At 48.0% G+C, this 71,337-nt stretch overlaps 1 protein-coding gene across 1 annotated transcript; it reads left to right on the top strand.

The window, feature by feature from the left end:
* Positions 1–47,643: 47,643 nt before the first annotated feature.
* On the top strand, positions 47,644–70,468 carry SPOCD1 (SPOC domain containing 1). The gene is given in 22 exon segments (XM_032594133.1): positions 47,644–49,014; positions 59,225–59,266; positions 60,029–60,205; positions 60,870–60,911; positions 61,035–61,095; positions 61,369–61,459; positions 62,201–62,306; positions 62,308–62,362; positions 62,460–62,550; positions 62,552–62,615; positions 64,132–64,215; positions 64,217–64,256; positions 66,372–66,419; positions 66,422–66,505; positions 66,735–66,876; positions 67,187–67,197; positions 67,200–67,235; positions 67,238–67,320; positions 68,108–68,197; positions 68,476–68,598; positions 68,600–68,663; positions 69,656–70,468. Coding segments are annotated over 22 exon segments (3,540 nt in total). The 5' UTR covers positions 47,644–47,673; the 3' UTR covers positions 70,321–70,468.
* Positions 70,469–71,337: the final 869 nt, after the last annotated feature.

Here is a 71,337-nt window from a genome sequence, read left to right as displayed (position 1 = left end):
GAACCTACTTGGGATTCATTCTCTCTCTCTCTCTCTCTCTCTCTCTCTCTCTCTCTCTCTCTTTCTCTCCTCCCTCCCTGCTCCTCCCCCTACCCTGCGTGCTCTCACTCTCTCAAAATAGACAAATAAACATTAAAAAATAAAATAAAATGGTTAAGATGCCAAATTTTATGTAATGTGTGTCTTACCACAATAAAAAATATTTCCCAAGGAAAGATTTTCCTGAGTCACAGGACGTAGTACAGCACCGAACTTCTGTTGAGAAGGGGTCACTCACTGCCGGGTCACCAGTCAGCTTCACTAATTTGACATAACACTGTTCCTTTTCAGGAACAAGCTTCCAAGCACAAGGTTCAGTTGAACGAGAACTTCTGTAGCAGCACAGCCAGAGTGAACAGATTTTAGAGCTGGGAGGGGCCCAGATGCCCTCTGGGTTTCATCCTTATCAATATTTAGTAACGACCTTACTATCCTGAACTAAGATCCACAGAAAACCTACCTAAAGTCTATATGATATAGTGCTTGTGCTTTAGAGCATATAAAATTTGGAGTAAACTTCCCGGGTTTGAATCCCTGCTCAGCTGCTTATTAGCTGTGTGAGCTGGGGGTCTTACTCTGTGCCTCAGTTTCTTCATCCATAAAATGGGGCAATGACAGGGTCTACTTCATACTAGTGTGTTGAAGAGTAAGTGAGTTGACATATATAACGTGTTCAGGAGTGCAATCTCAACAGTAAAAAAAAAAGAGAGAGAAATAAAAGGCAAGTAATTTATAAAATGTATTTTGTTTTATTTTTTAAAGTTTATTTATTTGTTTTGGGAGAGAGAGAGAGAGATCACGAGCAGGGGAGGGGCAGAGACAGAGGGAGAGAGAGAGAATCCCAAGCAGGCTCCGCATTGAATCCCACGAGGGGCTCGCTGTCATGACTGAAATTCTGACCTGGGCCAAAATCAAGAGTCGGACGCTTAACCGGCTGAGCCACCCAGGTGCCCCCTTGGGAAATATTTTTTTAAACCATCCTAGTATTGGGGCGCCTCGGTGGCTCAGTCAGTTAAGCGTCCGACTTCAGCTCAGGTCATGATCTCACAGTCTGTGAGTTTGAGCCCCTCATCGGGCTCTGTGCTGACAGCTCAGAGCCTGGAGCCTGCTTCGGATTCTGCGTCTCTCTCTCTCTCTCTCTGCCCCTCCCCTGCTCATCCTCTGTCTCTCTCGGTCTCAAAAATAAATAAAAACATTAAAAAAATTTATACCATCCTAGTATGTAAAATGGAGTTCGATTCTAGGCTCAGATAGCTTTGCAGGCTTCTCATCTTCATAAATTTGCAGTGGGACATATATTCGAAAGTGGGACATGGGACCATTCGTTGTCGTGTGGGATGTCCTACATATTTCTGGATGTGTAGAATCCCCAGCCCCCTCCTCTAAATGCCAGTGTTTCCACCCCCGCTGAGAACCGCTGAAGCTATTCCAACCATCTCCTTTTCCAGACCTAGTTACTGGGACTCAGAAAGAGAATTTAAAACAAGCACATATTCCTTTGACTGCTTGCTCGCCCCATCTCTCCGTCTTCAGCCACATGATCACCGTGGGAAGGGCCTTGTTGGCAAGCGGGACTCCGCCCTGGCCACATTAAGTCACTTTATTCCTGCCTTTGCCTACACACCACCTTTCTCCCCTCTCCCTCCCAACGTATCCCAACCCATCCCATCCCATCCCCGACACCCAACCCATCCACAAGTCCCTTCGCCAAACCTCCGGCACCTGCCACTACGGTTTCCCTGCTTCCTCTCTTGACCCATGACAAAAAAAAAAAAAAAAAATCACATCAAGCCAGCCGTCTGCTTTAGCGGCTCCAGAGGCTTTCTGACACACGGAGAACGAAATGCGAATTCCTCTCGCTGCCCTCAAGGCCCTCAGAGATCTGCCCTCAACCCCTTCCATTCTCCTGACTCATACACCTGTCTCGGGAGCTTTACACCTGCTGTTCCTTCTGCCCGGACCTAACTTCTCTTCAGCCAGATCTTCGGAGAACTGAGTGCTCATCCTCCATGTCTATTCAGATGTCACCTCCTTAGAGACCATTCTTGGCGACCTTATCTAGAATTACCCCATGCCCCATCACTCCCTATGCCCTTACCCTCATTTTTGTTCTTTAAAGTGCTGATCCTGGTTTGAAGTTTGCTTTGTCTCCTCACTAGACTGGAAGCCACACGAGGGCGGAGACTTCATTAGTGTCGTTCGCCAGGGGACCCCAGGACTCAGCACAATGTCAGCAAGAGATACTCTGTATTTAAAAAAAAATTTTTTTAACATTTATTCATTTTTTGAGAAACAGAGACAGAGTGTGAGTGGGGGAGGGGCAGAGAGAGAGGGAGACACAGAATCCGAAGCAGGCTCCAGGCTCCGAGCTGTCAGCACAGAGACCAAAGTGGGGCTCGAACCCATGGACCGTGAGATCATGACCTGAGCTGAAGTCGGACGCCCAACTGAATGAGCCACCCAAGCGCCCCTCCATATTTTTGTAAATGTTTATTTGTTTTTGAGAGAGAGAGAGAGAGAGAGAGAGAGAGAGAAAGCATGAGCAGGAGAGGGGCGGAGAGAGGGGTGGGGGACAGAGGATCCGAAGTGGGCTCTGAGCTGACAGCACAGAGCCCAATGCGGGGCTCAAACTCACAAACCCTGAGATCATGACCTGAACCGAAGTAAGACGCTCAACCCACTGAGCCACCCAGGCGCCCCACTCTGTTTTTTTTTTTTTTTTTTTTTAGTTTATTTATTTATTTTGGGAGGGAGTGAGTGAGAGAGAGAGAGAACATGTGCAAGCAGGGGAAGGGCAGAGAGAGAGAGAGTGGGAAACAGAGAATCCTAAGCAGGCTCCACACTGTCTGCACAGAGCCCAACATGGGGCTCGAACTCACGAACTGTGAGCTCATGACCTGAGCTGAGATCAAGAGTCAGAAACTTAACCAACTGAGCCACCCAGGCGTCCCTGCTCCATATTTTTTTGAATAAGTGAATTAAAGCCCAACATACAACCTCAAATCGTTCCCCAAGAATTTTGTAGCTTTTTTTTTTTTTTTTTAAATGCCTGGGCCTTAGCATAGAAAGCTCAGGGAATATTGGCAGCTAAAGGTTCTACCTTTTAGGCCAGACAACGGGAAAAGAATCGATGGGTGAGACGATTAGAGAGAGAAGAAAGCTGTGGGCATATGGAGAACCAGACACAGGAGAGAAAGACGGAGGGAGAGCATGTTTGCTGGAGTGGGAGGTGGGCATCAGGTGTTCCTGGGGTCCAGGTGCTAACCTGTTCTCTAGGTGGGTGTGTGCACATGCTCATGTGTATGTCCTGTTGGTTAAAAATCAGTTTCGTGGAGGTAAAATGTGTACGTGACGAAACCCTGATTTTTAAGTACCCAATTCAAAGGGCTTTCGCAAATAACACAGGGGCGCATGGCTGGCTCAGTCAGTATCGTGCGACTCTTGATCTCAGGGTGGTAAATTCAAACCCCATGGTAGGTACAGAGATGGCCTAAAAATAAAATTCAAAACGGAACAAAACAAAACCCCACAAATGTAAAGTCCTCCGTGAAGATATAGAACATTTCCTTCAACCCAAAATGCATAACCTGTTTCTGGAGTTCACATGATAACCCCAAGAATCTTTTTTTTTTTTTTCAACGTTTATTTATTTTTGGGACAGAGAGAGACAGAGCATGAACGGGGGAGGGGCAGAGAGAGAGGGAGACACAGAATTGGAAACAGGCTCCAGGCTCCGAGCCATCAGCCCAGAGCCTGACGCGGGGCTTGAACTCACGGACCGCGAGATCGTGACCTGGCTGAAGTCGGACGCTTAACCGACTGCGCCACGCAGGCGCCCCCCAAGATTCTTTTTTTAAAAACAGCTTTGTTGAGGTGTATTTGATATACAGTAAGCGGCACCTATGTAAAGTCATTTCGTAAGTTTTGGCACACGTGACCCCCCCCTCCCCCATGAAGCCATCACCACTATCTATCTCCCCTACTCCCCAGAGTTTCCTCCTGCCTCTCTGTAATCCCTCCCTCCCGGCCCCCTGCGCTCCCACCCCTGAGCAACCACTAATCTGCTTTCTGTCACTGTAGATGAGCCTGCGTTTTCTAGAGATTTATATAAATGGAATTATGCAGTGTGCCTTCTTTTTTGTCTGGCTTTTTTTTTTTTTTTTTTTTTCCCTCTCAGTGTAATTGCTTTTAGATTCACCCGTGTTGTGGCAAGTATCTTTTTTTACTGCGGGGTAGTACTCTGTTGAGTGGATATGCCATGATTTGTTTATCCATCTATCTATTGATGGGCGTTTGGGTTGTTTCTCATTTGGGATTATTACAGATAAAAAGCTGCTATGAACATTCCTGTACAAGTCTTTGTATGGACATAACATTTCTTCTTCTCCTGGGTAAATACCTAGGAGTGGAATTGCTGGATCATATGGTATCTTTATGTTATTCCTTATTTCTTTATTCCGTATTTCTTTATTCTTTCTTTCTTTCCTTTTCTTTCTTCCTTCCTTCCTTCCTTCCTTCCTTCCTTCCTTCCTTCCTTCTTTCCCTTTCTCCCTTCCTTCCTTCCTTCCTTTTTCTTTCTTTCTTTCTTTCTTTCTTTCTTTCTTTCTTTCTTCTTCCCTTTCTTCCTTCCTTCCTCTTTCTTTCTTTCTCTCTCTCTCTCTCTCTCTCTCTCTCTCTCTCTTTCTGGGATGGGGAGCGAGAGAGAGGGAGAGAAGGAGAATCCCAAGAAAGAGAGTCCCAAGCTGACAGTGCAGAGCTGGATGCGGGGCTCGGCCCCACCAAGAACCGTGAGATCATGACCTGAGCCGAAATGAAAGAGTTAGATGCTCAGATGCTTAACTGACTGAGCCACCCAGGCTCATCCTTAGGTAAGGATGTCAGCCCCATCCTTACCTTACATCCTTATGTAAGCCCCATCCTTAGGTTATTCTTAATAATATATTTCTCTTTTTGCTGAAGCCAGTCGGATAGGACTGGTCAAGGTCCCTCAGCAGGACTGGGACTCAGTCCCCTCCCTCCCGCCTCCCCCTGCGCTGCCTCTGGTCCTGTGCAAGCCCTGCTGTCGCACTGGGCTGAGCAAACACCTTGGCTTCCTGGGCACGTCACATCTGAGAGCAATGTTGGCTTACATAAGCACACTGACCTCTTGCTCTTTGCCAAAATCTAACATCAGGGAATCTTTTTCAAGTGCGCTCTCGCTGCCACCGGACTGGAATGTTAAGTGCCGGCAGAGTCGTCTGGCATAACAGTGCGATCAGCATCTGTCTGTGGACAGACGACGACAGTGATGGACTCCAGGCAAGGACAGCCTGGGATGAAAAGGTGGTCTGAGGGACAGGGAGCCATAGGATGAGCTGAGAACGAGTCTCGAACATTCAGAGCTTAAAGACGGCACCGCCTGGGCAGCACGTTTTTACACTGGCGTTTATTTCTGAAAAAGGAATATGCTCAGATGGTTCAAAATCCAAGATCGAGGGTGGGTACACAGTGCTGTGAAAAGCCTTTCTCGGGGCGCCTGGGTGGCTCCGTCGGTTAAGCGTCCGACTCTTGATTTCGGCTCAGGTCACGATCTCACGGTTCGTGGGTTCGAGCCCCGCCGTGGGGGCTCTGTGCTGGCAGCGCGGAGCCTGCTCGGGATTCTCTCTCCGTCTCTGCCCCTCCTCTGCCTGCACTCTTTCTCAAAAATAAATAATAAATAAATGTAAAGAAAAAGAAAAGCCTTTCTCTTACCCACATCCCTAGCCACTGAGTTCCCGTCCCCAGAGACAACCACAGCCTCCCCCCGCCCAGTCCCTTGTATGTTCTTCCAGAGATCTGCAGGTACAAAGATTTGCATGTATGAGCACAGACGTGTGTATATCTTGTATGTGTGTGTGTGCACGTGTAGCACTTTTTACACGAGTGCTAGCAGGCTAAGCACCCTGTGGTACACTTTGATTTTTTCCCCGGTACATATCTTAGGGTTTCGTCCACACTACAGTGGAAAGGGCCTGCCTATCCTTTTTTTTTTCTTTTTTTTAAATTTACATAATATTCCATTATTTAACCAGTCCGGCAGCATTTGACCACTGGTATTGGTAGGACCATGGGATGAGGAAGTGAATAATTTTAGTTTGCACAGCAGGTAATGACAAAGTTACAGGTGGATTCTCTCGGCCCACCAAACTGTAACATAATCTCAGTGAGGGCAGACTAAAGGGGAGGTAACATTTCTAAGCACTTGATATGCCAGACGATTCGTAAAGTAGTGGTTCTTCAACTTTGGTGTCTTTAAGAATTACCAGGGGAGCTAATTAAAAGTGAGGCTAAGGAGGCTTCCTTCTCCTTCACCGCCCCAGAAACTCTGTTTCACTGGAGCCTGCGGTGGGGGGAGCACAGAATTCTAACACAAGCGGGTCCTCAAGACTATAAACTTTGAGGAAAACCGTGCTCTGCAGAGGGAAAAGCGCTTTCCGCTGAAGGAGTCACTGAATAGTTCATGAATTCAAATCATTAAAATAACTTCATTCTCATATTTTTAAATCTGAAAGGAATTCAGGAACAAGTAAATGGTCTTTTGGAACAGTTCAGAAGGATACGTAGCATCCTCTCTGCTCCCAGCTCCCTCTCTCTCTAGAGACAACAGCTTCTTGTCAGTCATTACCTTTGAAGAGACGTGAGGCCCCTACCGCAAGGCAGGGAGCACCGTGGTGACTGGGGAAGTAGGCCCAGTCCCCAGTTAGAGGCAGGGCCCTGGTCTGGGAAGGGCAACAAGCTTGGATTTGGAAGTCCTGGGTCGAACGTCTTCTTAAATATCAGCGACTCACTGTGCGCCAGGCACAGAACTCAGGATTTTATAAGCGTTATCTCAGCGAATCTTACAAACACCCATTTTACGGAGTGCAAAACCGAGGCTGAGAGGGAGGTTTAGTAATTTGCCTGGAGTGGAGGGGTGGCTCACATGGCTAAGGTGATGGAACCAAGATTTTGAATTCAGACCCAAGGCTATTGGCCTTAAACACTCTGTTTAAGTGTCCTTAACCACTGAGTCACTGGGCAATTTGGGGAAAACTCTTAACTACTCTCAGGTTCTTGGGACTCCGTAACACTTTATGGAAACCACTTGTTCATTGCCTTCCTTTTCCACTGCAGGAGCCCTAGGAGTTCATGCCCATGTCAAGGCACATCAGAAATATTTTTTTTCTAAATATCTATATATCCATAAAATCAAAATATCCATAATTACATCACCAGCAAACAACCTTCTTGACCTTCTTCCACTGGTCTTGTCTGCCTACATTTTATATACACACCCGTATATTATATATACGTAATATGCACATAGTATATGTTATGTAGAATATATAACATATATAGCATATAACGTGTATATATATGTAAAATGTAGGCAGGCAACATCATTACATGCACACACACTATATACATCTATAAATATATATACAATTGTATATACACATTTACATATATATTATATATATTTGTTACACATTATTAGCTGATTTGGTGAATGAACTGCAGGTGTAAATGGCCATGCTGCTTCTCAGCTCAGCCACACTAAGAGCTAGCTTGTGGATTGCCATCTTTTTCTTTTCTTTCTGCCGTAAATCCAGCAATGGCCCTGAGAGGCCTGGACTGAAGGTCACGTGGAGGACAGACAAGCTGACCTATGAGGACATGTGACGCGAGTGAGAAATAAATATTTGTCAAAGAAGAAAAATTGTCTCTGAGAACTGGGTGGGGGGGGGCATCTGGTATTTACAGCATAACCTAGCCCATCCTGATACGGTGGCCTTGGACATGACACTTGGACCTCTCTGAGCCTGAGTATCCTTTTCTATAAAATGGGAATAATTGTGGCTTACCTCCCTCACAGGGCTGTTTTGCGGATTTACATAAAGCAATGGATTGAAAGCACTTAGCCTCGTTCCTGGAGCTCAGAGCTACTTGTTAAATGTTAGCTGAGTCTCAACCTCATCAGCAATTGGAAAGAGGCCAGCCAGAGACTGATGGACGGTGACCTTTTATTTAAAAGCTGGTAAAACACTGCTGTCCGTAGCAGTGCCATTCACAGCAGTCAAAAGGTGGAAACAACCCAAATGTCCATCCACAGGTGGGTGGATAAACGAACTGTACAGACACACAATGGAATATTATTTAGTCTCCAAAAATAAGGAATGCTAAGCGAAATACGCTAGCCACAAAAGGACGAATAATGTATGATTCTACTTATATGAGGTATCTACAGCAGTCGGATTCTTGGAGACAGAAATTAGAATGGGGGTCGCAGGGGCTGAAGGGAGGAGGGAATGAAGTTAGTGGGGGCTCAGTTTCGACTCGAGACGATGAAAAGGCTCTGGAAATGGATGGTGGTGGTAGTTACACAACAGTGTGAAGACGGTTAATGTCACCGAGCCGTACATTTTAAATGGTTAACATGGCAAACTGTATGTTATGTATGTGGTGTCACAATTAAAATCAAGCTGGGTTGGGGCGTCTGGGTGGCTCAGTTGGTTAAGTGTCTAACTTCAGCTCAGGGCATGATCTCGCAGTCCGTGGGTTCGAGCCCCGCGTTGGGCTCTGTGCTGACAGCTCGGAGCCTGGAGCCTCTGTCTCCCTCTCTCTCTGTCCCTCCCCAGCTCATACTCTGCCTCTGTCACTCTCTCTCAAAGATAAAAAAAAAAAAAAAAAAGCTGGATAAAGCTTCCCTTTCATTTGGAAAAAACCCAAAAACCTCATTCCATTTTGGCTCTGCTTTGTGTCGGGCAGACCTCATTTGGAGCCCTTATTCTGGACCAGAAATTTTTTATCTTTTCCTTTCTTATTATTTTTATTACACACATCACACACGGTAGTTATTTAAAAGATGGAAGTACAGATAAGCAGAAGGAAAAATTAAATCTACTCAGGTACTCAGCCTGCACCGATAACCAGTGTTAACCGTTTGGTGTATCTCTTTTCTAACATCCTTCCAAGTACGTCTACCTAGCATTCCATATTCATCCATACACAGTTATACAAAGCTGGGTATAAACATAAAATCAGGTCAAAGGATATATGCTGAGACATAACCTGCTTTTTTTCCTCTGTAATAAATACAGATCTTCCTTGACTTAAGACGGGGTTACATCTTCAGGGCACCTGGCTGACTCGGTCAGTGGAGCATTGTGACTCTTGATCTTGGGGGTGTGGGTTTGAGTCCCACGTTGGGTTGTAGAGATTACTTAAAAATAATATCCTAAACATTTTTTTAAATGTTTATTTTTATTTATTTATTTATTTATTTATTTTTAATTTTTTTTTTTAACGTTTATCTATTTTTGAGACAGAGAGAGTCAGAGCATGAACAGGGGAGGGTCAGAGAGAGAGGGAGACACAGAATCCGAAACAGGCTCCAGGCTCTGAGCTGTCAGCACAGAGCCCGACGCAGGGCTCGAACTCACAGACCATGAGATCATGACCTGAGCCGAAGTCGGATGCTTAACCGACTGAGCCACCCAGGCGCCCCTATTTTTATTTATTTTTAAACTATTTTTTAATGTTTATTTATCTTTGAGAAAGAGAGAGAGAGAGAGAGAGCAGGGGAGGGACAGAGAGAGAGGGAGACACAGAATCCGAAGCAGGCTCCAGGCTCTGAGCTGTCAGCACAGAGCCCAACGCGGGGCTCGAACCCACGAACCATGAGATCATGACCTGAGCCGAAGTCGCATGTGTAACCTACTGAGCCACCCAAGCACTCCAATGTTTATTTATTTATGAGAAAGAGGGAGACAGAGACAGAGAGAGAGAGAAAGAGAGCGTGAGTGGGGGAGGGGCAGAGAGAGAGAGGGAGACACAGAATCCAAAGCAGGCTCCAGGCTCTGCGCTGTCAGCACAGAGCCCGAAGCAGGGCTTGAACTCATGATCTGTGAGATCATGACCTGAGCAGAAGTCAGATGCTCAACCAACTGAACCACCTAGGCACGCCCCCCCCCAATAAAATTTTTTTTTTTTTTAAAGATGATGCTACATCCCAAAAAACCCACTGTTAGTTGAAAATATTGTACAGTTGAAAACGCACTGAATGTACCTGACCTACGATCATCATAGCCTAGCTTGGTCCGCCTGACACGTGCTCAGAACACATACTTAGCCTACAGTCGGGCGGCAGCCTCTGACACAAGGCCTATTTTATAACGAAGTGTGGACTATCTCATGTGATTTACTGAACGGTGCGCTGAAGGTGAAGACCAGAATGGATGTACGGACGCAGCATGGTTGTAAATGGGCTGGTTATTCCCTTTCCTGATTGCGTGGCTGGAAGCTGTTCTGCCACCGCCCAGCGTCACAGGAAAGTATGGTACGGCGTACCCCTAGCCTAGGACGAGATCAAAATTTCAAACCTGAAATACGCTGTCCACTGAATGCATATCACTTTCCCAGCCTCGTAAAGTCGAGCCGTTGCAAGTCGGGGACCCTCTGTACAGGAACAGTTTTCCACAATAACAAGTATAGATCTGCGTCATAATTTTTAACGGCTGCACAGAAACCCGCTGTATATGTGGATGTAATATCTTTATTTAACCAATCCCTTCCTGGTAGACATTTAGGCTGTTTCCATTCTTTTTCATTATTATAAGCAAGCTGGTGGCAAATATAATAATTATGGTACGATCTATTGATTACTACTTATGTACCGGGTACTATGCCAAGCACTTAAAATTTTTTTTAAATGTTTATTTATTTTTGAGAGAGAGAGACAGAGCCAGAGTGCAAGTGGAGGAAGGGACAGGGAGAGAGGGAAAGACAGCACAGGAAGTGGGATCCAGTCTCTGAGCTGTCAGCACAGAGCCTGACGTGGGGCTCGAACTCACAAACTGAAATCATGCCCAGAGCCCAAGTCAGACGCTTAACCGACTGAGCCACCCAGGGGTCCCTACACCAAGCACTTTATAAGCAATATTTAATTTAATCTTTACAAGAATCCTATAAGGTAATACAGTTGTAATCCCGGTATCACAGGTGAGCGAACTGCAGTTCAGAGAGGTTAAGTCACCTGTCTACATCATCCAGCAAGTGACGACACAGGGATTGGAGTGGAGCTCTGCTCGTTCTACAGCCCACTCTCTTTCCTCTCAGTTGCGTTGTGTCCCAACTACTAAAATAAGACTGCTTATAGTCCCTTTCTTCCAGGGGTGCCTGGATGGCTCAGTCGGTTAAGTGCTGGACTTCAGCTCAGGCCATGATCTCACGGTTCGTGGGTTCAAGCCCTGCACTGGGCTCTGTGCTGACAGCTTGGAGCCTGCTTTGCATTCTGTGTCTCCCTCTCTCTCTGTCCCTCCCCCACTCGCACTCTGTCTCTCTCTCAAAAATAAGTAAAAATTAAAAAAAAAAAAAATCCTTTTCTTGCAGCCCTAGGAGGAAAGGAGCCTGGAAGGTCCCCCATCTAGCTCTTTTGAAACATAAATGGAGGCCCCACAGTCCTGGACCCATTTCCCCTTAAGAAAGTTTATGTACTTGCCAACAAAGACACTCAGTCTTCCCTGGGGACTGTGTCCAGAAAGTCTTTGATCTGGACCATCCCTGTCATCGAGCAGGCCCAGGCTGCCTGAGGCCATGCGCTCTTCAGAAGCAGATTCACCTGTTGTCCTCTCTGCCCCCGGGAGAAGCGCCCCGAACCCTCCAGGTTTTCTTGCCGGCTGAGGCCTAGATGCTGACCAGCCCAACCCTGAGTCTTGCCCTTCCCAGTCAAAAAGACAAGGTCCTCCCATGGGTCCCGGTCCATGGTTTCCTTGGGAACAGCAGCCACTAAGAGGCAGCTCTTGCGTCCAAAAGCCACTTGGGTCCAGTAGCCTCTCTCTAACACAGTACCTGCTTCCCCCAGAAGCAGACCCTGAAACATGGATTTAAGTGTACACAGTTTTTCAGAAAGTGCAAGAAACACCAACAGAAGAGTGGGGGAAATCCCACCACAGGGATGGGAAGGCCGCCAGTGAAGGGTATGTTATCACCAGCTACCACACTGGGCAACCAGAGCTAAGCGAGCTCATCAGAGGGGCGAGGGAGCTGGGGTATTTATATACCTACCCTGTCGGTCACTCTCAGGGCACAGGGGTCTTCTGCAGCTTTGGAAAAAGCCTTCAGATAACGAGACGCAGAAACCGGAAGCTGGCTGGAGCCGTCTGAAGAAATCCCTCCGAGCGGTGTGGGAGGGGGAATCAGCGATGTCTGCTACATCCTGGTGCCAGTACTCCCAGGGCCAGGGCTCTGTTGGCGACGAAATCTTCCCACACCACGCCACCTTCCCACCCAGTCTCCGGAAACAGCTGGAAACATTTTGCCACCCACGTGGGATTCCAGATGGATTCAAATCTGACGTGTTGTTACTTATACTTTTGTTTGTTTCTTCTATCGATTACGAGAGGTCTGTTATTTCATCTTCTTCTTTTTCTCCCCCCTTCCATCAGTCCGGAAGAAATACGTTCTGATCCTATTCTTATAGTAGTTACCCTAGTAACTTTCACCTTGCCGTCAACGTCTCATCAACGTCTAAAATTAATCCATGTCCTTTTTCCCCCTGGACCGGACACAACAACCTTAAAACACCCTCACTCTAATAACTAGCCTCTATAGTCTTATTTTTCTTTGTCACCCCCGGAAGACATTTTTATTATGATTGTATGCCATCAATGGATAACATGAATTATTTAGAAGCATCATTCTTTTTTTTTTTTTTTTTTTTTTTTTTTTAGAATTTAAGTAGTCTCTACACCCAACGTGGGGCTTGACCTCACAACCTCGAGATCAAGAGTTGCATGCTTCCTCTGCCTGAGCCAGCCAAGGTGCCCCCAGAAGCATAATTCTTAATTTTCAAGTATATAGGGATTTTCTGGTTACTTTTCCCTCATTAGTTTGTAACAAATGCACTCTGGCCCGAAAACATAATCTATATGATTTCAATACTTTGACACTTGTTCAGACTTACTTAATAGCCTAGGATATGGTTGATTTCTGACGTGTCCTGAATGTTCCACGTGTCCTGAGAAAGAACACGAAATCAACAGTTGTTGGATACCCTGTTCTACAGGTGCCTGCGAGGTCAGACTTGTTAATCATTAAATCTCCTATGTTCTTACTGTTTTCTGTCTGCTTGTCCTAGCAATCACTGGAAGAGATATGTTGAGATCTCCTGCTATGATGGTTGATTTGTCTGTTTTTCCTTGTCATTGCTACCATTTTTTGGCTTTATACCTTTTTTTTTTTAACGCTTATTTATTTTTGAGACAGAGAGAGACAGAGAGAGACAGAGCATGAACGGGGGAGGGGCAGAGAGAGAGGGAGACACAGAATTGGAAGCAGGCTCCGGGCTCTGAGCCATCAGCCCAGAGCCCGACGCGGGGCTCGAACTCACGGACCTCGAGATCGTGACCTGGGCTGAAGTCGGACGCTTAACCGACTGAGCCACCCAGGCGCCCCGGCTTTATACCTTTTAAAGGCATCTTATTAGGTACATACAAATTCAGAATTATTATGTTTTCTTTTTTTTTACGTTTATTTATTTTGGGGGGGGGGTAGGAGAGGGGCAGAGGGAAAGGGAGAGAGAGAATCTCAAGCAGGCTCTGGGCTGTCAGCACAGAGCCTGACTCGGGGCTCGATCTCATGAACCATGAGATCATGACCTGAGCCAAGAGCGAGAGTCAGACACTCAACTGCCTGAGCCACTCAGGCGCCCCACAGAATTGTTATATCTTCTTAAAGGGAATTTTTATCATTATGAGATGACCTCTACCTTCCCATTGTGAAATGGTTTTGGCTTTACAGTCTATTTAATTCTGCAACTAATCTAGCTATATCTGCTTTCTTTTGTTTAGTATTTGCATGACATGATTCTTCTACCTTCTCGCTTTCGATCTTTTTTTGTATGTTTATACTTGAAAGGTATTTTCTGTAGACAATAAATATATAATCGCATTTTTATTATCCAATTGGCAATATTTGCCTTTTGACTGAAATATTTAGTTGTTAAACTTCAATGTGCTATTATTATTATGACTACTATTACTGTTATTATTATTTACATTCAATATCCACGTAGACTTTCTACTTGGGATCGTTTCCTGTCTGAAATAAAATATTTAGAATGTCTTTAGAGTCTTTAGATCTGCTAGTGGCAACGGTTTCAGCTTTTCTCTGTCTGAAAATGTCACCTTTATGGTTGTTTTTCTCCCACATGTCTAAAATGATGAAAAAAACCCCGTCAATTCAGAACTCATCCATCAAAAATATCCTTCGAAAACAAAGACTCAATAAAGACATATCGTCATCCACTGAACTCTTAGTTCTTCCTACCCCAAACCTGCTGTTCCCTAGCAAACCCCAAATTTGGACAGGGAGTACCAAAATATTGGCGCTATCTGAGATTTATCTCTTTTTTCCATCATCTCAAATCCTGTTCTGTGTGCAGCCTCGTAAACTCTGTTTCGATCTAACCGCTTCTTACTTCCGCCACTTCTACTAATTTAGCTCAAACCACCATCATCTCCCCACCAAACTGTAGCAATAACTTCTTAATTGGGCCCTCTGCTTCCTCTCTTACCACCCACATGATGGTGACACAATATCCTTTTATAACGCGAAGGAGATATGGTTATTTCCCTGCTAAGAGCCCTCCAATGTCTTCCTCGTAGGGCAAACTTCACACCCAGTGTATGCGACGGGGCTTCTCTGTGTGTGTCTAACTTCACCCCACCCTGTCCACCTGCTGCCCTGAGATCCTGCTCCTCCATCCCAGGGCCTCCCTGCTCCTTCTGCCGGGGTGCTCCCCCTAGACCGAGCCTGGCTCCCTCCCTTCACTCCCTCCCTCACTTCACTCCTACCTCTGCTCAAACACTAATTAATCAGCAAGGGCTTCCCCGAAAGCCTTTTCTAAAATAAGATCGTCTCACTCTACTCCCTTCTCTAATGTTCTTCGTAACAACTGTTAACCACCTGACATCATGTCCTACGTACTAGAGTGTAAGCTCCAGGAGGACAAGGACTTTCTTTATTTATTTTTTTTTAATTTTTTTTTTCAACATTTATTTATTTTTGAGACAGAGAGAGACAGAGCATGAACAGGGGAGGGTCAGAGAGAGGGAGACACAGAATCTGAAACAGGCTCCAGGCTCTGAGCTGTCAGCACAGAGCCCGACGCGGGGCTCGAACTCACAGCCCTCACGGACCGCGAGATCATGACCTGAGCTGAAGTCGGCCGCTTAACCGACTGAGCCACCCAGGCGCCCCGGACAAGGACTTTATTTTATTTACTTTATTCATCCCTAAGTGTCTCAAACCGTCCCAAGCAAAGAGGAGGTTTTCCACAAATACCCGTCGAATGGATGGATCCGCAAGGTTATCTATTGTGCAATGAGATGCTCATTAAAAGATTTTTCTCTTAAGGTTTACTTATTTATGTGTTTATTTTGAGAGAGAGGGAAAGAGTGTGCATGCGCGCACGACCAGGGCAGGGGCAGAGAGAGAGAGGGAGAGAGAGAATCACAAGCAGGCTCCATGATGTCAGCATAGAGCCCAACGAGGAGCTGGAGCCCACAAACGTGAGATTGTGACCTGAGCCAAAAATCAAGAGTCGGGACACTTAACCGATGGTGCCACCCAGGCGCCTCGAAAGCTTTTAATGCAAATGTAGCCCAAGTATCTAACTTCATCAGCTTGTTACTACAAGGTTGGGTTTAATTGCCTGATTACCTTTTCATACTCAACTTATGATGATTTAACACCCCATCCACATGATGGCAAATCCTCAGCCTCTCCTCAAGGGGACCCCAGTTATTTCTGGGAGTCCCCAGAGAAGGGCTCCCAGGAATGGCATGCTAGAGTTAGCACGTGCCGGCTGCTAAGAGCTGATTGTTAAATATTCCGGAATTCTGTGAGCTGGTTGCTATACCGTGGAGGCTTGAAATTGGCCACACTGGGAGTATTTATACAATGGAAATCAGTGAATGCTACCTATCAGAACTTTTTTTTTTTTAATTAAAAAAAATTTAGAGCCAGTTTACCGGTACAAGGGTCCCCAAACTAACAAGTAAACTCCTGTTTCTAGGGGGCATTGTCTCCCCTCCGAATGAGGCTCCACTGTGAAGGCTCTTGGAAAATCCTGCCCACTGGCCCCGCTCATCCGGCGAAGGCCAATGTTCCTATACTCTCTGGGAGCCAAGGGTGAAGTTGAGGGCTGCCCACCCATAGATCCAGACATGGAGTGGAACCTTGAAGCTACAGGGTTTCTCCAAACTTCCCTCTGCTTCTCCTCTAATCAGCTGGCTTTCAAAGCTCTTAAGCCTTTTTCTTTCTTTTAAATCAAGGCTCCATGGTGGTGGTGCCAAAGTGTGGCTTGGCGACTTTATCCCCTGTGTGGAAGACTCTGCCAGTTGCATTTTCTCAAAAAAAATTTTTTTTTTTAGTGTTCATTTATTGTTGAGACAGACAAAGACAGAGCATGAGCGGGGGAGGGGCAGAGAGAGAGAGAGGGAGACCCAGAATCCGAAGCGGGCTCCAGGCTCCGAGCCGTCAGCACAGAGCCGGACGTGGGGCTTGAACTCACGAACCCACAAAATCATGACCTGAGCCGAAGTCGGGCGCTTAACTGACTGAGCCACCCAGGTGTCCCCAGTGGCATTTTCTATATGCATTCCCCCATCTTCCTTATTGTGACTGTGACGTCAGAGGAGCAGAATGGCAGAGTGGGAGACACAAGAAGCCACCATAAGGACCCTGGAGCCAAAATAAAATCCCCTTACTCAGGCCCCTGTTAGCTGTCCTAACTGCTGTTTGAATTGGTTCCTAACTGAAACGCTTCTCTGGAATGTTCATCAGCTCATCAAGCCGGTTGAGCAAATACTCATATTTTCTACGCAAGTACAATATCCAAACTAGACCCCTCTGCTTTTTATTGTTTGATGGGAATGCTATTGATTTTTGTCTATTGATTTTGTAACTGGCCACGTTCTTGGACCCACTTTATATTGTTAATGGATTTGGGGGAGGATTTCCAGATATACAATCATATTAGCTTTAAATAATGATTATTTTGCCTCATTCTTTGTAATATTTATACCCCTTTAATGTGTTTCTCTAATTACATCAACTAGAATGTTCAGAACTGTTAATTAAGCACTGTAGTAGGGATCCTTGATTGTTCTTTTTCTTTTTTTTTTTTAAATTAAAAGCATTTATCTTAGATGGGGCGCCTGGGTGGCTCAGTTGGTTAAGCCTCCGACTTTGGCTCAGGTCGTGATCTTGCCATTCCCAAGTCCAAGCCCCTCATCAGGCTCTGTGCTGACAGCTCAGAGCCTGGAGCCTGTTTCAAATCCTATGTCCCCCTCTCTCTTTCTCCCCCCCCCCCCCCCACACTCTGTATCTCTCTCTCAAAAATAAGTAAAAATTAAAAAAAAATTTACCTTAGAGCACAAGAGCAGGAAAGAGGGGCAGAGGGAGAAAGGGGGAGAGACGGTGAGAGAGAATCTCAAGCAGGGTCCACGCTTAGTGTAGAACCTGATACAGGGCTTGATCTCACGAACTGTGCCTGGGCAGAAACCGAGAGTTGGGTACTTAACTAACTGAACCACCCAGGCGCCCCAAGATTGTTCTTTACTAATGAAACTATTTCTAGAGTTTTATTGTGAAGCATGAGCTTAAAGTTGGTTTAAGACATTTGAAAGCAATAATCATATGAAAGAATCACTTTTACTTTACTAAGATTTGTAAAATTTAGTTATAGATATTAAATTTATGAAATGCAATTTCACTATCTTTTAATAATATTGTATGGCTTTCTTTTTCTCCTTATTATAAGATAAATTATAGTAATAGATTTTCTCATATTGATCTATGTCTTTACTTCTGTAAAGAATACACTTGGTCATGGTATATTTTTCTTTTAAATGATTATTGTAGTCTATTTCCTATAATAAATTATATTAATAGATTTATTAATATTGAACTGTTTTAACATTCCTATAATAAATACCACTTGATCAAGGCATATTTCTTTCCTAATACACTATTAGGCTCACTTTGCTTATCTTTAAAAAATGTTTTTTTATTTGAGAGAGAGAGAGAGTAGGGGAGAAGGGCAGAGGGAGAGAGAAAGAATCTTAAGCAGGCTTCATGCTCAGCATGGAGCCTGACCCAGGGTTCGATTCCATGACCCTGGGATCATGACCTGTTTTGCCAATATTTTTTAAAGAGCATGAACTCAGTCTATAACTAAACCCAGTTGCACAAAAAATATCACGTTTCATATTCTGCCATGATTTTATTCAGGAGTTTTGCATCAATAGAATGAGCGAGGTTGGTCTACTCTTTTCCTTTCCTGCACTACCCTTGGGTTTAGGGAACAGGGTCTTCCTAAAGAAACTATTTCCTTCTTTATCAAGTTGTTCCTGTCACTTGATGTAACTGCCCAATATGTAGGCCGCATTATTCTCATGTTATACCTGAGGAGACTGAAATCCGCTAGGACTGAAATCGTTAAGCCTGATAGCAAGGTCTCTGGGAAGCAAACTTTGCCAGTGAAAGGCAGTGTAGAATCGTGGTTGAGTTGGACTCTAGGGCTGGAGTAACCAGCCAACTGACCCTGGACACCCACCCCCACCCTGAGTTCTTAGGAGAATTTAACCGAATGATTGTGTATAGAACAGAGAACAATGCCTGGCACAGAGTAAACACTAAATAGACAGGAGTTGAAAAACAGAATGTAACAAAACAAACCACAGGCTACTTGGTGGACAGGAATCAGGCCGAAAGAGAAGAGCGGTCCTGAGGGTGGCTCCTTTCACGCTGAGGAAAAGCCTCAGAAATGATCTCTGCCCAGAGCAGCACCCCTTTCCTACCACCCACACTCCATATGCCTTCCAGATTTCCTGCCCTTTGCCAGGACAGAGCTGCAGGGACCTTCTCAACTGTCAGCTTGCCTCCTGGACACCCCACATTCTCCTAAACCAAGGCCTCACATGGTCCCTCTGGCTTGGGATTGTGTTGGAAGAAAGACTGTTCAGTGACCAAAGTAAAAAGCAATTCACATTTTCCCTGGTGGGTCCTGAACAGCGTGAAAGGCAGTTCAGTGAAGGGCACTCCCAACTGAAGCTGCCTCCTTTTCCTCTGTCGTGTCTTACCCACACCTTCCAGCTGCTTTGAAGACACAGCCTTTCACTCTCAAGTCCCACCCCAGCTGGCTGACCACCTCCTCCCTCTATCCAGTCACCATTCCCAACACTACTCCCCCAGCCTCACACTGTGCCCACTCCCGGCGCCCAGCCCCCAACATGCCCCTCCCAGCAACATAGCTTGTTCTGGGTTCTGATTGCTTCTCCCACAAGAAGCAGCTGTCCCTGGAGTTCTTTGGTTCTGTCCTTTGGTGCCCTTGAGGGTTCTTTCTGTCTGCAGAGAAGACTATTAAGGTTTATTTTTGGTTTTAAAAATGGAGTCAATTTATTAAAATTACAAATCCCAAAACCTTAGTTCTTCTTAGGCTTTTATGTTCAACTTACAAATCTTGTTGTTCTATTTATAAGCCCAATGCATCTTCGGAGTAATTTTTAAGGAGACTTTAAATGTTTGGTCCTATTTCCAAACTGAGTGAAACACCTTCACATTGTAAACCTGCACGAATACATTTAAATATATTTGATTTCTTTTTAAGTATTTAGATTTTCTCACTTAAACAGAATCTTGCTAAGTACAACATAATTCCTCTCAATATAGGAAATTAATAAATACAGTGAGCCCAAAACTCACTTAGATGTTCCAACATTATGCATTACTTTAGTAAGATTTCAACTTGCAATCAGAAGTCTCAATTGCACATTTTTTTAAATTTATTTTTTTGAGAGAGGGGGAGGGGTCAGAGGGAGAGAGAGAGAATCTTTTTTTTAAATGTTTATTTATTTATTTTTGGGAGAGAGAGAATGAGTGTGCGTGGGGGAGGGGCAGAGAGAGAGGGAGACAGAGAATCTGAAGCAGGTTCGCACTGTCAGTGCAGAGCCTGATGAGGGCTTGGACCCTCGAGCTGTGAGATCATGACCTTTGTGGGGTTGGATGCTTAACTGACTGAGCCACCCAGGTGTCCCCTCTTTTACATTAAAATAATATTTTTTTTAATTACTTCATTTAATTTTTTTTCAATTGCACATTGAAATTGGAGTCACACAGTAGTCATTCTAATCGACCAAATGCTCTTAAATATTACAACTACATACAATACCAAATATTAGGAGACTTCTTTTTTTTTTAAGCTTATTTATTTATTTTGAGAAGGAGGGGGAGAGAGACAGAGTACGAGAAGGGGAGGACAGAGAAAGGGAGGGAGAGCAGGAATTCCAAGCAGCCTCCATGCCGTCAGCACAGAGCCCGGACACAGGCCTCAATCTCACAAACCATGAGATCGTGACCTGAGCCCAAATCAAGAGTCAGACGCTAAAATGCCTGAGCCACCCAGGCGCCCCAGACTTCTTATCACAACATTTCTAATGCTGAAGTTCTGATTCTCTTGGGCCTTTCTATACTTAATTTAAAATAATAATAGCTAACACTAAGAGAGCATTTTCTATATGCCAGACTCTGTTCTAAGTGCTTTTCAGATATTATGTATTAGCTTATTTAATCATCCCAACTCTTGACCACAAACTTCAAGTGAGCCCTGAGGGCTGTCTGGCAGCCACACTGTATGCCATGAGACCCTTCAAGCTCACATGTTTTTTTTTTTTTAAAATTTTTTTTTTTTTTCAACGTTTATTTATTTTTCGGACAGAGAGAGACAGAGCATGAACGGGGGAGGGGCAGAGAGAGAGGGAGACACAGAATCGGAAACAGGCTCCAGGCTCTGAGCCATCAGCCCAGAGCCTGACGCGGGGCTCGAACTCCCGGACCGTGAGATCGTGACCTGGCTGAAGCCGGACGCTTAACCGACTGCGCCACCCAGGCGCCCCTAAGCTCACATGTTTTTAAGTGACTATTTTCTACATGCTGCCCACTTCTCAACCTCCCAACACCTCCCTATCTCAGCCAGTGACCTGTTACACAGCAAACACGTGGTTTCTCCCACTTTTTTTTTTTTGCTAGATTTTCCTTGCTAGCTATCAGCCCGTTAAAAAAAAAAGGCTCACCTTGGGGCACCTGGGTGACTCAGTCAGTTAAACGTCCAGCTCTTGATTTTGGCTCGGGTCACACATGATCTCATGGTTCGTGAGTTCAAGCCCCGAGTCAGGCTCTGCACTGACAGTGTGGAGCCTGCTTGGGGTTCTCTCTCTCTCCCCCCCTCTCTCTCTGTCTCTGTCCCTCCCTCACTCGCGATCTCCCTCTCTCTCAAAAATAAGTAAATAAATAAGTGTATTTTTTTTAAAAAGCTCACCTTTGCCGCAAAACTCCTCAAAGGCATTGTTGTCCCTCTCCCCTGCCCCCCTCCACCCCCAGCACGCCCACTAAGTCACCTTGGTTCATCTTACCTGACCATCAGCAGTGCCTGACCGCTAATGACTCTCTCTTCCTGGAGAAACCATGTCCGGGGCCAGGATGTAATTCCTTCTGGGGTTTCCTCCTAACTCCCTGCCATCCCACCTCTGACTGCTCTGTGGTTCTTCTCTCTGTTCTTCTGTCTTCTCTCTTCATGTTGGACATGCTGCTTGTCTCCTCCTTATGCCCCCTGACCCCCTTGGCGCTCCGCTCTCGTCCCATCCTGTGGTCTTTATACACTTATCTGTGCACCCCTCCTTCCCAAGTTTACATCATCAGTCTGAAACTCTCTTTTCAATTCCATGCTCACGTATCCAACCACCTGCTCGACATCTCCATTGGCATGTCGCGTAGACATCTCAAGTCAAACATATTCACAGCGGAATCCCCGATCTTCCACCCACCCCCAAGTCTGCTCACCGGGGGGTTGAATCACCTGCTCACCAAGTCTGCACCTCAGTTGATGAGCATCCTTCCAGGTGCTCAGACCAAAATCTGTGGGTTTTTCTCTTACATCTCATATTCCAAGTGCAAAATTCCGTTGGCTCTGCCGTAAAGCTGCATCCAGAATTTGGCCTTTGTTACCACCTCAGCGGCTATCACCCTTGTCTGAGTCTTACTTGGATTATTACGGTAGCTTCCTAACTGATGTCCCTTCTGCCTTGTCCATTTACATCTACTCTCAGCATAGTATCCAAAGGGATCCTTTTTTTTTTTTTTAAGCTTATTTATTTGTTTTGAGAGAGAGAGAGAGAGCCAGGGAGGGGCAGAGACAGAGGGAGAGAGAATCCCAAGCAGGCTCAATGCTGTCGGCAAAGAGCCCGGTCCAGCTCACGAACCGTGAGATCATGACCTGAGCCAAAATCAAGAGTTGGACACTTAACCGACTGAGCCACCCAGGCGCCCCAAGAAGGAACTTTTTAAAATGTGGATCAGATCTTGTCTTTGTGCTGTTCAAAACCTTCAGTGACTCCCATTTCATTGAGAATAAAAGCCAAAATCCTTGCCGTGGCCTCCAGGGCCTTGCAATCTGATTCCTTGTCCTACTCCTTTCACTCCTCGTCAGCTCCAGCCACACTGGCCTCCTGTCCCCCCAACATCCCATGCAAGTTCCTTATAGCAGTTACTCCCTGGGCCTGGAAAGCTCTTTCCCCGGATACCTGCTTCCCCTCACTCTTTCACCTCCTTCAGGTCCTCACTTGAATCTCACCATTTCTAGGAGGCCAACTCCAACCACCCTACCAATATGGCAGCCAGCCCCTGCCCCCCCCCCCCCAAACCTCCTCTGTTCCCTTCCCCCTACTCTGCTTTTTATTCCCACAGCACTTAACCATCTCTGGAGAAAAGACGTATCATTTGCTTACCTATTGTGTTTATTGTTTATCTCTCCTGCTAGAGGCCAGGACTTTGGTTTTATTCCCTGAGGTCTCTCTCCTAAATGCCTACAATAATGCCTGGCATTTGGTAGGCCCCCCATTAAATATTTTTTATATGAGCAGTCACATCAGAAGAGTACAATTTTTTTAAAAGTTTGTTTATTTATTTAGTTATTTAAAAAATTTTAAGTTTATTTATTTATTCTGAGAGTGAGAGAAAGCACAAGTGAGGAAGGGACAGAGAGAGAGAGGGAGAGAGAGAGAATCCCAAGCAGTCTCTGCACCACCAGTGCAAGGCTCGAACTCAAAAACTGCACGATCATGACCTGAGTTGAAGTCGGATGCTTAACTGACTGAGCCACCCAGGCACCCCTAAAGTCTGTTTATTTTGAGAGAGAGAGAGAGAGAGAGAGCGCGCGAGCAGAGAGGGGCAGAGAAAGGGAGAGAGAGAGAGAGAGAGAGAGAGAGAGAGAGAGAATCCCAAGCAGGCTCTGCCCTGTCAGCACAGAGCCCATCTCGGGGCTCGAACTCACCAGCCGTGAGATCATGACCTGAGCCAAAACCAAGAGTCAGATGCTTAACCTACTGAGCCACCCAGGTGCCCCAACACAATTTTCATTTCCATCCAACAGATGAGGAGGCTGAGGCACAGGGAAGATAAGGAACTTGTCTCGGGTCACCTCGCCAGTGAGTGGTGGAACTGGGATTTGGACTGAGAATGCATGTGCTTAATCACTCTTCTAGACTGCCTCTCTGTAACCTAGAACCTGTAGGCTATGCTCTGGGTTCCAGTTACTCATATTATCTAATTCTCTTTCCTCAAAGAAGGCTGAACTCCCACCCAAGGGGGGGATGGATTTTGCATTTCTTTATCTCTTAAGATATGTAAACATGTTTCTCCATTTTACAGTAAAGACTTTTGAGCTGGATAGGCTCTTAAATTCCGTCGTGCTTTTAGGGTCACCCAGCTCAAAGGACAGAACCCAAGCTCCACGAGGACAGGTGTTCTCAGATACTCTGTCTCTTTTGTTCTTTACTGATTCGTAGAGCAGTGTCTGGAGCAAGGCTGGTGCCCCACAGATGTTAACTGTGGAGTGAATACTATCTGGGGTAGCACCTAGTTAAATTTTAGCCACATCACGTGGCTTTGTCTGACTCGAGGTCACCATTCGTTACGCCAGTCTCCGATCTATTGCATGCTCTACTTGGTTCCTTCCTGTTTCATTGTCTGAAAGTGCTAGACTGCTACAGTGGACCTTGGTCCTCCACTGGCTTATGGCTTCTTGGGAACTCCCCCCCCCCCAGGCCCGTGTGAGCTGGGTGGAGCTGTCATGGTGCCCCAACACCACAGCCATGGGGGGGGGGGGTCATGATTCACAGGGCAGTCCTGTGATTGATCGATGCTGTAGCTCAAGCCGGGCAATCAGACAGGAGGTTTTATTACTGTTATTATTGTCAGTATTATACTTCACAGCATGGCTGGTACTCTTTCTGGTGTCACAAGGGGATGAGGTATAGGCTGTCAGTGAAATTGCCAGTGGGTCTCTCATTGGTCACAAAGAGACCCTGTAACACGAGGGTGTGGGGCCAACATACAAATAAAGGTAGAAAGTTGAGAGGGAGGGAGAGGGGCCTATGCCTTGTTTCACTGGTCGCTCTTTAATAGCCTTTTAAATCTTTTCTTTGTTTATTAGTCTGCGCAGCTTTTCTACTTCTTGAGTCAATTTTGGTAATTTCTATTTTTGATAGAGTGTCATCCTCCCGTGGATTTGCTGTCATAATCTCATTCAATTCCTTGAGCCCCATCTGCACCTACAGTTAAATCTCCTTTCTCACGATCTGTATCTGTATCTAAAAGCGCCACACCTGTTTTTCTTAATTAGGCTCGCTAGTGATTTTGGACTTTACAAAATATTTGCAAAGAGCCAGTTTTAATTCGCTCCCTTCGCTGCTTTTTATTTCTTTTCTATTTCATGAATTTACCTTCTTTTTATTAATTTTCTTTTACTTTTCTTTATTTTGTCCTTTTTCTAGGTCTTAAGCTGCATACACATTGAGTTCATTCCTTTTCAGCCTTTTTTATTTTAATTAAAAAAATATATTTATTTTATTTATTTTATTTATTTTTATTTATTTTTTAATTTTTTTGTTTTTAACGTTTATTTATTTTTGAGACAGGGAGAGACAGAGCATGAACGGGGGAGGGGCAGAGACAGAGGGAGACACAGAATCCGAAACAGGCTCCAGGCTCTGAGCGGTCAGCGCAGAGCCCGACACGGGGCTCGAACTCACGGACTGAGGGATCATGACCTGAGCCGAAGTCGGACGCTTAAACGACTGAGCCACCCAGGCGCCCCTTATTTTAATTAAAAAAAAAATATTTATTTTAAAAGAGAGTGCACGTGCATGAGTGGGGGAGGGGCAGAGAGAGAGAAGGAGAGAGAGAATCCCAAGCAGGCTCTCTGCTGTGAGCGCAGAGCCTGACGTGGGGCTCGAATCCAAGAACGAGGAGACCATGACCTAAGCTGAAATTAGAGTCAGACTGAGCCACCCAGCCACCCCTTTTTCAGCATTTAAAGAAAATATTTATTGGGGCACCTGGGTGGCTCAGTTGGTTAAGCGTCCAGCTTCGGCTCAGGTCATGATCTCGCAGTGCGTGAGTTCGAGCCCCGCGTCGGCTCTGTGCTGACAGCTCAGAGCCTGGAGCCTGCTGTGGATTCTGTGTCTCCCTCTCTCTCTGTCCCTCCCCTGCTTGCACTCCGTCACTCTCTCTTTCAAAAATAAATAAACATTTAAAAAAAATTTTTAATAAAAAAATTTAAAAATGTTTATTTATTTTGGGGGGGGGGAGAGGGGAGTAGGGGAGGGGCAAAGAGGGAAAATCCTAAGCAGGTTCCATGCTGTCAGTGTGGCTCAGGACTTGGTCCCAAGAACTGTGAGATCATGACCTGAGCCAAAATCAAGAGCAGGACGTTTTAATCAACTGAGCCACTCAGGCACCCCAGCATTTTTTTTAACTACGTAATTTTAAATGATAAATTATCTTGTGAATGAAGATTACTGGACTCCATAGATTGTGATACAAATTTTCCCTAGTTTGATCATTGTGATTTCTATTTTTATTTCCTCTGTTCTCAGGTATTTTCCTCCACCCACTCTTCCTGGCAAATTCCTACTTGTTCATCCATTTTCAGCTTAGACGTTATTCCTCAGGGAAGGCTTCCTGACCCTCCCAATCAGGTTAGGGCTTTTAGCTGTAAACTCTTACAGAGTTGATACTTCTGATACACATTAGAACGATTCTTTGTGTGATGATCTGTTCCTTCTCGTTCCTTACCAGTCCAGAAGCTCCTGAGCTCAGGGACTGTATTGATCTTTATCACTGTTTCAATATCTTCTTATTGAATGAATGACTGAAAAATAGTTATCAGGGAGAATGCGAAGTAGCACAACTCTTTGGGCGGTGACCTTGGCAATACCTAAAGAAAAAAAAAAAATCCCTGATGACTTATGCATTTCCCCTTTGGCCCAACGTTTCCACTTCCAGGACTCTAGCCTAATGATACCCTGGAAAAAAGGTTAAAATGATTAATGCACAAGGTTATTCGCTGTGGCATTATTTGAGATAACAAAAGATTGGAAACAATCCAAATGTCTATCATTAGGGAGACTGGCTGAATAAGCTGTGGTACATTCACACCAAGGAACCAAAGGGTGCCATCCAGCTGTAAAAAGAAATGTGGAAAATGCACTACAGTGGAATGATCTCCAGGATACGCTGCTAAGTGAAAAATGCAAGGTGTGGAACTGAGTATCTAGCATGCTATCTTTTGTGTAACAATGGGATAGGAAGGGGTATAAATATGTATACAAATTGTTTATATTTGCAAAAAGAGACACTGGAAGAATAAACCAAAAAGCAAAACAAAAACAAACAACCCACCACCCAACAACAAAAATGATTGCTGAGGGAGGAAAGAACATGGTGGAAGGACAGTGATGGAAGCGAAATTTTCTAAATAAATATTGTTATATGGTTTTGGCTTTGGAATCAGATTAATATTTCACACATTCAAAAATAATATTAAATCAGGGGCGCCTGGGTGGCGCAGTCGGTTAAGCGTCCGACTTCAGCCAGGTCACGATCTCGCCGTCCGTGAGTTCAAGCCCCGCGTCAGGCTCTGGGCTGATGGCTCAGAGCCTGGAGCCTGTTTCCGATTCTGTGTCTCCCTCTCTCTCTGCCCCTCCCCCGTTCATCCTCTGTCTCTCTCTGTCCCAAAAATAAATAAACGTTGGAAAAAAAAAATTAAAAAAAAAATAATATTAAATCAAAAGGAAAAGAGAAATAAAAGCAATGTCTAAAATTTGAAAAACAATCTGAAATGAAGGACCTTAACTGTATATTAAGTTGGTGATATAACCACTCAATGAAAATAATTACCTGAAGTGGCTTTACAACACAATATATCAATGGTACATGCTTAAAAAAATATTTTCTAAGGATAAAAAGAGCTGCAAAGAAATTTTAAAACTTCATTTGAAAGTCTTACTGTTAGTACAAATATTGGCATTGTTTTTGTAACTATTTTATATAAATCATTGCATAATGCAAATAAGTAATTATGTTAATACTAGAATCTGAGATCTTCAGAGTACGAGATATGAGGATAAAACCAAAGAAGTTGAGTAAAAACCCTGAAATGGTACATTTGAATTGGAAATATTAGCAGGGACTCATAATCCTGTTGTTTTTTTTTTTAATGTTTATTTATTTTTGAGAGAGGGAGAGAGAGCATGAGCAGGGAGGGGCAGAGAGAGGGGGAGACACAGAATCTGAAGCAGGCTCCAGGCTCTGAGCTGTCAGCACAGAGCCCGATGGGAGATTCAAACCCATGACCTGTGAGATCATGACCTGAGCCGAAGCTGGATGCTTAACCGAGAGAGCCACCCAGGCACTCCCATAATCCTTCTATTTTTCTGCTCAAAAGTATGTATTTTCCAGCTCTGTCCACTGAAAAATTTGGAAGCAGTGATAATCCACCATCAGTGAGCATGCCTAGTGCCCGGATTGTGTTTTCCAACCACCAAGAATCAGGGCTCCTTGGAAAAGCAGCTGATTCCAGAGCTGGGGCAGGAAATAGACAATACAAGTCTGGGGCATCTTGATGGGCCAGCAAGCAAGGACACTGTCACAGAGTAATGGGATCACACTGAATATATAAACAATCATCTGTCCATATTGACATTCCGAGAAAGAGAGAGAAAGCCTCAACTCATCCAAATATTATTAAACACCATTGGCGGTAACCAGGCCAGTTCTCATCCTGAGAATTAGCAGTGACAAGAAGAGAATTAGGCCCTTCTCCTGTCATTCTTCTATTTCATCTCAACCTAAAAGCTGTTGTTTATGAATGGTAGTTTCTTATAAAAAAAAATTCCAACTAATAAATATAGAGGGATTGATAGGATTAGAAAATTACCTTTTTTTTTTTTTTACAATCACTAATAAAATAATGGATTTAGGCAATAATCACCGATGGATGAAATTATTATATGAAAAGTTGATGGGGAATTTTATAACGGAGGGAATCAGGTTGTCCCTGCCTGAGCCCACAGGTCCATCTTTGCAATTGCTGTGTGTCTCCTGATGTGATGTCATATGACGTGCACAGCCTCACCCGTGAAGTGGCTGCCATAGTTTGGATTCCCTCAAAAGCGCACCCTAGGAAAAAGATTTGGGTGCCAGTGGTTCACTTGAGAGATGATCCCAGAAAGTACCTTTAAGAGAGTGGAGAACCGAGGCAGGGAAAGAAGAAAACCGCTGAACAGTGAATCAATGAGCGGGGGGGGGGGGGGGGGGGGGCACCACTCACACACCAGGGGGCCCAGGGCCTTTGGGGATCCCCTGAAAGACTGCAAAACAGGTGTCAGGAACCCCCGTCTCAGAGGCAAGGAGGCTGGAGCCACCAGCTCCCACCGGGCACGGGTCAAAGACTGCTCCTGGGGCATGAGCTCTCCAGCCACTCTCCAGACCAGAGAACGCCCTCAGGGTGCAAGCCTCAAAAGGGCATTGGTCTGGGGTGTCTGGAGGTGGCTATCAGGATTAGCCAAGAGGATTTGGTGAAGCACCAAGACCCCCCGCGGTGGTGCCATGCCAGAAGAGTTGAACTTAGGGCTGACTTCTATTTCTAGAAAATCAGGGGTAACGAGGAACAAGGTAAATAATGGAGTACCTAGAGAAACCCAGATTGGGGGGGGGGGGAACCTTCTCCAGGACAAACGATTTCTTTCACAAGGATGGTCTCGGAGTTGGTTACCCCTGTGGGCAACCGGGCTCCGTCTGGGCCGCTCTGAGGACCCACGAGCCGTGGCCTCGGAATTGTTCCACTTGGGGCCTGACAGCCGAGGTGTTTTTCCGAGATTCCAGCCCCCCTCCCCGCCCCTCCCCCCGTTAAGGGTTGCCCCACGGGCATCAGCTTCCTGCATTTCTAAATTGTTCCCAGCTGGAGGGCTGAGCGGCTTTACCCAGCTAAACACAGGCAACCTTTGCAGCGGGAAGGGGGAAGGGCACCGAACTGTCTCCCCAGCTGCTTCGAGTTAGGGGGAGGGGGAGAGGGGAAGTGGGAGGGGCATCCCCAGTCCCCGAAGGCGTTTTGGGGGATTCCTACAGGGGCTCCCAAAGAATTCCTGCTGCCGGGTGCGGCTGCTGCCCTCCTGGGTGCCCCCGGGACACCCCCCAGCCCGCGGCAGGCAGGCGCCGGAATTTGTGCGTGCAGGCTGTAACAGACATGCTGTGCGATGCGTGAGTGTGGCGTGAAAGCGCCGGGCAGCCCCAGCCGTGCTTCTCTGCGGGTTTGTGCTGGGCCGGTCCCCCTCCCAGACGTGGGCCCCCGCGGGCGCTCAAGTTCCATCATGTTGTTTCCCTGCTGAGGACCATCCGGTCCAGGCAGCCGTGGGCCTTCCTGAGATGCTGGAATGCGGCTCAGGCTCAGCTGCCTGGGTCAGGCGCGGGGGAAGGGGGGGGGTCTGGCGGGGAGGGGGCTGGCGGGGCCATCCTGGCGGCCACCTCTCCTCTCTCCATCTGCCTCAGTGTCCCCTCTCTCCTTCCCGGGCCTGTCTCCCTCCCGCTTCAGCCTCAGCCCCCGTTCCCTCCAGGTCCGCCTCTATCTTGGCCTGGAAACACCGCCAACCTTTCACAGCTCTCTGTGTCCTTCCTCCTCCTTCGTAGTTTCCCCATCGAGAGCCGGTTTACAAAAACAGCTCTTAGAAAAAGGTTTTTTCTTACAAACATGCTATAAGGAGACATTAAAAGTTGGAGAGGGGAAAAAAAAAAAGAATAACCCTGTCACTCTAACTCAGCAGCAGCTGTGGTCAATTTTGGTTATTTCCTTTCAGTTTTGTTTTTAATGTTTATTTATTTATTTTTGAGACAGAGATAGAGAGTGGGGGTGGGGTGGGGAAGGGAGGCTGTGGAGGGGGCAGAGAGAGAAGGAGACAAAATCCCAAGCAGGCTCTGTGCTGTCAGCGCAAAGCCCCATCCGGGCTCGACCCCACCAACCGTGAGATCCCGATCTGAGCCGCGAATCAAAGAGTCCGATGCTCAACCGACTGAGCCACCCAGGCGCCCCTCCTTTTAGTAATTTTAAAATGAGTTTTTAAACCTCTCAAGCTATACTTTGAGCTTATATTCTGCTCTTTTTTTTTATCTTAATGACAAATCCCTCCAGTGGTTTCCAATCTCAGAGCAAGTATCAGAGCACCTTTACAGCGGCCTACAAGGCCCTACATGACCTGCCTACCCATGCCACCTCCCACGGGTGCCCGGTGTGCCCTCCTTCAAGAGACCTCTCCCGTCTGCCCATCTCTCTGCTCCAGCCACAATGGCAGCTTCCCTTTCCTGCAGAGGCAGCTTGGGGGCCTTCACATCAGCTATTCCTGGTGCCTAGAATGTCTTAGCCCAAGTCCCCATGGATCGCTTCTCACCTTCTTTAAGGCTGTGTCAGTCAAGCCTATCATGTCCGCCTTCCCTAAAAGGCGGCACCCCCCAGCTGCACTCCCAGTCTATTACCCAATTTTTCACTCTAACCGCAATGTTGGGAAACAACCCTACTGCACTCCTGTTGGGCAGACACCCTTTACCCAAGATTCTCTCATTGCCTGGAGGGACATTTTGGTTGAAGGAGGATTGCTGGGCTTAAAGGTGTGCATATTTAACATTTCTACCGGGGGGCGCCTGGTTGGCTCAGTGAGTGAAGCGCCCCACTCTTGATTTCGGCTGTGATCTCACAGTTGCTGAGTTCAAGCCCCGAGCTGGGCTCCCAGCTGCCAGCCCGGAGGCTGTGAGGGATTCTCTCTCTTTGCTCCTCCCCCCCCATGCTCTCTCTCTCAAAATAAATAAATAAACTTAAAAAAAAAAAAAACAACAACCCCGTATTTTTCTTTTCATACACTTTGTTAGAGGTTTGTATGTCTTCTGTGCATTTTATTTTTCATATTCTTTGCCCATTTTTTGTATTGCATTATCGGTCTATTTTTTATTGATTCATAAGAGTTCTTTATGTATTGTGGAGCTCTTTAGCCAAAGCAGATTTTACCGTTATCTAGTTCTAGCAAGTACAGGTTGCAAGGGGTCTGCACTTCCATAGTACCGCCTCTTCTATGGGTGTCAAAGATCCCACCCTCTGGTTTAGGAGGCTGGTAAGAGTCCTAGGCCATTTAGAAAGGGGTGACATTGATAGGGGTGAGTGTGGATGGAGCTCCTCAGCAAAGTCTCCGGACAGGGCTGGGCATCGCTCCTTTTGAGCACTCCAGACAACTGTCAGTGAAGGCCCTGGCTGGACAGTGAAGAGCCCAGTGGCCAAAGTGGACTGGGGCACCCACCTAAGCGACCACAGAGGATCTGCCGGTGAAGGCCCCCCCCCCCCCCCCCCCCCCCACGAAGCTCCCTGGTAGTAATGACGGAGGGCTTAGCGGTCTCTGGGCACTGACTGTTTTCCCCTCCTTGTGACCCCACAGGTCTGGTTCTTTCATCTCAGTCCCCCTTGACCTCTTCCGAGGCCCTGTCCGATCCCACTCCCTTCCTTTCTCCCATCCCAGTGACCCCACTGACTTCCCCAGGCGGCACACGGTCTGGGTCTTTTCTGTCCTCTTTCAATCTATAGCTACGGTGTAAATTCTATCTTCAGCTTCCTTCAGGATCTACCTTTTTGATTTTCGAAAGCACTTTTCTTTGGCAAAAGCAGCCTCTTGCAAATGAAAGCGTCTGCCTTCCAAAGTGTGGTTTCTGATGATCTGGGAAGTTCAAAAACAATGACATCTGAACGCAGGCTGCACTAATTCTCCTGGGGGTAGAGTGGAACCTTTGATTGACATAAGGAAGTCGAAAAAATAAAAGCCAAATTGTTATTTTGAGATATGTACTAGCTGCATTCCTGCCTGTCTATGGCGGATTTGTTTCCCCGGGTCTGTTACTTGTCTTTTAACTTGGCTCATGCAGTCTCTGTCATTCTGAAGCGAAATGTAGTCAAATCTTTCCACCTTTCCTACATGTCTTCTAAAGCTTTTATGGGGTTTTGTTTTTTTACATTCAGCTCTTGAAATCAAAGGTGCTTTGTATGTGTGTCTGGTGTAAGGCAGAGTTCAAATTTTCCATCTTTCAAATCGGAGAGTCATTTGTCCTAGTGCCATTAATTAAATCGCCTATGTTTTCTTCGCGGATTTGAAATGCTACACATAATATAGATAGATGGATACATAGATAACGAAGGAGAGAAGGAAGGAAATAAAGAAATAAAACTCTTGTTTTAGAAGTATTTTTATTTCAGGCTTGATAGTCCCCCCTCATTTTTATTCATTAAAATTAGTTTTTCCTGTGGAGAAAGAGGGAATGCGGAGTTAGTGGGGTTTTGGTTTGCTTTTTAAATGTTTATTTATTTTTGAGAGAGAGAGAGAGAGAGAGAACACGCGCGGGCATGAGGGGGAGGGGCAGAGAGAGAGACACACACACAGAATCCGAAGCAGGCTCCAGGCTCCCAGGCGTCAGCACAGAGCCCGACGCGGGGCTCGAACTCACGAGCCATGAGACCCCTGACGTGAGCGGAAGTTGGACGCTCAACCGACTGAGCCACGCAGGTGCCCCAGGGAGTTAGTGTTAATGGGGACAGAGTTTCAGTTTGGGAAGATGAAAGAGTCGTGGAGATGGATGGTGGTGTTGGGGGCGCAGCTCTGAGTGTGCTCAGTGCCACTGAACTGTATACTTACAAACGGTTAAAATGGTAAATTTCATGTTATGTATATTTTACTACAATAAAAAATTCTAAAAAAATTGTTTTTGGATATTCTATTCTTGTATATTTTTTTCTTCCTGTTAGACTCAAGAATCAGATTGTCAAATTCCATACAAGGTACCTTTGATATTTTGATTGAAATTGCGTTCAATTTATAGATTACTTTGGGGAGAACCGACATCTTTATAACCCCGAGCTTTTCCATCCGTGAACATGGTGTGGCTCTCCGTTTATTCAGATCTTTTTTTTTTTTATGTCCTTCAGTAAAGTTTTATAATTTTATTCATATCGGCTTATTCCTAGCTATATTATGGCTTTAGTTGCCGCTGTGAACGGAATCATGAGTAGAGCACAGGGGCTGTCACTCAGGTCTGTCCCCAGCCCAGCCCCTGGGACGAATGACTAGGTCCAAAAGACACATGAGTCAGGAAGTAAAAAATGTCTTTTCATTACAACCCTCTGCAATAGGGAGCAGGTGTATCCAAGTGAGCCGAGCCGAAAAGGCTGGCAAGGTCAAGAGGAGGGCCCTTCAGGATCAGGGAAAGCCAGTTTTATCACCTGTGTGGTCAGGAAGAGGGAGAAGCTGAGATGATAAAGGTTAGGGCTGATGCTCCCCATGAATGCCGATGTATCCCAAATGCCTCTTTCATCCTGCTGGGCAGATTGTGGCCCTGGACCCAGGAGCCAGGCGTTTGAACCCTTCTCTGTCATTCACTAGTGGAGTGGCCTTGGGCCACTGACTTTGCTTCTCAGGAACCCGGTGTCCTCACCAGCAAAATAGGAGTGAATTTTAATTACATATTTAGTTGTTTAATTATTTGTCTGTCCCCCACCCCTGAACCGTAACTGCACGTGGGCGGGCATCATATCGATCTAACTCGGTGACGTGCAGGGCTCCTTCAGGTACATCCACTGCTTTTGAAGGAAGTAGGAAAAGGCACCCTGTTGAGCAGACACAGCTTTGTGAGCCCACAGTCTGGTGGTTGGTCCGTGGGCTGGATCTCGGCCCCACTTGTCTGTCAGCTGGGGGGGCCTTCGTGTGGTGAGTGACCTGTCTGGGCTGTATACCCCGTGCTTGGCCCAGGCCTGGCACATGAGAAGTGCTCAAGAAATGTACTGAATAAGTAGATGATTAGGTGTGGGGGCTTAGAAGATGAGGGAGCCTCTGAGGGGTTCTCACTTGAGCTCAAAAGGAAGTCCTCTGCTTCCAGGTGCAAAATAATATGGAATATTCCAGGTGCATTTTATTTTATTTTATTTTATTTTATTTTATTTTATTTTATTTTATTCTCTTTTATTTTATTTTAGAGAGAGTGAGAGAAGGGGAGAGAGGCAGAGGGAGAGACAGAGAATCTTAAGCAGGCTCCATGCTCACTGCAGAGCTGGATGGGGGGCTCAATCCCACGAACCTGGGACCACGACCCGAGCCAAAATTAAGAGTTGGACCCTCAACCGACTAAGCCACCCACGTGCCTCCCCTCAAGTGCTTTATTTTCCTTCATTCTACAGGTACTAGGGATGGTGACCTCGGTAGGAATGGGGTAATCTGATGATCTGGTGGGATGGGCACCCCAGGGCCGAGGGAGCCTTCAAGAAGCATCCTCACTCAGGGAGGAAGGAGCCTGACTTGGTAACAAAAACCTTGAGCAATCCAGGGAAGTAGAGATGAAGAGTATCTGGTGTGTGCGTGGGTGCTTTCTGAGGAGGGGAAAGAATGGGGTGACCTGAAGGGTGAGGAAGAGCCAGACGCAAGAGGTGTATCTAGAATACGCTTGGATGTTGGGTGGAACGTGCAAAAGTCCTGCCGCAGGGGACAGGTTGCTTAGCCTCTTTGGGGAGTTGAATATTGACAAAAGTGACTAGCCCTCCGAGCATCATTTCATAGACTTTTCATTAATTAGATGCCTCTTGGGATTTTCTGCACTGTCCTCCCCTTTCTGAACTTTGTGAAGTTCAAATAATGGAGACGTACCCTCACTACACCACCGTCTCCCAGACACGTACTGTGTCTCTTCATATAGGGCCAGCCTAGGGCTGACAGAGTCATCCAGCCCAGACAGATAAGAGTCCCAGCCTCCTTCTCCATCTATAAAATGGGGATAAGAAAACCGACCTTACCAAGTTGTTGGAAAGATTCTGCCCTCAGTAATAAAGGCAAATAGTGTGAGAGCGAAGGAGAGACCACTTAAAACTCCAGGAAAAACATAAAGATGCAGAAGGAAGGAAATATACAAGCACACTCCTTGACTCAGCGATGAACGGTATTTAGATACAGTACAGTAATCCTTAACCTTTTAATTTCTTTTTTGTGTCTTTCTGTGCCGGCCAGAACTTCCAATGCGACAGTGAGCAAAAGTGGTGTCAGCGGGCAACCTTGCTTTGTTCCTGACTTTCAAGGGAATGGCTCGAATGTGTATCATCAAGTATGAATGCTAGCTTAAGCAGCTGTGGGAGTAGTGAAATCTGAATCCTCGTGGAACCTCTGATCTTCTTCTGCGACTAAACAGTGGTTTTCATGCTTCAACCATTCCAAGATTCCACAGTCCCTATGGGATGAAGGTTAAGCCTTTGAAAAGCCTAGCATTCAAGGCCTCTTACTCTTTCCCAATCCTGAGTCTTTAGGATTTACCCACTGATCCCATTCCAGACGTCTGGACATTCCAGAACACAGTTTTGATGAGATCTTAAAGTCTATCTTAGAATGTCTGTTCCATTCCTCATTCCTGCCGGCTCTTCTCCTTGCCTGGAATACCCTTTCCTTTATGTACTCCCACTTATCTTTCAAAGGCCAACTCACCTCTTCAAGGAAACTTTCCTTCCACCCTCTCTCGCCCTTGATACAAGATTCGTTTATAGTCTGGGACACAGGTCCCAACACATACGAGGGTCTGTAAGTGTCTGTTGAATAAACAAATAAATGAAACTGTGACTAAGCCTTTAGGTCATCAAAAGGAAAAAAAAAAAAAAAGAAAAAAAGTCCTGTTCTTCCAATAAATCCAGACTGTGCTTTTGCTTCAGCCTCCAAACTCCCACACATGTTCAAAAATGTTGTCTTCTGCTTTATACTTGATCAGCAGTTTGGCTCAAAATAAAATTCTTGAGTCACACTTTCTTTCCTTGCTGACTTTGTAGGTGGTGTTCTATTGAGTTCTAATGTTGGATGCTGCCATGAAGAAGTCAGAGGCCAGCCTGATATGCCCCCACTTGTAAGTGACTAGTTGCCTTTTGTCAAGTTGCCCAAAGGATGATGATGATGATTATTATTATTATTATTTATAACTTTGAGATCTAATACCCTTATTAGGACATACTTGGTATTGATCATTATGAATCCATTTTCCTGAGTCTCATTAACTTTTCACTGTCTCCTTTTTTTAAAAAACATTTTCTTATATCTTAGGATATTTGTTTGATGCTGGGTTTTTTTTTTTTTTTATTTTTTCTGTTATGTGTATATGGTCTCTGTCATGTTCTCTCATCATTTAAGCTTAAGAAAAATTTTTCCATTTTGTCTTTCTCACACTCCTCGTTTCTTTTTTTTTTTTTTTAAGTTTTTTCTTAATGTTTATTATTTTTGAGAGTGAGAGTGTGTGTGTGAGCAGGGGAGGGGGAGAGAGAGAGGGAGAAAGGAGACACAGAATCCGAAGGAGGCTCCAGGCTCCGAGCTGTCAGCACAGAGCCCGATGCAGGGCTCGAACTCGTGAACCACGAGATCATGACCTGAGCCGAAGTCGGACGCTCAACCGACTGAGCCACCAAGGCACCCCTCACATTCCTCATTTCTAACCACTCTGTCCCTAGTGGTATTTCAGAAGAGTCTGTTTTCTTCGGTGCTACTTTCACATTGACTTTTATTTCTGCGATACCATTTTCCTGAATCCTGACAGCTTGTTGTATTTCCTTCGGTTGTTTTCTTTTGTTTCTGTGAGGTCTTCTATCTCTTTTCTGTACTCTTGTTTAGTAGAAATAAGCCCTTGGCATAGTGTCTGGTGTATGGTGGGCATTCTCTCTCTCTCTCTTTTTTTTTTTTTTATCAAGGTGACTGTTTTCATTTTCTAGTATTTTCTGCCAGGTTTTCATCAAGTCAAGATGAATATCTTGCACCCTTGTGATCACGCTTTAAATCTAATTTTGCAGTCTGCTTGTAGACTTACTATATTATAAGCACTTGTGTCCATGTTCTTGTAATTATTTAATGGCGGAACATCATGCCATTGAATCAATGTATCATTATTTATGTGACCGTTCTGCTACTGGACATTTTGCAGTGTCACAATTTCCTGTTGAAATACATATTCCATATTATTATTGTTTTCATTTGCATCTCACTTTTATTTCCTATTTCCTGTTGAAGGTTGCATATTCTTCCATGTTTACTTACTGCTTCTGTTTCCTTGCTCGAATTACTTGCTTGTGACCTTTGTCCAGATGTATCTCTTAGCAACTCAGGCATTTTTCATCGGTGTGTATGAAACCCTTACATAAGGTAGACGTTACCCACTTGCCATTTTCCCCACTCCTGGGTGACATTTAAATTATAGTTATTTTTCTAATATATGGAATTTCGGTGTTTTGTCTATAAGTCTCTGCATTTGTGATTTCTTTGACTTAGCTAATTGTTTATACAACAAGCCCTGTGTGAGCACCCCGTCCATAGGACAGGTACATGGGGAGATAGGGAGCGGGGGAGTAATGGACACCCCAGTTCCTGATTTCCAGGTAAGTTGGGGGTGCAGACATGAAAACAACCATAGCGTTGCCTCAGTAAGTGCTAGAATAATAAGGATTGCAAAGGCAGCAGCCGGAATGGCAAACCGAGCTAGCTGTCTTGCACCCAGCCCCCCGGTGGAAGAGCTTGCATACAATATCTCGCTTAAACCTCACAACAACTCTGTGACTTAGACAAGGAGAGTGATCCTCAAGATCTTCACAGATGAGGAGAACAATTCTCAGAAGGTGAACAAGACTTATTCAAGCTCTGACATCTAGTGAGAACCTAAGCCAGCATTTGAAGTCAGCCTTTTAGACTGTAACCTCCATACCAAACCCGTTCCCTGGGGCAAAGTGGTGATGGTGGTTGACCATGGCAGTGATAAGTGATGGAGTTGCACATCGAGGAAAGCCTCCAGGAAGAGGTGAGTCAAAACTGAGAAGTGAAAGGTGAAGACAATTTCACCATCAGGCAAGAGGCTGTGAGGGAATGGGCACCCCATCGCAGCCTGCTGAATCCATGAATCGTATGGTGTAAGAAGGAGCAGATTTCCCCCAGGCATGGAGCTACAGCCCCCTGAGAGACTGCAAGTTGGCCGATAGCCTCAAGGTACAGCTGGTTCTTTCCTGACCCACGTTTTATTTGTCTGTTCATTCCCCACAGGCTCTACGTAAGGTGCTGGGGACAGAGAGGTGAACGAGAACGAGACATTCAAGACATCTGCCCCATGGAGTGTATGTTCCAGGTGGGGGAAATAGACAAAAAAGAAGCTGTACTGAATATTTGCTCTTCGCCCAATGACCTTTAAAATTTCTTTCTACATTTTGATTATTCTGGATATCTTGAGTTCCTCCTTCCCAAAGCAGAAGCCTGCCTCTCTTGAAGCGAAGGTGCAGGCATGTGACCTACTTCCCTCCAATCGCGCTCACCGATCGATCTGAGATACCAATGGCGGGGCGCCGGCGGGGGTGGGGGGCAGTGAGCTCTGTGTGGGGCCAGCTGCATGCTAGCCTGGGTGGTGGCCAAGGCGGTATGGCTCTGGAGTCAGTGACGACAGCAGCAGCTCCCACATCGGTTGTGCGCTTCTTGGACACGCTCCTGAAAACTGCATCTAGAGTCTGTTTCTTCACCATCCGATAAGCTAACATCCCTGAGTAAATTCCCTTTCTACTTAAACTGGCCAGAATGGACTCTGCTGTGTGCAAGCAAGAATACTGTGAATGTGCAAAGAAGTAAATATACATACTAAAGAAACTAAGACCTCCTCCCTCTTTGTCAGGTGCACAGATTATAGGAGACTGGGATGAGAGCCTTTGCACCTGGTGCCCTGGCCAAAGGCTCTTGATCTCTTGTAGGGAGTACTATACTGTCCTCCTCTGTGAGGACTGTGAGATGATATGTACTGGGATGGGATTGTGTATTTTTATTTTTAATCTGCTTTTTTATTTTGTTAAATATTTTATTTCTATGTAATCTCTACACCCAGTGTGGGGCTCGAACTCACAACCCTGAGGTCAAGAGTCGCCTGCTTTTCCTACTGAGCCAGCCAGGCGCCCCAGATTAATGGTATTGTCATACAATTATGTACCCATCTCGTGGTCAGAAATAAGCAAGGAGCTAGAGCCTGACTGGACCTGTCTCAGGAAGGGAAGAAGGAAAGAAACAATCCAGGCTGTGTGGCCTTGGGGTTGTGGGCCCTCCAGGCCCTGCATATCTATGTGAGGGAGGCTGGCTCAGTGTCCCCGGAAGCCAGATTTACGCCCTCTGACGTCACCGTTAAGATTAGCTGCAGAAGGGAAAATGGGGGTCCTCCCCACAATTCAGGCTCTGCTTTAATTAAATCAGTGTCTTGTCCTGGGAGACAAAACGACTCGCCAAGAGCACTGAACTGATGGCAGGGGAAGTGAGTGGCACGGAAGTGCTTTGTGCACTGGCAGGGCCAGTCTGTTAGCAGCGGAAGGTGAGAGGTGTTTTTCTGTTGGATGCATTTCTTTGCATTTTCCAAGGCTGGTGGATCAATAGCTACACACAGCTGAAATAAATTTCTGTCTTTGCTCTCCATACCCTGTGACAGGGAAATGTTGGGCCGTTAGATAACTCTGGTTCCCATCCGGTGTTCCTCCTGTCAGTGACTGCTGTCCGTGACCTCTCTAGGTACTCACAACAGCCTTCTAAGGTGAGGGCTACTGTGTCTATTTCAGAGATAGGAAAACCGAGGCCCGGGGTTGGGGGGGGACATCATGAGGCAGAGTCCCAGGGCCTCTGTGCACGTAAGCTGCTGGTTCTTCCAAGTTCTGTTATTACCATTGTCTATTTTCCGGGCTACAGAGGAATCATGACCCTCAGAGAGGAAACATTGCTTGCCCAAGGTCACAGAGCCAGTGAAAGGCAGGGCTGGAGTTAGAAGCCGGCCTGTTGGATCACAGAGCCCCCTGCTAGGAGAGCTCATCAGCCTGGGCTGGGCTGACCTCTGCATGCCTGCCCCGGAATCAATGGGAGAAAGGCATCAAGATGTATATTCCTCTGAGAGCCCCTGGAGGGAGAAGCAGGCTCCTTCCCCATCCGCAGTAGCAAGGGCATCAATTCCTGGCTCTGGAAGGCCCTACTCCCCAAAGCTGCAGCTCTATTTTTAGCCTTGAATCCATCAATAAATGGAGCCTGGCAGAGCAGGCGACTCCTGGCTGCCTGATATTAATAAGATGAGAGAACGGGACCATTTATTAAGCGCTTTCTGTGTGCTGGGCATTATGCAAAGTGCTTAACATGGATTATCTACTTAAATCTTACAACATTCCTATGGAATAACTACTATTATGATCATTTTATAAATAAGGAAAGTAAGGCGCAAAGAGGTTAGGGGACTTGCTTGAGGCCACGCAACTGATAAACTGCAGAGCCAGGATCAAAGTGCAGGTCAGACCCAGGTTTGTGGGATTCTGAGCCCACGTGCTTTCCTCCTTACCACTCGGTCCAATAAAACAGGCCCCTGTTTGCCCACCCTGGGGGTGGGGGGCAGAGGCGGCAGCCGCAATCACGGTACCAGGAGGTGTTGTGAGGCAGGAAGGAGCCACAAGCTCCAATTGGTTGGTTGGTTTCTGTCACTGAGAACAGAAACCCGACCTGAGCGTCTCCAGAGGGAGAAAGGCTGGAAGAGCCTTGTGGGCAGAAGGAATAGAATAGGCAAAGGCAAGGAGGTATAAAGTGAGGCCTGTTCAGGGCACAGTGAACAGTCTGGTGGGATTTGGGCAGAGAAGGAAGACGAGGCCAGTCTTGGAGCAGGGCAAGATTCCGTAAGATCTTCAATCCCGGGAAGTTTCGATATTCTGGATCCTGGAGGGATCGTGAGTGGAAGAGTGGCTTTGTCATGTCTGAGCTTCAGAGCAGGGGGTGGACTTGAGAAAGAGACGTGGGAGAGGGAGACAAATGGCTATTCTCACTACTGGTAGTGACAATAGCTGCCATTTGCTGAACACCTGCTATGTGTGTTAGGCCCCATAGTAGGTGCTTTTCCTAAGTTATCACCTAATAAACATAGTGGTGGCCATTGGAAGGCTTTCATTATCCCTCTTTTACAGAAGAGGAAACAGAGGTTTTGTGAGGTCAAGTGACTGCTCAGGGCCACTAGGATTGGAATCTCCAGAGACCTTGGTGCTACACTGGCCAGAGAGGAGGGTGTGTAACAGTAACAGTCTCAGGCAAAAGGACATTTGTCTGAAGTCTCAGGAACAGAGACGATAAGGTAGGTTTCAAAGATAACAGAGACGAAGATTTTTTTGTTTTATTTTGTCCTTTAAATAAGTTTATTCTCACACATTGAGGATAGCATTTATGTTACTAAGGTTACAAAGCTTTTCTGGGGCCGGAACTGGCAGAAAGACTCAGCCAAGGGAGAGGGCATTGTTTCTCAGGGCAGTGGCTAGGAGAAGGAAGAAAAGGCAGGGTCTCAAGTTCAGTGTGTCCAGTGGCACAATCAGAGGTGCAGCCAGGGCTCAGGGTTCGAAGGCCCTATGGCAAGCGGCAGGGGTGAGTGAAGGAGGGGGTCAGTCTGGGTCCCAGCTACATCTGACATCTGACATCAGTAGGGTTTCAAAGTCTCCAAAGAGGTGGGAAATATACCTCCCTCCACCCCCCGCCCGCCACACACAATAATAGAGATATGTCAAAATGTTAAGAGACACAGGACCCAACTAGAAGAACTCCCAATGGCCACAGCTGGAACAGTTTGACCAACAAAATAAATAAAGCAGCACTGGGGGCACCTGGGTTGCTCAGGCGGTTGAGTGTCCGACTTTTGATTTTTGGCTCAGGTCATGATCCCAGGGTCATAGGATCAAGCCCTGTGTCAGACTGTGTGTTGAGGGTGGAGCCTGCTTGGGAGTCTCTCTCTCCCTCTGCTTCTCTCCCCACTCGTGCTCTCTCTCTCCTTAAAATAATAATAAAAAAAAAAAAGGCAGCATTGGGTTGTAACCCAAGTATAAAATAAATATCCATGAGTCCATACTGATATAAATAAATGATTGGATAAATGATATAAAGAAATGATTGCGAAGAGACAAATCTCCCATGCGGAATCCCAAATAATTTATGTAGAAATTCCACCCTCAGGGAAATGGTGCCCAGCTCCCCACTGCTTGAGCGTGGGATGCACACAGTGACTTCCTTCCTAAGAGTACAGTTGGGGGGCAGAGTGGCCTTTTCAGAGGAGAAACCTGGCAAACATGACCCAGCCAGATGATCAGAGTCAACATCAACAGCGATAAGTCACATCGATCTGATGTGTGTCCATCAGCAGCCTTGGTCAGGGTGCCAGGAGCCCCTGGCAGCCTTGAAAAAGTTCTGCTTTTCATAAACACAAGCGTACTTGCGTGCAGTAGCCACAGCTCGGGTCCATTCCTGGCTGTCTGTCCACAACCCGGCAGGATGGGAATGAGGACATGGCCTGGACGTGGCCTGAGCTGCTGGGAGCCCAGGGGCACGGGAAATCTAGTAACTTCAGCAACAACCAGGTCTTAGAGGTGCAGCCACATCTAGGGGTGTCCCGGCAGGGCTCTGGCAGAGGCCTAGCAAACTGGACTGGAAGAAACTAAAGTATACACGTTATAAGTTTAAGGGTCACTGTTGAAGATTAGAAAGAGGACGTTTTTTTTCTTCTGAGGAAAATAAAGGGGGTAAATGTGATTTGATAAATCCTAGGGCGCCTGGGGTGGCTCAGTCAGTTAAGTGTCCGACTTTGGCTCAGGTCATGATCTCGTGGTTTTGTGGGTTCGAGCCCCGCGTCAGGCTCTGTGCTGACAGCTCAGAGCCTGGAGCCTGCTTCCGATTCTGTCTTCCTCTCTCTCTGCCCCTCCCCTGCTCACACTCTGTCTCTCTCTTTCTCAAAAATAAATAAACGTTAAAGATAAATAAAATAAAATCCTAAATAAGACAAAGAGGAATACAAAGGAAGCAGAGAATTTGTAATAAGAAGGTATAGAAAGCAGCGGCAGAAATAAGACCAACTATATTAGTAATCCCAAGAATATGATTAGATTAAACACATCGATGAAAGACAGAGATGCTCTGATTGGAATTCTAAAGACTAGCTATGTCATGCACAAGAGGTGTGGTGAAAAGCTAAACTGTGCATACAGGTTGAAAATAAAAGGATAGAGAATTTAAGATACAAGACAGATGAACATAAGGGAAGGGAAGCAAAAATAATATAAAAACGGAAGGGGACAAAACATAAGAGACTCTTAAATACAGAGAACAAACTGAGGGTTGCCAGAGGGGTGTTGGGTGGGGGGGATGGGCTAAATGGGCAACGGGCATTAGGGAGGACACTTGTTGGGACGAACACTGGGTGTCATACTACTCCTGAAATCATTATTGCACTATATGCTAACTAACTTGGATGTAAATTCAAAAAAATTAAAAAAAGAAAAAGAAAAGGATAGAAAAATTATACCAAGCAAATAGTGACCACAAAGAAGCAAGGTACTAATAAATATAAGCAAACAGTAAATGAATAATTATGATAATAAAGAATTTATTACTTCTAATAGATGAACGAACTAGTAAACGAATTAAAGCAACAGAACACCGATCACAAGAAAGAACATTTGGCACTGATGAAAATCCTAACCTACCAAAAAGATGTAAAAATAAATGAACGTGTACATACCTAATTAAGCGTTTGCGATATATAAAGCAGGAACTCACTGAAGTAGAGGAGAGATCTACAAGTCCACGATAATAGCGTGAGATTTAAAAACACACGCTTAGAAGCAGATCAAGCAGGTGCTTAGTAGCTGCTTAGAAGCAGATCGAGTAGGTGAAAAATAATTAAAAATACAGTGGAGGACAAAATGGACTGATTCACTCTGCATCTGTTCCCACCTGCCGGTGTGCCTTCTTATCCTGCAGAGGAAGGAAAGCTGACAATTATTTCCCAGAATCCCTTACAGCTAAGTGCTCCAAGTGTGGATTAGTTTCCAGCACTGGTTGCCACCGTGCAAGATCCGGAAGGCAGATGACAGGCAGAGGCCACTGTCGTCTTCCTTGGGTCATTACTGCTCACAAGCTCAGTGGGAGAGCCGCTGGGTTTTTCCGTGTCCATGTCTGGCCTCTAGTGTTGCGAATGTTGGGGGGCCGTGGCAGCAGCTGCCGTGTTCTGTCCCAGTCTTGGCTCGCTACCACCATGCTGTATTTTTAGCCAGCTCTAGCGGTGGTGTCCCTGAGCCCAGCCCAGAGTGCACTCCTGCCACCCCTCCAGCCACCTGGTAAACACCCAACGCCTCCTTATGCTTCAGATACCAAGAGTGGTTTCTGTTTTCTGCCCTGAATACTGATTTCTATAGTTTCAAGTTATTACGGATCACTGTGGATTTGAAAAACATGAGGTAAAAGCTGACATAGTAAAGAAAGAGGCAAGGAAAGCTCACACCATTAAATCGACACTTTACATTGTTTCAAGGTCAAGTCTCTACCATCAGGACTGGAGCATTCCATAGTGGGAGGTCTTTTCACTTAAAAATCATTTCTTTTTGAGTGGTAGTCGTGTAATTAGTGACATCCAGTCTCAACTCCTACATCGTCTGTGACTCTAACAGCCAGATCATGACAGTTTTCGGTATGGATCACACGACACATTCTTTTTTTCTTTTCTTTTTTGTAGTAGACCTTATTTTTGACGTTTTAATTTTTTTTCAATTTTAATGTTCATTCATTTTTGAGAGACAGAGCACGAACGGGGGAGGGGCAGAGAGAGAGGAAGACACAGAATCTGAAGCAGGCTCCAGGCTCTGAGCTGTCAGCACAGAGCCCCGACGCGGGCTCGAACCCATGAACAGTGAGATCATGACCTGAGCCGAAGTCCCACGTCCAATCGAGCCTGAGCCACCCAGGTGCCCCTTATTTAAGGTCTAAAAATAGTAGACCTTATTTTTTATAAGTTTTAGATGTATAGAAAAAAAATTGAAGATTAGTACAGAGAGTTCTCATACGCCTGGCACTCAGTTTCCTTCCTATTAACATTATCTTGATTTTTTTTTTTTCAACGTTTATTTATTTTTGGGACAGAGAGAGACAGAGCATGGACGGGGGAGGGGCAGAGAGAGAGGGAGACACAGAATCGGAAACAGGCTCCAGGCTCTGAGCCATCAGCCCAGAGCCCGACGCGGGGCTCAAACTCACGGAGCGCGAGATCGTGACCTGGCTGAAGTCGGACGCTTAACCGACTGCGCCACCCAGGCGCCCCCATTATCTTGATTTTTAAATTCAACATTATGTGTCTGAGATACAGCCATGTTGATATAGAGACCTAACGCGCTCACTCTAACTGCACTGGAGTATTCCACTGACCCAAAAGCTTCTCCTGGCCTCACGTGGTGCAGGTTTAGGGCTGGCCGATTCCATTTCCCTCTCGGTGATGTCTATCAAATCCCTAGGCCCTCAGTGAAAATATTTACATAGCTGTAATGTCATAAATGTCATATGGTTTTAATGTTAAGAATCAATCTACAGGCAAAGTATGGCAAACTGAATTATCTTTACAGGCTGGGGCGGACGTGCTACAAACCTTAAAGCAAAAGTAAAAGGTGAGACGCTGGGGGAAGGGCAGCAGCCGGGAGGGGGCGCTATTCATTTCACAGAGAGAGTCGAGCGATGCAAACTAAGGGAGAGATGGACATTTAAGACTATTATTCAAAGCCGTGATAGCGTTCGATAGAAACAATAACAAAATAAAGACAAAAAAGAAAAACTGGCGGGGCGGGGGGAGAAAGGAACACAGGTAATGAAATCACCACAGCAGGGAGTGAATAGATACTTTTTTTTTTTTGAACGTTTTTTAAAACTTATTTTTGAGAGAGAAAGAGAGCGTGAGCAAGGGAGGGACAGAGGGAGACAGAATCAGAAGCAGGCTTCAGTCTCTGAGCTATCAGCACAGAGCCCAACGCTGGGCTCGAACTTGTGACCCAGGAGATCATGACTAGGGCTGAGGTTGGACGCTCAGCCAACTGAGCCACCCAGGTGCCCCAGTCCAATTGATACCATTAACATGAATAAGCCTAGCAACAGAGTAGGAGAATATTATTCACGGTTACGAAAGTCGCATAAATAAAAAACTAAAACGACAACAAATATGGTACAAGAAAAGAAGGTGGCTCCCAAGAGTCGGGATGTGAGAGGACGTTTAAGCTTTTTATTTCTAACCTTTTGGTTGGGCTTGGAGGTGCATTTTCACCTATATGAATTATATTTTTACATTTGAGATGATTAAAATAACAAAGAATTAGGCAGAAATGTGACTCTGACTTCCCTCAGGCTTCAGGAACTTTCGGTAACTCCCCATGGCCCTAGGACCAAGTTTAAACGGTCAGATTCAAGGTCCTTCGATTCTGATCTCTGGTTCAGGCGCCCCCCACCCCGTCGCCGCCCAGGAGCCCAAGGGATTGGCGCCTCCGCCGGGAAGCCCTCGAGAAGGAGAGCGCGCCCCCTGCCGGTGCCAGGACGCCAGCACGCCTGGGGTGGCGTCCACGGCGCGTCTTCAGAGGCCCCGCCTCCCTCCCTCCTCACCCGGGGCTCCCCGCCTCACGTGACCCCAGCTCCTGCCCAGTCCGGGGGTGGAAGCCGGGGTGGGGGAGCTCGCGGAGCCCAGGTGAAAGCTTCTGGACGCGTTGGGCCGTGGGGGACCGTCCAGGTCAGGCCTGGGAATCTGGAAGTCGTATCTACTGGAACGGGATCGGTGGGAAGGGAGTTATTCCCACTCACTGCTCATTGCCCAGTGGTTTAGAGCTGGGCTTTGGGTGGGGGGGAGAAGCCCCGCTCTTCCTCCCCTATCTGCGTGTCCTGACCTTTGGTGAGTCGCTAAACGTCCCCGTGTCTCAGTTTCCTCACCTGTGGCTGCCGGCATGAAATGAAATTAGGCACGTAGTAGGTGATTAAGAAATGGCACTTTTATTACTCCAGCCCCGTTAAGCAAAAGCGTGAACTCTCGGAGATGGGAAGCCCTGAAGCGTCGCTGTCGCTCAACCCGGTTTGATGGCGGGTCTCCCCTCCCTCACCTGGGGCTCCAGGCCCTGCTGGGGTTCTTATATCGCTGGGTGCTGTCTCCCTGTGGCCGCCAGGCCTCAGAGTCGGCAGGGCCCCCCGGGGCCTCCACCTGGAGGGGAGGCTGTCCCCCAGGTTCCCCCTGAACTGGTGTCCTGAATGGGCTGGCGGCCAGACACTGCATGATGGGGTCTCCTCTGTCTCTTCACAGGGCCTGCGTTCTGCTTTGGGCCCCTGTAGGTGGACAGACATGTCTCAGGAGGGGGCTGCAGAGGGCTCCAGCACAGAGGACCCTGCCGTCAGTCTCAACAGCCGTGGGCTTTTCCAGGAGGATGTGGAAGAAGCCAGCTCCATGTCAGGCCCCAGGCCACGCGTGTCAGGGGTGAACTCTGGGGCCCATGTCTGGGCTGGCAGCAGGAAAAGGGTCCTGAGGGGAAGGACCCATCGAGGTGCCGGCTCCCAGGCTGGGGGTGCTCCTGGGGCCAGCCTGGAGGCGGAGGCCCACTTGATGGTCCTGGAGCTGCGAGCCATGAGACAAAGCCAGGGTTTGGTGCCTGTCCCTGGGCCCCACTTCCAGCTGCCCATAGTGCCTGCTCAGGGGAGGACTCGGGCCTCCAAGAGGCTCCAGGTTTCTCTGCACGACATCTTAGCTGAAAGTCGGCCCGGGAATCCTCATGGCACGTCTGTGGGTCTCCCAGAGAGAGCTTTGGTTGGCAGGGAGAGGCTGGCGGGGCTGGAGGAGACAAGCTGCCCCCAGCCAGGAGAGGCCAGAGGAGGTGGGAGTTCTCCAGGGCGTGATGAGAGAAGCCCCACCCTCAGCAAAGAGGAGCCCCCCAAAAGGAGCCTGCCGTCCTCACCAGGCCCAGCCCCTGTGGGGGCAAGAAAGGAAAACAGGAAGTGTGAGGCCCACTCAGAGGGTGGGGAGGGGGGCTTCTTGTGGTCCCCTGGTGGGGACAACCCCCAGTGTGTGGGAGGCCCCCCACCAGGTGCTGACTGGGAGTCCCTGGGAGACCTTTGCAGTCCTCTCTCTCCCAAGGACACTGGGTCTGGGCCTGGAGATCCAGGTGGCAGTTGTGTGGGATGTGTCTCGGGGACTGAGAAGTTTGAACATTTGCCCACTGCGGGGAATGGGGCCCAGCCGGTGGGCCCCTCCGACCCTGTCGGGGTCCCACTGCTGGACGGAGGATTGTCCCTCGGGCCAGCTGCCCGGGATCCTCCACAGAGCTCTGTGCTGTGCCTGGAAGTGCCTGGAAAGGCTTTCACAGAGTGGGAAGAAGCTGAGCGCATAGTCGGGGCCGGCTGTGATGACGGGCCTGCTGTCTCGCACAACCAGGAGGAGCTAGATGTCAAGGCTCAGCCAGAGTCCAGAGGGAGGCTGGGGCGAGGACTCCCTGCTCCCGCCGACGCCCCCGCCAGCTCCCTGGAGCCTGCAGCCAGCAAAGCTCGCTCAGGCCCATCCGTGGGGCAGAGAAGATCCAAGTGTGCTAGGAGGTTGAGGAGGGGCCCAATGCCCCATGCCCAGCACCAGGGCACAGACAACTGCAGCTGGGACCAGCCAGAGGAATCCAGCCCAGGAAGCTTCCCCAAACTGGTAAGTTGAGTCTGAGAGGTTGGGATAGGAAGGGCTTGGCCAGTCTTAACACACCATGCTTGGCGGTGGAGTTTAATAGAGGTGAGCTACAGAGGTTCTTAATGGACATTATCCTTCACGCCCATGTTATGAGTAAACTGAGACCCACCGTGTCAGGAAAGAGAAGATGAACTACATTTGCTGACATCTTTTGCAGTTGGTGAGTCCTGGGTTTAAATCTTGCCTCTGTCCACTTCCTAGCTGAGTAGCCTTGGAATATCTTTTAGCTGAAGATTCCTCATCTGTAAAAAGGGGATAGTAGTTCTAATTAAATGTATTTTTTTTATGTTTAGTTTTTGAGAGAGACAGACAGAGCATGAGTGGTGGAGGGGCAGAGAGAGGGGGAGACACAGAATCGGAAGCAGGCTCCAGGCTCTGAGCTGTCAGCACGGAGCCCGACACGGGGCTCGAATTCACAGACCAGGAGATCATGACCTGGGTTGAAGTCGGATGCTCAACCGACTGAGCCACCCAGGCGCCCCAGTAGTTCCAATTTAATAGGGGTTGTTCTAAGAATTACGTGAGATGATGGTGGAAAATAATGCGCCTAGCACAGCGTAAGGCACAAAGTAAATTACTTAATGTATGTTAAATTTGCGTTTGCTTTAGTGTTAACAATAACCCTAAAAGATGGGCATTAGCTACGTGTTTCCAGATGGGGAAACTGAGGCTCGGGGCAGTTAACAAACTCCTCCAATCTCACACAGTGAGAGAGTCGATGCCCAGCCATTTTCCCCCGTATTCACTGCTTCTCTCTCCATTGCTCTTTAATTAGGATAATCGTTATTTTATTAATAATCATAGCTAGCATGTTTCTACACCAAAGGCAGAAGGTGACGCTCCTGCTTTTGGTGTATATTTCTTTTTTTTTTTTTTTAATTTTTTTTTCAACGTTTTTTATTTATTTTTGGGACAGAGAGAGACAGAGCATGAACGGGGGAGGGGCAGAGAGAGAGGGAGACACAGAATCGGAAACAGGCTCCAGGCTCTGAGCCATCAGCCCAGAGCCTGACGTGGGGCTCGAACTCACGGACCGCGAGATCGTGACCTGGCTGAAGTCGGACGCTTAACTGACTGCGCCACCCAGGCGCCCCTTGGTGTATATTTCTTACATAGTGGAAGTTTATCACATTCATTGAATATGTATTATATGTTGTAGGTACTTTGATTTAATATCCCATGATGCCTAGAGAGGTAAGGTAACTGGCCCAAGATCACACCTCTGGTAATTGACGTAGCCAGTGTATAAACCCTGAGAGCTCACCATACTGCCTGTTTGTGCAGCTTCCCTGTCGGCATCATGGTATCTGGCCTGCTTACCATGTGCTGGTAAGCACTTTGTCGTCGTCGTCTTTTTTTTTTTTTTTTTTAAGCACTTTATCTTCTTAACAACGCTATGAGGTAGGGGCTGTTGATGTATACCCATTTTATTGATGTGGACACTGAGGCTCAGAGAGGTGAAATGACTAGTTCAGGGCCAAACAGCAAATTAGGAAAACTGGGATAGGAGCACATGAGCTGCTGTGTGATATACCACTATTTGGTATTACAATTGCACTAGAATGCTATTACCTTGTTTTTGTAAACATCGCTCAAAAACAATTTTTAATAAAAAAACGCATGTGTTTATCATAGAAGATAAGAAAAAAAAAAAACCACGATGCCAACTTTTTGCGATGTCCTTCCTCTCGTCTTTTTCCTGTGCATACATATCTTTTCTTTACCTAGAAATGGGATCACATGTCCGATGTATAACTCGGCTTTTTTGGTACTTAAAAAAATGTTCACAGTGGGGCTGCCTCGTTGGCTCGGTTGGTAGAGCAGGCGACTCTTGATCTTGGGGTCGTGAGTCCAAGCCCCACGTTGGGTGTAGAGCTTACTTAAAGAAAAAAAAATTTTTTTCACAATTAATTTGTTAACACAGAAAGAGGAAGTCCCTTTGAATGCTTTCAGGCCTCATTGCCCTTCGTCTGGAGATAATCGCTGTTAACGGTTGGAGTCCCCCCCCCCCCAGTGTCCTTTTATGAACATCTACCTCTATCTATTACACACATATAAATAAGCTCATACTATGCTTCATTGTTCTGGGATTTGTACTTTGTTTATTTTTCAAGCATTGTAGCATTTGGAGATCTTTCCAAGTCGGTACGTATTGTTCTGTCGAATCTGTGCTTTCCCCGAGCCCTGTATCCTAGCAGGCTGCAGACATATTTGTCACAGCCACAGGCGCTGGTGTGACCAGAGGATGGGCTGGGACTTCCTTTTCTCATTTCCGACTGCCGTCGTGTAGTTAAGAGTACGGAGCCTGGATGCTGACAGGCTGGCGTTCCGTCCTGGCTTTGCCACTGTCCGAACGACCTAGGCAAGTGGCTTCACCTCTCTGAGCATTATTTCCTCATCCGCAAAAGCAGGGGGGGGGGTGTTAAAAGTACTTACCTGATAGGGTGGCGGTGAGGAGCAAACGAGGTGACACGTGTTTGGCATTTAGCACAGTGCCTGGTACAAGGCAAACACTCCAAAATGTTACCTATCATTGACATATACAGTGCTGTGCTGTTCTAAGCCACGCTGGGGTGAACGTCCCTGTGCATCTGGTTTCTCCCCATTTCAGGTGATTTATTTGGGCCAGATGCCCAGAATTAGGATTCCAGGGCCCGAAGCGTTTTGAGGGGCTTGCTTGAGCTCTGTGGTGGCGCCAGGTGCCCACCTGCCTTGACTGGAAGCAGCCCACAGCTGCCTCCCCCTCCGGGCCCCATCCTCGACTCCGCCGGACAGCTTCCCAAACAACCCGTTGCTATGGCAACTGGTTCCCAGCTTCAGGCCAAGAATTGAGAGGGGGCTGTGACAGGGACGGATGGGTGGCTGAGGTCAGGGCTGCGTGGGGTGCGGGCAAGCGTGGGCAGAGAGTCCAGCCGGTCTGGGACCCTTGCAGTGACCTAGCACCTTCTGCTGGAGGCAGCCTGGCTCGCGCTGGGGGCTGACAGGTGGGTTCGAGATTAGTCTCTGCTTCGCACTACAGGGTCACTTGCGATGGGAGATGTCTGTTCTCGGAGTCATAGCGGCTTCCTCTATGAAATGGGAATCAGGTATGAGAGGCTGGCTGTGTTGTGTTCTTCTGGTGTGAAATACAGGGGCTCTGTCCTGAGCTCCTGGCCAGTGAGGTCTGGAGCCGCTTTGCCGATGGAATAGCAGGTGATGTGGGGAGGGCAGCTTTGCCAGGGCCACCCCTGCTCTGCTCGCCAGAACCGGGGGGATACCTCTGGCCCCGCCCAGGTGTCCAGGCTCAAGTACGCTGTCTGCAGCTTCCAAGTGTCGGGATGTGTGCGAGAGGAGCCTGTCTTTCTAGCAGGTGGTAACCTAAGAACAGCTCTTTTTTTACTGGGTGCTTACCAGTGAGAGCGTGCATACCAGGAACTTCACATGATGTTACCATCTCATATTTAATCCTCCCAGCAGCATTAAAAGTTAGTGTTAAGGGGCGCCTGGGTGGCTCAGTCGGCTGAGTGTCTGACTTTGGGTCAGGGCACCATCTTGCAGTTTGTGGGTTCGAGACCTGCATCAGGCTCTATGCGGATAGCTCAGAGCCTGGAGCCTGCTTCAGATTCTGTGTCTCTCTCTGTCTCCGCCCCTCTCTTACTCATGCTCTGTCTCTCTCTCTCTCTCTCTCTCACAAAAAAAAAATGAGTAAACCTTAAAACAAAACAAACAAAAAACCAAAACCAGTTTCCTTTAAAAAAATAAAAACAAAAATAAATAAATAAATAAATAAATAAATAAATAAATAAATATGAGTGTTAATACTCCTGTTCGGGATTCAGAGAAGTTAAGTGACTCAGTCAAGGTCACACAGCAAGTAAGTGGTGGAGCCAGTATTTGAATCCAGGCCCGTGGGATTCCAGAGTCTGTGCTCTGAGCCAGGCTATGGGGTTTGGATTTTTATGGGACTTTATTATAATTTGTTTAACAAGCAGGGGGGCTCCTCCAGGGATCTCATGGTCCAATGGGGGGTGGTGAACAAGTAACCAGAGGTAGGGACTGAGGCCCGGCAGACCTTAGATACCCAGAGGGCAATTGAGTCTACCTTGGGGAATGGTGGGTGGGAGGGTTTGAGGTAGGGTAGGGTGGAGGAGCGGGCTGCCTGAGTTGGGTCTGGGCAAAGGAAGTAAGTGTTCAGCAGGCAGAGAAGGGTAAGAAGGACATATCAGGAAGAGGGCAGAGCATGGGCAAAAGTACACAGGCAGAAGGCAGCTTGGAGTGTTACGGGAGTGGAGCAGTAGATGGGGTCGGGTCTCGAGGGGAGGAGTGAGGTGGGGAGATCAGCAAGGACAACATTGCTTGAATGGAAGTGGGGAGCTTAAGTGTGGTCGAGTGCCCGGAAGGGATCTCTCAGGGCATGAGCCAAGGAATCTTTATTTATTTATTTTAACATTTATTTATTTTTGAGACAGAGAGAGACAGAGCATGGACGGGGGAGGGGCAGAGAGAGAGGGAGACACAGAATCGGAAGCAGGCTCCAGGCTCTGAGCCATCAGCCCAGAGCCCGACGCGGGGCTCGAACTCACGGACCGCGAGATCGTGACCTGGCTGAAGTCGGACGCTTAACCGACTGAGCCACCCAGGCGCCCGTAGGGAATCTTAACATCAGCATTGACAGAGACAGCGTGCTGTGTTCCAGGCCCTGTTCTAAGAACCTTGCATCAACCCTGTGAAGTGGATAACTGGTATTATCCCTGTTTTACTGATAAGAAAACTGAACCACAGAGAGATTAAGCAATTTCCCCGAGATTATACAGATCCTAGATGTTGGCAGCAAGTGTCCCATTGCATGGATATTGCTATGACTTATTTATTGACTCCGTATGGACATTTGGGTTGTTTGAATTTTTTTGCTGTTCCATCTGGTGCTGCTATGATGAACAGTTCTGTATATGTTTCTGGGTACGTACGAGCAAGAGTATCTCCGTGGAATATTCCTGGGAGTGGAATTGCTAGGTTATAAGGTATACACGTCTTCAACTTTCCTTAAACAATGCCAGATGTTTTTTAAAGTGGTTAAAACGGTTTATACTCCTACCAGCAGTGTATAAATTCCAGTGGCTCCAAATCTGCACCAACACCTGATATCATCAGACTTCAATGTTTGCCACCGTGGGAATATGCTCTAGTGTCTCAATGTTGTTTCAATTTTTATTTTCATTTCCCTATATTAAGGAGAATCTTTGCATACATTTTGGGCATTCCTCTTAAGTCTTTGCCAAAAATTTTTTTGTTTTGGTTGTTTAACTTTTCCTTCTTAAAATTAAAAAAAATTTTTAAAAATATGTATTTATTTTTGAGATAGAGAGCACAAGCAGGGGAGGGAGAGAGAGACACACAGAATCCGAAGCAGGCTCCAGGCTCCGAAGCTGTCAGCACAGAGCCCGACGCGGGGCTTGAACCCACAACCCGTGAGATCGTGACCTGAGCTGAAGTTAAATGCTTAACTGACTGAGTCACTCGGGTGCCCCTCAAAGTGATTTGTTAAAAGAAAAAATAAAAGGAAGAAGGAAAAGAAGAATAAAGATAGAACAGTGAGGTCCAGTAAGATTTCTTGGTAACATATGGTGGGATTATACTTCTTAACTCTGTCAAACTCTATTATGGCAGAACTTTTACTTGAGTGCTCTAGTTGGGAGAATACATCGCCCCTAAATCTTTAAGTCTAGCCCAGACAGATCCCAAGAGCCACAGATCCCCTGGATAATTCCATCAAGACGAACCATAGCATCCCAAACTCCCATCAGAAACCTGGTAAAAGTCACTTGCCCCCTTTCTACTATTGCCTCCAATGTATTCTCCTTGCCTCTTCTCTTTTTATTCTCTGATACAATCTCTGTACTTATATCTCTGTGGTTCTATTTTTTATTTTAATTGTATTTTTTGAATTTACATCCAAATTAATTAGCATATAGTGCAACAATGATTTCAGGAGTAGATTCCTTAATGCCCCTGACCCATTTAGCCCATCCCCCCCTCCCACAATCCTCTGTTTGTTCTCCATATTTATGAGTCTCTTCTCTTTTGTCTCCCTCCCTGTTTTTATATTATTTTTGCTTCCCTTCCCTTGTGTTCATCTGTTCTGTGTCTTAAAGTCCTCATATGAGTGAAGTCATATGATTTTTGTCTTTCTCAGACTGACTAATTTCACTTAGCGTAATACCCTCCAGTTCCATCCACGTAGTTGCAAATGGCAAGATTTCATTCTTTTTGATTGCCGAGTAATACAAACACATCTTCTTTATCCATTCATCCATCAATGGGCATTTGGGCTGTTTCCATACTTCGTCTATAAAAAAATTTTTTTTTATTTTTTAAATTTATTTTGAGATGGAGAGAGACACAGCACAAGTGGGGGAGGGGCAGACACACACACACACACACACACACACACACACACACACAGAATCTGAAGCAGGCTCCAGGCTCTGAGCTGTGAGCACAGATCCCGACGCAGGGCTCGAACTTACAAACCATGAGATCATGACCTGAGCCGAAGTCCGACAACTGACTGAGCCCCCCAGGCGCCCCTAACTTTTCCTTTTTGATCGGTAGTAGTTCTTGATATATTTTGGATACTATCCTTTTGTCAGTTCTATGTTCTGTATCCTTCCAAAATATTGCTCACATTTTGCTTGCCTTATAGTATCTGTTGATGGACAGAAATTCTTCATTATTTAAAGTTTTTTGCATTTTAGTAAAATGTACCATTTTAACCATATCTACGTATACAGCGCAGTGGCTTTGAGTTACATTCACACTGTTGCGCTGTCAGTACCACCATCCATCCCCGGAGCTTTTTTCATCTTCCCAAACTGAACTTCCGTTAAGTAATAACTCCCCATTCCCTTCTTCCCCCAGCCCCTGATAACCAGTGTTCTACTTTCCGTCTCTATGAATTTGGCTATTCTTGGTACCTCATATGAATGGAATTGTACAATACTTGTCCTTTTGTGACTGGTTTATTTCACTTAGCGTAATGTCTTCAAGCTTCATGCTGTAAGCATGTATCAGAATTCCATCCCTTCCTAAGGCTGAATAATATTCCGTTGTCTTGCCTGGAGTACATCTTGTTTATCTGTTTATCTGTCCGTGGACACTTGGGTGGTTTCTACCTTGCAGCTATTGTGAATAATGCTGCTAGGAACAAATATCTGTTCAAGTCTGTGCTTTCAATTCTTCTGTGTCTACTCTGCTGAGAAGTGGCAGTTGAATCAAAGTGGGATTGAAGGGAGATAGAATTGCTGGAGAAATTCTTAATTTTCTAATTTATCTATTATTTCACTTGTGATGTATTAAAAAAATTTTTTAGGGGTGCCTGGCTGGCTCAGTTGGTGGAGTGTGTAGCTCTTGATCTCGGGGTTGTAAGTCGAGCCCCATGTTGGGTGTAGAGGTTCCTTAAAAATAAAATGGTAAAAAAAATTACAAAATAAAAATCTTTTCAAGAAGAAATGTAATGTTGGAAAGAAGTGATGCTAATAGGGACCCTTGTGTTGTTCTGGACTTTCCAGGAAATGTGGTCATCTCACCAGAGTATGTTTGCCATGTGTTTATATAACATGCCCTTTATCAAGTTAAGGAAGCTCCCTTCTATTGCTGGTTTGCTCATTATTCTGAATGGACAGTACATTTGACCAAATATGTTTTCGGCATTTTTTGAGATAATCATACGATTTTTATTCTCTAATCTATTACTGTAGTGAGCTTAATGACTTGGGTTAAAAAAATTTTTTTTTTAATGTTTATTTATTTCAGAGAGAGAGAGAGAGAGAGAGAGAGTGGGTGTGTGTGAGCAGGGGAGGGGCAGAGAGAGAGGAAGACACGGAATCTGAAGCAGGCTCCAGGCTCTGAGCTGTCAGCACACGAACGGCGGGATCATGACCTGAGCCGAAGTTGGATGCTCAACCGACTGAGCCACCCAAGCGCCCCTAAAATTTTTTTTAAGTTTATGCATTTACTTTGAGAGAGAGTGCGAGTGGGGGAGGGGCAGAGAGAGAGGGAGAGAGAGCATTCCAAGCAGACTCCACGGTGTCAGTGCAGAGCCTGATGCGGAGCTCGAACCCATGAAGCTATGAGACCATGATCTGAGCTGAAACCAAGAGTTGGACACTTAACTGACTCAGTCACCCAGGCACCCCATGAGTTGGGTTTTTAAAAAATGTTTATTTATTTTGAGAGAGAGAGAGAGAGAGAGAGCACTTGAGTGAGGCAGGGGCAGAGGGAGAGGGAGAGAGAGAATCCCAAGCAGGCTCCAGGCTGTCAGCACAAAGCCCCAATGGGGCTCAAACCCACGAACCGTGAGATCATGACCTCAGCTGAAATCAAGAGTCAGACGCTTAACCGACTGAGCCACCCAGGAGCCCCGTCTAGATACTGAGTCTTAAATTCTGACGGTTATTATGTTTTTATTTCCAGAAGTTGTGTTTGGTTTCCAACCAAATCTGCTTGGTTATTGTTTGATACTGTTTTACCCTTCACTCATATATTTGACTCCTTCTTTTGTTAAACATATTACATGTATTTGTATTCTAGTCTGATAAATCCAGTATCTAAAGTTCTTTGCTGGTCGGATTCAGCTGCTGTTGTTCCGGAGCCTAGAATGTGGGTGTACAGACCCCTGAGACAGGGGCCAGTCAAAAAGTTTTAAGCCAGGGAGGACTGTTCTCAATATCTTTCCTGCTTCCTTCCCAGATGTCCCGTTTCCCCCCCCTCCCCCTTTTTCTAATTTACTTTTTTGAAAGGCTGATTCATTCCCATGGTTAAAAAAAAAAAAAAAAAAAAAAGTGAAAAGTCTCCTTTTCAGCTCCCTGTCCCTTTCCTACCGGCAGCCTCTGTTTTAGGTTTGTGGATACTTCCAGAGATATTTATGCAGATTCAAGCAAACACAAATTTAAAAATTCTTTCGTTTTTAACGCAAATGGCAGCACACTACACGCATTGTTCTAAACTTGCTTTTATATTTAAAAAATATGTTTCTGGTTATAAAAGAAATACGTGCTCATTTTGAGTCACATAAATACCCAAGTGTCTACAAGCAGAAAGTGAAAGTCCCTCTGGAATTTCGTTCCCCAGAGATAACCTCCATTATGCGTCTATAAATATGTATTTACATAAATGGGCTTATGCAACAGATACTGCTCTGTAACCTATTTTTTTTTCCTCCAAATTCTATGCCTTGACATCTTTCCACGAATCTTTCCACATCTGTCAGTGCTGTCCACATAGAGCAGCAGTTCAGTGCCTGGGCTTGAGTTAGACAGACACAGGCTCTAATCCCTCGCTCTGCTGCTTAGTAGTTGTGGGACTTTTCGTATCCTCTCTGACCCTCAGTTTTCCTCATCTGTAAAATGGGGATGGAAATGGTACATACCTCATGGTGTTGATCTGAGACCTTAATAAGATCATGTGTGATGTGCTTTCTTCAGGGACAGCTACTTTATAAGCCTCTGATGAAAAACTAGAAGTTTTTATTATGACTCATTCTTTTTTTAATGTTGATTTTTTATGTTTAATTTTTTTAATGTTTGTTTATTTTTGAGAGAGACAGAGAGAGACAGTGCAAGTGGGAGAGGGGGAGAGAGAGAAGGAGACACAGAATCCGAAGCAGGCTCCAGGCTCCCAGCCTTCAGCACAGAGCCCAACACTGGGCTCAAACCCACGAACTGTGAGATGATGACCTGAGCCGAAGTTGGACCCTTAACCAACCGAGCCACTCAGGCGCCCCTTTAATGTTTATTTTTGAGAGAGAGAGAGAGAGCGTGTGCACAAGGGGAGGGGCAGAGAGAGAGGGGGTCAGAGGATCCGAAGCAGGCTCTGTACAGCAGAGAGCATGATGCAAGGCTTGAACTCACGAACCATGAGATCATGATTTGAGCTGAAGTCGGATGCTTAACCGACTGAGCCATCCAGGCCGCCCATGACTCCACTCTTTGTAATGGCCACTTCGAATCCATAGTATGCTGTATCACGGTTTCTTACCATTCCCCCTTTGATGGACATTGGAGGGTACTCATTCGGGGTTTTTGTTTGTGACACTGAACATCTTTCACACCTTTGTGTGAGTGTCTTCTTGTGAATTATCTGCGGTGGGTCACTGGTCCTCTGAATCCTAATCTCTGCATCCTTTCTCTCCAAGGAGGAAATGAAAAATGCCCCATGGGGTGAGCATGTGTGTTACGTTAGGTTTTCCTTTTTATTTCTGCTCTTCCTCCTCCCTCTCCTCACGTTCGGTGGGGTGGGAGGGATCCTCCACACTAGAGGCAATCCAGCCCCCCTGGCCTGCTGTCCTCCAGAGCCTTGCAGCACTCCCCTTTCCCTACGATGCTGAACCTCAGACTTCCAGTTTCCCCACGCTTGGAAACCTGACCATTTGTGATAATTCATTCAAAGATTAGATTTCAGACACATCTGCTTTACAATAGTTCTCCGTGGTTTGCAATAGATTAGAAGAAATCAAACATACTTGTAATGGAATAAAAGCCTAAAGTAAGAAAGAAAAGGGGAAAGAGAAGGAGAAATCTTGGTATGACAACCTTTACTCTCTACCAATCCCAGAAAGGTACAACTGCTGGACCCAAAGTTAATGCTGAGCTTCCTGGCAGCCAAAGTAAAAAGGGGAACAGGATAGATTCTACAGCTCATAAGAAGCCCCAAATCCATTTTGCACCTTGAGATACTCATAAAGGGCTGGGGCTGAGGAGGGAAGGTGAAAGGATAAAAATGAAGACAGGCTCCTCTCCTGGGACAGAGGCCATGCAGTCAGCAAAACATTTCTTGAATGCTACTTTGTGTCAGGCCTTTTCTAGGCATCGGGCCCAGGACATACATATTCTCTGTCCTCATGTTGGCTTACGGTGCCATAGGGGAGAGTGACAGTGTGAAACGGGCCCTCCGAAGGGCCTGTGCTGCTCAGTTCTGAAGTGCTTTTCCTCCCCTGCAGCTTGGATCCGGGGCAGTGGTCCATCTCCTGGGGGCCATCAGCTGTGGCCAGGCAGGGGAGCCACAGCATCCAAAGCTGGAGGTTCTGGAGAACATGATGGAGGCCAGCTCTGTATCACCTGTCCAGAGGTCCAGAAGGAAGGAAAGGCCCGTGGCCCGAGGCCCCACTGGATGCCAGGTACAGAACAGGTTCTTTTTTCTTTTTCTTTTTCTTAACGTTTATTTATTTTTGAGAGACAGAATATGAGTGGGTTAGGGGCAGAGAGAGAGGGAGACAGAGGATCCGAAGCAGGCTCCAGGCTCCGAGCTGTCAGCACAGAGCCGGACGTGGGGCTCGAGCTCACGAACACGCGAGATGGTGACCTGAGCTGAAGTCAGACGCTTCACCGACTGAGCCCCCCGGGCGCCCCAGAACAGGTTCTTTACACAGGCAATGCTCCCTACTCCCTGCTGAGATTTCCTCCCTGCTTCACAGAGATGTCACTGCCTCCCACACACATGGGGTGACTTGCTTGTGGCCACACAGAACATACTAGCCAGAGACAGGTGAGACCCTCACTTGGCTGGCTGGTGGGGCCTGTGCGCGCTTTCTCCCTGCACAGCTGAATTCAGGACCTTGACGGGAGCAGGGGCGGGGGCTGAGCCTCCAGGGCATCTGGAGAGGGGGCAGTCACTGACCTTTGTTCCTGGCCGACTGGCGGGTAAGGTCTTCTAGCCCCCACCCTCAGGAGGGACAGCATGGGCTTCTGGTGGCCTCTGACCTCTTCTGCCATCTGAGGAGTCGTTCCTTTCCCCTCAGGGACCCCCCCCCCCCACTTCTCCATATCCCCTTTCTCTTGCAGGAAGGGGCTCCTGTTCAGGAGGCCTGTGCCGAATGGCCTGGGGTGAGTGCTGCTTCTCCTGCCCACTGGGGAGAAGGTGGGGAGGTGGCTGGGGGAGCAGTGGCCCCCTGGTGCCGGGAGGCTGCTCCCAGAGTGTGGCCTTAGTTCCTCTCCCCTCCCCTCCAGGGCGGCCCAGGGGAGCCCGAAGAGGAGGAGCCTGTTGAACCAGACTGGAGGGAGGACTCAGGTGAGGGGCCATGGAGGCCTTAGCAGCAGCTGGTCTTTTAGGGACCTGCTGGGGTGTGGCGGGGCCTCGTGCCCAGCTTCTGGCCCCAGCCCCTGCTAGGACTCGTCCCTCTCACCCCTGCCCCTGCTCCCATCAACCTGAGTCCTTCACCAGAGGACTGGCTGCCTGGGGCTGGATCCCAGACATCTCAGGTCCCTGAGACTGAGCATCGAGTCGCTCCCTCCCCTTGCTCCTAAGAATCCCACGGGAGTTCGTGACTCTCTTTCCCCACAGCTCAGCTTCAGCCCCAACAGGAGAAGCTATCCCTGGATATCGGGGTACGGGGCGCTGTGGTCCACGCCATGCGGGAGGTGCTGTGGAGTCGGTAAGGCCTCGCTCCCCGCTCCCCTGACTTCCATGATATCCTCACAGCTGTCCTCACCTCCCAGGTTCCATGCCATGTTGTCAGGGCTTCTGAATGTATGACTAACCCCCTTTTGTAGCCGTGAGGTCACTTGCCCACACAGCGAGCCGGTGGAGAGCTGACATTTGAACGCGAGTCTCTCTGGCTTCAGGGTCATGCTCTCCCATGAAACCACTGCTGCTGCTCATGTCCTTGCGCTTGTCACCCACAGCAAATGCTTCCAGACGCGGTGAGCCTTTGTTGGGAGCATCTCAGATCTGAGCCCAGAGCTCTCATTTACAACGGTGAGACCAAGGCTCAGAGAGGGTAGAACTTTGCCAAGGCCACGCAGCAGGTCCGTGGCAGAGTCCGTGTTATATTCAGGGCCAGGGCTCTGTCCCCTGCCTGACTGATGCTCTACCCTTCTCCCCAGGCTTTCTCCATCCCAGTTCCACTGGCCAATGATGGAGCGCGGGCTAAGCAGTCAGATCTGGCTTTGCCACTGATCGTGTGGCCTTGGGCAAGCCGCTTATGTTCTCTGAGCCTCACTCACCCCATCTGTAAGTGCAGAATGATAACACTGCTTCCTCACGAAGTTGGGGTGAGAATAAATGTGTGTATATATAGGAAAATGCCCAGGATAGAAAGCGCAGTCGGTCCAGACCCTGCTCCATACTCTCCTCACCGGCTCAGGGTCATGGCCCCACCCTTGCCCTCCCGCAGCCTCCGGGAGCTCCCAGACCTGGTGCTGAGTGAGGAGGCGGTGGGGGGCATCGCTGCTGACATTGAGGCAGCCCTCTTCGACCTGACACAAGCCACCAACTGCCGCTTACAAGACCAAGTACCGCAGCCTGCTGTTCACCTGCGTGACCCCCGCAAATCCCCGTGAGCTGCACTTTGGGCTAGGCCACACCCTCCCTCGGAGGCCGGAAGCCCTGGCGGGATGTTGGGGTTGGGGGCTTCCGGAGCAGTGTGGTGGCAGCCCCCCCCAACCTGCCCCTGCAGGACCTGTTTCTCAAAGTGCTTCAGGGCGATGTCACCCCCCACGGCCTGGTGCGGATGAGCTCACCCAGCTGGCCCCCCAGAGCTGGCCCGCTGGCGGGACCAGGAGGAGAAAAGGGGTGAGCCGCTGGGTCCAGTCCAGGGTAGGTGATGTGGAGAGGGACACGGGGAGAGGATGTAGCAGGACAGAGACAGTGAGGAGGTGGACAGTGAATGAGATACGGGGAGCACGAGACAGACAGAAACAGAAAGGAGGAAGTGGAAAGAAAGAGCGGGCAGCAGGGAGAAAGTCAAAGAGACTCTGTCCACCAAAAAAAAAAAAAAAAAAAAAAGGCAGAAATGGAAAGGGGTTGGGGTGGAAAGCTTTGAGAGAGGGGGACACCCTGAGAGGTGTATCTTCCACGTGCTTTTCTGTGAAGCGTGGGGGCAGGGGTGAGGGTACTGGGGGATGATGGTCTGAGGTCTGAATCCGGATTGTCATCCACCATAGATGTGGGTAGACCCCTTGGGGTTCCTCTGTTTCCATCTCAGCCTCGAAGCCCTCGACAAAGGCTGGAAGTCTTCCTGGTGCCTCAGGCTGGGGAGGGGACCCCCCCCAGCCCTCACGCTTCACAGTCATGTCCCCCGTAACCTTGTGTCTGTGTCTCTCTCCCTTCCTGGGGGCTGCTCAGGGGACCTGGAAGGTGTGGGCACTGAGTCGGCTTTGGGGGAATGTTTGCACAATGCTTGCTGGTGGCCCATGAAAGAGAGGGGGCTGATCTAGGGAGTAGGCCAGTGGGGTGGAGTGGGGTGCTGAGGCCCCTGTTCTGGAAGACACTGGGCTGATTAGATTCACCTAGAATCCACTAGGTGACTCTGTCCACTGTAGGCTGAGCTTCTGTGCAGGAGCCTGTGGGGGACCAGGAGCAGAACAGCTACGTAACTTATAGGGTGCAGTCCAAAACAAAAGCATGTGGCCTTTTGCTCAACAACTATTAAGAATTTCAAGATGGCGGCCGCATGACGTATGGGACCCCAGTGAAGTGCAGCACCGCGTGCAACAGCACGGAGCCCTCGCCCATGAAGCCAGCCCTGCCAGGGAGGGTGAGACCTCCTCCAGGCTTCGAGGAAACATTCAGATAGAATGATATTGATTCAGCCATAAGAATGACAGGCAGCATTTACTGTGAGCTTGGCTCCAGCTGAGCATTCTGCATACACTGTTTAACCTAATGCTCCTAATTTAATTCCTAGAAAACAGAGAAGTCGAGGCTCAGAGCAGTGAAGTGCTTGCCCAGCACCAGACTGCCTTGAGGGTTTCTAGTAACGACCCAGCTGGTGCTCCAGAGCCTGCACTCTTGGACTGCACTGTACTCTTCCCAGGACAGAAGCTGGGGTCCGGTGGGAGGCAGAACTGACTTGTAGGAGGAGGTGAAGTTCAGGAAGGCTTGCTGGAGGAGGCAGGGCTTGAGTTTGGAGGGTGGCTGAGTGGAATATGGGAGCAGTAGGGCTGAGGGTAGAGGGCTTGTCAGGGAAGGGGGATAGTGGAAGCAGAACCGTGAAGGGAGAGGAAGGGGACCCACAGAAGAGGGGCCATGTGGGAGGAGTATGAATATCTTGGGGGCCTGAGACCTCCTGGCCTGGCTGAGTTTGGGCGGCTTGGCCCCCACCAGGGCCTGGAGATCATTGAGCAGCAACAGAAGAAGCCGTGCAGCTCCCGGCGTTCAAACTGACCCAAGGGTGAAGTCGAGATCCCGCCGGGACGGGGACCAGACGCTGACCCGGGAGATCTGAATTGGTAAGCGACAGCCTGACCTGGCACTGATGGGGCTCGTGCCCAGGGTCCCACCGCTCACCTCAGCAGCTGGTGGCCTTGAGGCAGAGTCAACTGATGACCGTGAGGCCCAGGGTCCGCTTGGTGAGCGAGGCGATGGTCGCTACCGCAGTTCCGCGGGGGTGGAACTGACCTGTTGGCATGGCCTGTCCGGCCTTCTCGGCGCCGGTCCCCTCCTTCCGGCCTAACGCCAGGGCGCCCCACGCAAGTGGTGGTTAAGTCTTATCACTGCAGCTTCTCCCAACCTCAGCCATTCCCACCAGTCTCTGGTTGGAAACAGGAGGGCTGCCCTGAGGCAGTGGCTGTTCTCGGACTGTTCTCGGAGGACAGAGCCCTGCTCTCTCCCGGTGGCGTGGCAGGGCTTAGCAGTGCTCCGGCAGGCAGAGACCCATCTGGAGCCCCTCTTGTCGCCGGGGATCCGCTCCGTCCCTCGTGTCCATCCTGTCCTTCCTCCCCTCTGCCCCTCCATCTTGCATGGGGCCCGACATGGTGGCTCGGCAGCCCTGAAATCAGTGAACTCATCAGCTCAGCTCCCGCAGACGATCAGAACGCCCCCCTGGCTTAGTTCAGTCACTCTCGGGAGGCCCCTGTGGCTCTGCTTGGGTGTTCGGTGGGTCAGATGTTCACCCGACTCTAATCAGCTACGTGTCCAGGATGGACAGCCCAGGCCCCTTGAGCCTTGTTCATGGGGGAAATGGCAGTGAACATGACAGATGAAAACTCCTGCTCCCCCGCCCCGCTGCAAACCGATAACCAGGCCAGCCTCCAGAACTGCGGCCTGTGCAGGAAGGAGTCCCCAACCCAAACCAGCCTGTGCTTTCTAAGTAAATTGAACCCAAGCATAGAGGTAGGAACTGAAGACCCAGAAAGAAGTGCTCGCTAGGGAGACAGAGGCAGAGTAGGGGTGGGGAGAATAACACAGAATCACATCTTACTCCTGATCGAGCACCTGCTAAGTGCCCGTTTACAAACAGAGCCTCATTCAGATTCTCACAGTGACCCACAGGGTAGGTGATGCCAGTTTCCTGGATGAGGACCCTGAAGCCCTTTGCCCAGGGTCACTTAGTTGGTCATGAGGTCACTCTAGTTGGTCACGGGGGGCTGTGATCTGAAGCTGCCCGACTCCAAAGCCTGTGCCTTGGTGCAACTCTGGAGGTGGTTTATAAGACAAGAATAGAGTTTAAAAAAATCTTTAAAAATCTTCCTAAAGCAATATTTGTGCTTTAAAAATTTTTTTTAATGTTTATCATTTTTTTGAGAGACAGTGAGTGAGCAGGGAGAGGGCAGAGAGAGAGAGAGAGAGAGAGAGAGAGAATCTGAGCAGGCTCCAGGCTCTGAGCTGTCAGCACAGACAGCTCAGACGGGGGGCTTGAACCCACCAACCATGAGATCATGACCTGAGCTGAAGTCAGCTGCTGAAGTGACTGAGCCACCCAGGTGCCCCCAAAGCAATGTTTTTTTTAAAAAGCCATTTTCTATTATGAGGGACCAAAGGTGATTCGGCAGTGGGCATCGAAAGCCTTTAAAATGTTTATTCTCCCTGATTCTGTCCTCTGCTTCTAAAACCTTGTCCTGAGGACGTGGTTGAAAGTTTAGGAAAATACTTCTGCATAAGGATGTCCTCAGTACTGTTAGCAATGGTGAGGATCTGGGAATGATCCCACCATCCAGCGATAGAGGAGATGTGTACACGACGGTCCACGGTGTGTATGGTCCGTGTGTGCGTGGCAGGCGCCTGTGCGATCATTCGTGGCACGGTGAGAATACAGGTTGAATATTTGATCCCAGCTATTTTAGTCAAAGAATCCCCAAAGCCCTGGGTATAGAAAAAACTGTTACAAGGAATACCCAGAATACCAATTACTGTCATTGACGAGTGGGGACAAGAGGTGATTTTTATTTTTTTTTGGTAATTTCGAATTTTCTATATTTCTTTAACAAGTTCTTAGTACCTTTATGGTAAAAGAAAGTCTTATTTGGAAAATGAAACCCTATCCCTGAGGCTCCCTGGTCCTGGAGAGCTGCTGACTTCCCTTAGCGCCTCCCCAGCCCATCCTTCTCTCCCGCTGTGCCTCCTAGGGAACCCATGGTGGTCTGTAGACAGTAGCCCACTGGCCCTGCCTGCCACGTCAAGGACACCACGGAGCAGTACGAGGACACCACGGAGCAGCATGAGCAACCATTTCCTGGCCCCAGCTGCCGCATCTGCATGGGTTGGGGCGGGGGCGCGGGATGGGTGCAGGGGTGGTGGGCAGGCTGGGGCTGAGTGTGGGGCTCAGCAGCAGCAGGGATTCATGGCCTGGGGAGAAGGTGGCAGGGTGGGCATATCTGTGTCCCAGGTCACCTCGAAGAGAACCTGGGTCAAAGCCTGGTTCTAAAGCCCTGGCCTGGCTTCATCTAGCTGCCTGTTCCTGTTTCAGCTTCTGCCTCTGTTCTTTGTAGACTGGAAGCCCTCGTGTGAACTGCCAGCCTCCTTCAAAGCCACTGGGAGGATAGGGTTCCAGAGAACCCCAAGCCCAACCCTGGTGTCCTCTCCAGCGATGCCCCAAACCAGGGAGAAGCCTCCCACACAGCTCCAGGACAGGTGTGGGGCGGGGGGGTGGGAGAGGGTCAGTGGGGGGGAGGGCACCTGCTGGGGAGGCAGACACAGCGTGGACTTTTCTTTGTCTATGGCCTTGGGCAAATCCTGCTTCCGCTGTGGGGCTCAGTTTCCTCATCGGTACATTGGAACCAGTCGCTGCAGTCTGCCGGTTCCCCCTCACCAGGCTGTGCTTGGACTGGTGTTCCAGCATACACACTGGGAACACAGGACCTTCTCTGAAAAGGAGGGAGATGCTGAGGGAGGTCCTGATAACCTGCTCTGCCTGGCCCTGTCTCTCTGTCCCTCTCTCTAGGCTCCAGATGCCTGCCGGCCCACAAAGGCCCTGCCCAGCCAGCCGCCCTGGAGGGAGCGCTGGACATGTTCTCCATCAAGCGGTTCAGGGCCAAGGCCCAGCTGGTCTCTGGGAACAGCTGTCAGCTCCTCATGGTACCCCAGCCCTGCTCTCCAGGGTCTCCCTCCCACCCTGGCCAGCCCGGTCAGCTACCCACAACCCCTTTTTTCTTTCTTCTTTCTTTCTTTCTTTCTTTTCTTCTTTCTTTTTTCTTTCTTCCTTCCTTCCTTCCTTCCTTCCTTCCTTCCTTCCTTCCTTCCTTCCTTTTCCTTCCTTCCTTTCCTTCCTTCCTTCCTTCCTTCCTTCCTTCCTTCCTTTCTTTTTTTTTTTCTTTCTTTCTTTCCCTTCCTTCCTTCCTTCCTCTTTCTTTCTTTCTTTCTTTCTTTCTTTCACTCCCTCATTCTAAAACAAGGCATTGGGACCCTCTCTGTGCCTGGCACTGTACTAGGCATGGGGCAAATGAGACGCCAGCCCCACTCCTGCAGACACACACATGGGTCAAGGACTCCCTGTAACCCAAGGCATAATGCAAGAGGGCCCTGGGAGAGGAGTCAGTCTGGTGCCTCCCTGATCCAGGGGAGAGCTTTAGGAGTGATTGTTGAGTGACTGAATGATCAGCTGAACCACTGGATGTGGGTGGGAGGTTCAAGAAGGGAGGAAGGGGCTTCTGAGGAGCTGTAGGAGCCTGGCCAGGATAGGCTGTAGGCCTCCAGGGGCAATCGGGGCTTCCTGGGCAGTCACTGACCTTCTTGGGGTCCTGCCCAAGGTGTACTGCCTGTCCGTCCTCTTCACTGAAGGCTGTGGCTTCGTGGTGGCTGGTGTTGAGTGCACCCTAAGTGGGTGGGAAGCTAGGGGGCTGACTGGCCATCCTACCTGCCCCAGGCCCTGCCCGAAGTGATCCGTTCAGCAGGCTGCATTCCCTCCAATACTGTCTGGGATCTTTTGGCCAACATCTGCCCAGCCGAGGCCAAGGTAACTGCCATCCTTGGGCACCCCCTTGCCTTCTGGCCCGGGACCTTTAGCCCTGTGCTTCCCCTCTCTCCTCCTCTAGGGCAGGGGCCTGGTTCGGGGTGTCTGGGTCTAGTTCCCACTATAACTGTAGACGCTCTGTGACCCTGGGCAAGTCTCTCTGGTGCCTCCTCTGGAAAGTGGAACCTCACAGGGTTCTCAGGGGCTTGGATGAGACCAGGGGTGTTCTCAGGGGGAAAAGATGGCAGCTGCAAAAGCCACTCCCCTTCCTTCAACTATAGGACATCTGCGCGGTCAGGCTGTGCCCACACGGGGCTCGGGACACCCAGAACTGCCGCCTGCTCTACTCCTACCTCAACAATAAGCAGCGCCATGGCCTGGCAGCCGTGGAACACGTGGGGATTGGTCCTGCTGCCCTTGCCTGCCTTTCAGCCCCTGCCCGCCAGACTGCGCTCTCTGGGAGGCCCCGGTGAGTGCCCTGATGCCCGTGCCGGTCCCTGCCTCCCCTCATCTGGGACCAGATGGGGCATTGTTGACAGTCACCTCTGTGGCCATGGAGGCAGGGCACATCTCAGAAGGGAACTCTTGAGACGGGCACGTGGGGCAACAATGATAGGTATATATTGCTTACTGTGTGGCAGACAGTGTTCTAAAAGCTTTACTTACACTAGTTCATTTAGTCCTCAAAATAACCCCATCAGAGCGGTAACTGTCAGTTTCTTGATTTCACACATGAGGAAACTGAGGTAGGGAGAAAGCAAATGACTTGTCCAGAGTCACTCAGCCAGTCAGGAGCAGAGCCAGGCTTCACACCCAGGCAGCCTGCTGCAGAAACAGGGCTCTGAACACAACACATACTGACCCTTCAACTAGGCGTCCTGAATAGAAACTCATGGGACAGCCACTTTCATGCAGACACAGCGGGACAGAGGCAGGACCCACAAACAATCGACTGAGAGCATCATCTAAGGACAGGAAGGAAGATGTTTTCAACCACCAAAAACATCACCTAAGACTGGAAGGAGGATGTTTTTCACCCACCACTACCCTAGGCCCAAGGTTGGCCTTTGTGCCCAGGAGGGTATCTCCAGGGCATGGCTCCAGTAAAGCACCTCAGGTGGGGGTGGGGTGTCAATGGGTACGCTGTACCCATTCCCAGGCAGAGCACTTGGCCTTTCTGGGCTGCCTTTCCTGGTGACAGTGTGGTAGATTCTGAATCCATACAGTCTTGAGGTCAAACCATTCACTGCCCCACTCTCAGGCAGGTGAGCCCTTTCCCGTGCTGAAAGTGACTCTCCTGAGACGGGCTCAGCCTCCTCCTCACTGGACCCCCATCTCGCTGCTGGAAAGCTCTTCCTGGCACCTAACCATAGACCTACTGCTGCACTCACAATGCAGCTTCTAGGGATGGTGTGTTCTCTCCTACCAGGCCTTGAGTCTCTCTGCTTCCTCTTTCCCCAGGCCTGGAAGCCGCTCACTCAAGCCTGGTGCTGGCTGTGCTGCTTCCCAAGGCAGGGCTTCCAGACACAGCAGAGTCCAGACCTCTGTGGCAGAAGGTTCAAAAGATGGGTCTCCTTCAGCAGGAAGTGGAGATGAGATGCTACCAGTCCGAGCACAGGAGTCCCAATGTGGCCCCAAAGGGGTCCCATCCCCCAAGGGATACTCTGCAGCAGAACCAGGGCAATAGCAGCCTGGCTCCAAGGGGAATTTGTGCTTGGGAGAGGCCACCCAGAGGCAGGGGGAGACTGTGGGAAGAGCCTGAGACCTGGCAGAGTCCTGGGCGAGGGCAGTGGCCCCCCAGGCCAGGCCGGTGCCAATCCAGGCACCCCTATTCAGCAGTACCATCTGGCCATGGCCGGCGCCTCCACAGAGCCTCCTGTCCCCACCAGGCCCTGCTCCAACATCTTGAATCCCTGGTGTCCATGAGCCGTCAGCTCCAAGCCTCACTGAGGTCCCCAGGCCAGGAGATCCTTCCCCCAACTCCTACCCTGTCCCCTGCAGCCCCTGGAATTCTCGGCCTACTCGGTCAGCCCCCTGCAGCTCCAGAGCCCCGAAGCCCAGCTCCTGACTCTTTGGGTCCTACAGATGGAGCTGGCTCTGAGTGTTCCTTCCCCAGAGAGACCTGACCCTCATTACCCACCAGAAGAGAGTCTTTGATTCCTTCCCCAGTGCTGAATCCGGAGCTGTTCCAAGGAGGAGAGGGGCAGAAGAAAGGAGGGTCAGCTGTTTGGAGTTTTCTGTTCTGCGGTCCGCTTGGTGTTGATTTTTGGTTCAATAAAGAGTTTGGCAAAGGTCAGATTGCATCTTCTGGCTGGTCAGGAGGGACCCTGGGCCTGACCTGGTATGGGTCGGGGCAGGTGTGTCTGAGTTTCTGTACACAGATGTAGCAGAGCTAAAGTGCTGGGGAGGGAGAGGGCAGCCTTGTCAGCTGCCTGTCTTGAGATCCTGAACCATCACTGCGCCCCTGGGCACAGCTTGTTGCCATGGTGGGTTCTGGAAGTATTCCGAACTAGGAGGAAGAAGTAAGTGATGGGAGAGAAGGCAGGACTAGGATGGGGGAGAGAGAAATGAGGCTTTTGAAGGGGCATAGGCATTTAGAGATAGGAAGAAAAAGGAGAGCAAGTTGCAATGTAAATTTTGTAGTTACCAAAAAAAAAAATATTTTTTTCAGTTACCAGGATTTTTTTTCATTTGGATAGTCGGGTACCATCATATTCCCCATGTGTCTGTGTCTGTGTGCATCTGTGAGTGTCTCTATGTGTGCATGTGCCTGTGAGCATGTGGGTGCACCCGCGTGTATGTATGGTCTGATTGCATGTCTGTGTGTCCTGTTGGGGTAAGTTGGGAGATCCATATAGGATGACTCTTCTCTGTGCCTCTTGCCAACCCCCCCGAGACTGGTACAGGAGAAAGAGGGTCTTGGCCTGGGAGTGGAGGGGGTTGGGCATTCAGGGTGGGTTGGATGGTGGTGTGAGGGCTGGTGGTGGTTGCTTTGCCTGGGGCCTGGAATGAGCTCCTAAACAGCAGCTACAATTGTAACGCATCTCTGGGAGAACGGAGTCTGGGGACCTATCTGGAAACTAGCTGCCCTCTGGCTGCTTAGCCCAGTGCAAAGAGGCAGGGCCTGGCTTTGGGGAGAGAAC

This window comes from Lynx canadensis, chromosome C1 (genome assembly GCF_007474595.2).
Source record: "Lynx canadensis isolate LIC74 chromosome C1, mLynCan4.pri.v2, whole genome shotgun sequence".
In the NCBI taxonomy this organism is placed as follows: domain Eukaryota; kingdom Metazoa; phylum Chordata; class Mammalia; order Carnivora; family Felidae; genus Lynx; species Lynx canadensis.
The sequence above is the reverse complement of the archived record's forward strand: the minus strand, read 5'-3'. Positions and strand labels throughout refer to the sequence as shown.